Below are 72,089 nucleotides of genomic sequence, written 5' to 3' on the forward strand. Positions count from 1 at the left end.
CTCTCTCCCTTTCCCTTCCTCTCTAAAATCAATAAAAATATATTTCAAACCAAACCAAAAGACAGGACCCAGAGGTGATAATGCTGAAATTTCCTTCTAGCCTTTTTTCCTGCACATTAACTGTGAACCTCTCTACCTCCCACCCCAAATCTCTATTTATCAAATACTTTTTTTCAGGTGGTTTCTTCTTTTTTTTAAGACATCTTTTTAAGAGTAGTTTTAGGTTTACAGCAAATGTAAGGGGAAGGTACGGTTGATGGTATCTTCTTTATCCCCCAGGGGAATAATGTAGAAGAACGAATTGTTCATAAGTAGGTCAACTTTATTGTTTAAAGTATTGCATTTCCGGGGAGAACCAAGATGGCGGCATAGGTTAACGCCGGAGTTTGCTGCTTTGAACAACTACTTCAAAAGTGAAACTAAAACACGGAACGGACATCACCCAGAACCACAGGAACGCTGGCTGAGTGGAAGTCCTACAACTAGGAGGAAAGAGAAACGCACACGGACACTCAGAGGAGGCGCAGTGCTGAAGTCAAATTCTGAGGTGCGGAGTGCCTGGAGCGGGCTGGCGGCGGAGGGCGCGGTTGTTGTTTTCAATCGGGAGGGAGTCGCAGACTCTGAGCACCAGATCCGGGCGAGTCTTTAGGGACCCAGACTCAAACGGGAGAAGTGGGACTGTCTGGCTTCGGTCAGAGCGAGTACAGCTTTCTCTCCGAGCTTTGCAGCGGGTGCTGGGACTCAGAGAGGCAGAGCCCCTGGGGACAGGACTGAGAGCCGCCATAACTGCTCTCTCTGGCCCACCCTGTTGATCCTGTGCGACCCGCCCCGCCCAAGCCCTGCACAGAGGCATTTGCCGGATAGCCTCAGGCAAAGGCTAGATTAGCACCTCCCTAGAGGACAGAAGTTCTCTCACTGCTGACACAGCTGATTCTCATAGCCACTTGGCCTGGAGGTCAAACCCTCCCTGGAATTAGCTACAACAATCAAGATTTAACTATAAGACTTCGAACAAAGACCACTAGGGGGTACACCAAGGAAGCATAACAAAATGCGGAGACAAAGAAACAGGACAAAATTGTCAATGGAAGATATAGAGTTCAGAACCACACTTTTAAGGTCTCTCAAGAACTGTTTAGAAGCTGTCGATAAACTTAATGAGATCTACACGAAAACTAATAAGACCCTCGATCTTATATTGGGGAACCAACGAGAAATTAAGCATACACGGACTGAAATAACGAATATTATACAGACGCCCGACAGCAGACCAGAGGAGCGCAAGAATCAAGTCAATGATTTGAAATGCGAGGAAGCAAAAAACATCCAACCGGAAAAGCAAAATGAAAAAAGAATCCAAAAATGCGAGGATAGTGTAAGGAGCCTCTGGGACAGCTTCAAGCGTACCAACATCAGAATTATAGGGGTGCCAGAAGATGAGAGAGACCAAGATATTGAAAACCTATTTGAAGAAATAATGACAGAAAACTTCCCCCACCTGGTGAAAGAAATGGACTTACAGGTCCAAGAAGCGCGGAGAACCCCAAACAAAAGGAATCCAAAGAGGACCACACCAAGACACATCATAATTAAAATGCCAAGAGCAAAAGATAAAGAGAGAATCTTAAAAACAGCAAGAGAAAGAAACTCAGTTACCTACAAGGGAATACCCATACGACTGTCAGCTGATTTCTCAACAGAAACTTTGCAGGCCAGAAGGGAGTGGCAAGAAATATTCAAAGTGATGAATACCAAGAACCTACAACCAAGATTACTTTATCCAGCAAAGCTATCATTCAGAATTGAAGGTCAGATAAAGAGCTTCACAGATAAGGAAAAGCTAAAGGAGTTCATCACTACCAAACCAGGATTATATGAAATGCTGAAAGGTATCCTTTAAGAAGAGGAAGAGGAAGAAAAAGGTAAAGACACACATTATGAACAACAAATATGCATCTATCAACAAGTGAATCTAAGAATCAAGTGAATTAATAATCTGATGAACAGAATGAACTGTTGATTATAATAGAATCAGGGACATAGAAAGGGAATGGACTGACTATTCTTGGGGGGGAAAGGGGTGTGGGAGATGTGGGAAGAGACTGGACAAAAATCGTGCACCTATGGATGAGGACAGTGGGTGGGGAGTGAGGGCGGAGGGTGGGGCGGGAACTGGGAGGAGGGGAGATATGGGGGGGGAAAAAAAAAGAGGAACAAATGTAATAATCTGAACAATAAAGATTTAATTAAAAAAAAAATAAAGTATTACATTTCCCCCCATTGACCTCCTCCACCCTGCACCCACCCCTCCCCAGGCCTTCATCGCACTGTTGTCTGTGTCCATGGGTTATGCATATATGCATACAAGTTCTTTGGTTAATCTCTTTCGGGGGTCAGATTTAGATGGACCTAAACACCAGAGTGAGGATTCTTTTTTAAAATTCTATTTTTATTGATTTCAGAGAGGAAGGGAGAAGGAGAGAGATAGAAACATGAATGATGGGAGAGAATCATTGATTGGCTGCCTCCTCCACACCCCACACTGGGGACCGAGCCTGCAACCTGGGCATGTGCCTTGACTGGGAACTGAACCGTGACCTTCTGCTTCATAGGCTGATGCTCAACCACTGAGCTATGCTGTCTGGGTCAGAGTGAGGATTCTGAGGCAGGTAATGGGGAACTATTGAGGGTTTGAACAGAGGAGTGGTCCACGTGTGATAAATAACAGGTGTCCATGCTGGGCAGGTAGCTGGCAAGGGAGAAGTTGGGGAAATTACCTGAGCTGTACCAGAACCAACGTCCAAGAGACCGGAAGAAGAGTGTGACAACTCCAGGATTAGAATTTATTCTGTTCAAAGGGGAACTTTTGGACAGAAGCTGAGTCTTGGGCAGCAGCAAGACAGTGAATCCCTGAACAAAACGTGGAGGAGGCTTGATATACTGGTATACAGCCTCCAGGAACACGGGCGGCTTGCAGCCATGTGGTACGTGCTTGTTAAGAACTATATGCCCCAAGTGGTAAACAATGTAATGGGCCTACTTCTCTGCAAGAACATTCCTTTCAGGTGATATGGACCCACCCCTCCCAGGTGAACTGGTGGACACTGAGAGCAGCCTGCTTCTTTAAAAAAAAAAAAAAAATTTATTGATTTCAGAAAGGAAGGGATAGGGATAGTAAGATAGAAACATTAATGATGAGAGAGAATCATTTATCGGCTGCCTCCTGATTGCACCCTACTGGGGTTTGAGCCTGTAACCTGGGCATGTGCCCTTGACTGGAATCAAACCTGGGAACCTTCAGTCCACAGGCTGACGCTCTACCCACTGAGCAAAACCATCTAGGGCAGGGGTGGGCAAACTTTTTGACTTGAGGGCCACAATGGGTTCTTAAACTGGACCGGAGGGCCGGAACAAAAGCATGGATGGAGTGTTTGTGTGAACTAATATAAATTCAAAGTAAACGTCATTACATAAAAGGGTACGGTCTTTTTTTTTTTTTTAGTTTTATTCATTTCAAACGGGCCGGATCCGGCCCGCGGGCCGTAGTTTGCCCACAGCTGATCTAGGGCAAGAAGCCTGCTTCTTAAGATGGTGTTGGTCCCGCCAAGCCCTAGAAACCATTTTGGCTAACAGGGATCTGAAATTCTGGGCAAAGGGAGTGGGATTCCTGGGCCAGGGATGTGCCGACTGAGGGAAGTGGAGCTTGAGTGGTTCGTGGGGGATGTGAATGCCGTCCGCAAACCCTTTAAGGGACCTCAGGCGAACAGAGGGCAGGTTGTGATGGGTAGGAGAGACAGGGGGACAGGATTGCAGCCCTCGGGAGGGGTGAGCCCCTTGTGAGGTGGAGTGGGCTGGTTGGACATGTGCTAGGTTTTGCTGACTCAGCTACTCTCCCTCCTTTGGGCAGAACCCCTGATATTTCTGTGGGCACCTCTCTCCCAGCCCTGACCTTCTGGGGTTGCTGACCCCACCCTCTGCTTTCAGGTGTGGGTGGCCAGAACTCTGAGGTCTGGCCCAGGAAAGCCTTCTCCCACTCAGGAACATGGCTCCCTCAGGGACTTCTGCTGGGGCCATTGGTTTGGGAACACCCTCCCAGGATGTTAGAGCTGCCAGGGGGTGACGTGGTGCTGCCGAGAACCCAGATGGCATTGCTCCAGCACCTGTGTCCACGTGCCAGGCACCATGCTGCTGTGGAGCACCTGAGGGTCGGTGGGTAGTCACAATCCAGTGTGGCCCGTGCCAGGAGAGAGGGAGGCCCAGGGGCCAGACTGGAGGTGGGGGCCAGGGTAGCCTTCCTGTAGGAAGGAATTGAGCTTCCAAGTGTGGCCCAGGGGGGAGATCTGGAGGGAAGAGTGTTCCCATCCACAGGCGCAGAGGCAGGCCTGCCGGCAGCGTTCTGCGAGACTGGAGAGGCGGAAGCCAGGACACTGGAGCTCTCCTCACTCCCTGTGTAGCCAAAGAAAGGCACACGCCCTCGCTGGGCCTCAGCTTACTCTCGTTTGTCTGGGCCTCACACCTGGACAGAATCACCGGAAGGTGCTAAAAACGCACCTTTTGGGGCTCCCTTCCTGATTGTCTCGAGTGGGATATGTGATGTGTGTGGCCCAGAAATGTACATGTTTGCCCAGCACGTCAGGGGCCTCTGATGAGAGCCTTGTACCCACACCTTGAGAAGCTCTCCCCGAGAATGCCAGCAGGCGTCTGGACCAGGAGACCCACCAGGTACCTGCTGAAGCAGGAGTTACCCCAGGACCTCCCAGCCTGGCACTGGTCAGATTGAGGGTGCTGCCTTTGGGCCACACCTTTGCCAAACACAAGGTGCTGAGCCCCTGGCGTTGCTCACCATCCTGGTGGCTTGACTCCGAGTACCCCAGGGTCCGTGAGAGAGGCCTCTCCAAGGCCCTGGAAGAGGGGGTTCCCTGGAACCGGTTCTAGGCCATGCTCCCTCTTTGGCCTCCGCCACCTGGCCTTGTGCTACTCCTCACCTTTGTCAATATTTATTTCTCGCCTGGCCTCAGTCTGGTATTTGCTTGAAAAAGCAGGAACAGACGTGGCAGCCTTGCCTCCTTGTTTTGCACTCTGCTTCCTGGCATTTCTGCGCAGGCTGCCTTGTTTTCTGCAAGCGGGCTCACCCTATAGCCCTGCCTCTGCCCGGCTCCAGCACAGAGCCCAAGGCCTGAGAGCTTTCTCGTGTCACTCATTTTTTTTTATTTTAAATATATTTCTTTATTGATTTCAGAGGGGAAGGGAGAAGGAGAGAGAGATGGAAACATCAATGATGATAGAGAACCATTGATCAGCTGCCTCCTGCACGCCCCCTACTGGGGATCGAGCTCGAAACCCAGGCATGTGCCCTTGGCCGGAATCAAACCCAGAACCCTTCAGTTCGCAGGCTGATGCTCTATCCACTGAGCCAAGTTGGCTAGGGCTCTCGTGTCACTCTTGACTCCACCTTGAACCTGTCCTCTGGCTCCGCACACAGCTTATCTGGCCTCCAGGCCTAGAATTGAGGTCCTGAGCTAGAATCAGAACATTCTAAGTGTTCCAAAGATACTCCTGGCTACTCAGCAGCTCTGGCTCCTCATCCAATTTTGAATAAGCCACCAAGAGGTTGTGGTGAAAGGTCATGTTGTTTGAAACAGATGTGCACATCATTTTCATCCTTTTTTAAAAAAATTATTTTACTTTTTCTATCACCATTTATCCCTTCTATGGCCTCTGACTATCATTCTTTATGAAGTCAGACCCTGGTGTTGGCTGATGCAACAGAATGGGCCTGGGAGACCCGACTGAGGCAGGGAGCTATTAATACTGTTGGTAAATGTGATCAGCCTCAGACAGGTCACTGGACATTTTTTCTGCCAAATCTATTCAGATGGGACCTTGTAATTTTTGCCTCTTTCGAACCTCAGCAGCATGTTTCAGAGAGAGAGAATGCCTCGGCCCTGACCTCCCCATTCCCACATTTCAAAGTATTTTGAGATCAGTTGTCTGAGTTTTAAGCATTCCTCAGGTCAGTGCAAGTGTGGTGAGTGTTCCTGTTCTAATAAAGACACTGCTAACAAAGTTGGGCGTTTGCTGCTGTTTCTTTTCTTTTCTTTAAAAAAAATGTTTTATTGATTTTTTACAGAGAGGAAGGGAGAGGGATAGAGAGTTAGAAACATCAATGAGAGAGAAACATCATCAATTAGCTGCCTCCTGCATATTCCCTGCCGGGGATGTGTCCGCAACCAAGGTACATGCCCTTGACCGGAATCGAACCCGGGACCCCTCAGTCCGCAGGCCAACGCTCTATCCACTGAGCCAAACCGGTTAGGGCTGCTGCTGTTTCTTTGGCTTTTTATTCTGAACTACAGTTAGAAAAGTAGTGGCAAAAAGAATTAGTAAGCGTAGTAGGAAAGTTGGAAGAATAGTACAGAGTTTCCCTATATCCCTCCCCTACCTCCCCAACCTCACAAAACCATAGCACCATGATGAAAGCCAGGGCATTAGCCTCAATACAACACCCATAATCCAACTAAAGACCCTGTGAGAACCTCAGTGCTTTCCCAGGAATGTCCTTCTCCTGCTCCAGGAAGGCATTCAGGATCCCCCATTCGCATTCACTTGTTTTTCTCTCTCTGGTGTCCAGCTGTCTGCAATAGTTCCTGGGTCATTCCTAGCCTTTCAGGACCTGGATACACACAAAGAGTGTTGATCAGTGACTTTGCTGAACATTCCCCAGTTCAGGCCTGTCTGGGTCTCCTCATGACCGGGTGGAGGTTGTGCATCCAGGCAAGGACATCACAGATGTGGATATCTACCCTCCACGCTAACATCTTCAGAGGATAACTTAAGGGTAAGCCACTCCCTTTTCTCCTCAAACCTTCCATAGATTCTAGCATCTGTCAGCAGATCTTGTCTGCAACAGTCACCTCTGTGCTGTTTGCCTAGGGCTGGTTTTTCCCTTCCCTCCTTCCTTCCATATTTATTGACTGGATTCCCATTGCAAGAAAGAGCTGTCACTTCTGCTCCAATAATTTATTTAATCAAGTAGTTATATCAATATGGACTCATGTATATTTTATTATATAGGTTATAATCTAATACTATTATTAATTTATTTTACTGTTCAAATTATTTTAACCCTGGTCATTAGGAGGTTTTGTGTTCGTTGTTTCTTTTTTGTTTGTTTGTTAATCCTCACCTGAGGATATTTTTTCCATTAATTTTTTTTTTTTTTTTTTAGATAAAGTGGGAAGGGGAGAGAAACATCGTTGTGAGAGAGACACATCTATTGGTTGCCTCCTGCATGCACCCCAACTGGGACGCGGGATTGAACCTACAACTCAGGTATGTGCCCCTGACCAGGAATAGAACTGGTGACCCTTCAGTGCATGGGCCAATGTTCTAACCGCTGAGCCACACCAGTGGGCTCCTCTGTTCTTTCAATAAGCCCCCATCTTTTTCTGCTTTCACACAAGTTCCAGAATTTGCCGCTGGCCTCACTCAGCTAATTGTTAGATATCCTTTTTGAGTTCTGCATAGATTATGAGTTCCTGAGGCCACAGACCACCTCTTCAGTATGCCAGATTATGCCCCAAACATATTCCTTAGTTGATTGGTGTGCTGGCAGAGCTGGTTCTTTGGGAGAAATACCCACTATTTGAGGTTAGAAATTGTGATTGTTGTGCTGGGAGCTGGTAAAACCAGGTAGAACCCACGTAGGCACCAACGCTACTGTCTTTTACAGTTTATGTTCCTTCTACTTGAAAGTCTCCACAGTGAACACCTGGAGTTCAAAAGCTCCAGAATACCCAACTCCTATTGACCTGTAGCTCCCTTTGCCTGGCACACAGAAGGGTGCCAAGATTTCATGATGATAACCTTGACCTTTGACCAAGCTTTACCTGATTTTACCAACAACTGAGAAAGTTGGGACATTTCTTAGTTTGGGTTCCCCCAGAAACTGACCTTATTAGAGGTCAGTGATGGCAAACCTTTTGAGCTCAGCGTGTCAGCATTTTGAAAAACCCTAACTTAACTCTGGTGCTGTGTCACATATAGAAATTTTTTGATATTTGCAACTATAGTAAAACAAAGATTTATATTTTTGATATTTATTTTATATATTTAAATGCCATTTAACAAAGAAAAATCAACCAAAAAAATAAGTTCGCGTGTCACCTCTGACATGCGTGTCATAGGTTCGCCATGACTGGTATAGGTCTACTAGAGGCCCGATGCACGAAGGTTCGTGCAAGAATGGGCCTTCCTTCCCCTGGCTGCTGGCACTGCCTTCACTCCGGCCCAGAGCTGCCTTTCTGCCTTCGTTCTGGCCCGGAGTTGCCTTTCCACCTTCCCATGCTGCCCAGAGGCCTGGAACGGCTGAGGTGGTGTGGAACCATGGTGACGACACAAGTGTCTTGCCCTGCCCTGGCCACTGGGCGCCTGCACATGCAAATTAACCCACCATCTTTGTTGGGTTAATTTGCATACACACTCCTGATTGGCTGGTGGGCGTAGCCAAGGTATGGTCAATTTGCATCTTTCTCTTTTATTAGTGTAGACTAGAGGCCCGGTGCACAAGAATTTGTGCACTCGGGGGAAGGGGGGTCCCTCAGCCCGGCCTGTGCCCTCTCGCAGTCTGGGACCCCTCAGGGGATGACCACTCCCCAGGGGATTGGGCCTAAGATGGCAATCAGACATCCCTCTGGCAGTCTGGCAGCCCTCGGGGGATGTCCACTTGCCAGCAGGGAGCAGGTCTAAACTGCAGTCGGACATCCTTAGCGCTGCTGTGGAGGCAGGAGAGGCTCCACCACCACCGCTGTACTGGCAGCCATCAGCCTGGTTGTGGCTGAGCAGAGCTCCTCCCATGTGAGAGTGCTCTGACCACCAGAGAGCAGCTCCTGCATTGAGCATCTGTCCCCTGGTGGTCAGTGTGTGTCAGAGTGACCAGTCATTCCCAGTCCTTCTGCTGTTAGGGTCAGTTTGCATATTACCCTTTTACTATATAGGATAGAGGCCTGGTGCACGGGTGGGGGCCGGCTGGTTTGCCCTGAATGGTGTCCCGGATCAGGGTGGGGGTCCCGCTTGGGTGCCTGGCCAGCCTGGGTGAGGGGATGATGGCTGTTTGCAGCTGGTCACACCCCCTTCAGGGTGGGGGGTCCCCACTGGGGTGCCTGGCCAGTCCGGGTGAGGGGCTGAGGGCCGTTTTCATGCTGGTGGGTGACTGAAGCTCCCAACCTCTCCTTTTTTTCTGTTTTTTTATTTTTATTTTTTTTATTCTGGGATTTATTTACCTTCTATAGCTGTCACTGGAGCTGAGAGCCAGCTCCAGCTCTGAGGCTGTGGCTGGCTGAAAGCAGGTATCTGGGTTTGTTTAGTTTCTATAATTGAAACTCTGTTGCCATCACTGGCACTCTAAGCTCTGAGCCCGCTGGTGGCTGAAAGCAGGTTTCTGGGTTTGTTTAGCTTCTATAATTGCAACATTATTGCATCTGGAGCTCAGAGCTGGACTGTGGCAGGCTGGGAACCCTGGCTTCCTCCGTCACTGAAGCAAGCAAGCCTCATGTTCGCTTCAGCTGCATGGCTGCCGGCCGCCATCTTGGTTGGCAGTTAATTTGCATATTGCCGTGATTAGCCAATGGGAAGGGTAGCGAAGTTACGGTTAATTACCATGTTTGTCTATTATTAGATAGGATAGGAAATATATAATGTTTTGTGGATTTTTTTTCCACCTTTAACTCACGAGAAAACTGTATCCTTTAGCAGCTTGTATGTTTTTGTTTTTTTCTCCCATTCAGTGTCTCTCAGCCACCCTTCTAGGTCAAGATTTACAAACCTCCCATTTGATTCTTCACTAGTACATGGATTTTATAGTATGGACATGATATGTTTATGTGCACATTCTCCAATTGGTAAATATTTAGGTTCTTCCCAGTGTTTTGTTTTGTTTTGCAAGCAACACAACACAGTAGTGGTTGCACGCCTAGTGTGGCCCGTGAGCTGTCAGCGGCCCATGATGAGAGGAGAACAGACACGGGGGTGAGCACTGAGGACCCTTTACAGCAACTGGCCAGAGGAATGTTTTGTCAGATTTCACAATAAAAATCAGGGGCTTGTGTTTTGAAAGTCTTCGGTTTTAAAATTTTCATTTCTCTAGCAATAAATTTTAGTAAGAATGTCCAGGTTTGCAACAGATTGGAAATCAAGACTGAGCCTGCCGTGGTGTGGAAAAGCACTGCTCTGGTGAACAGCCTCACGCAGACCTGCGTGCTTGTGCATCTGTGCCAGGCACTCTCTGCTGCAGATTTAAAGCAGTCATTCTCACCCATCCGATTCCTGGTCAGGGCTCAATACCCAGGAGGGGGTGTGCAGGAGGCAGCCTCTCTCATCACTGATGTTTCTATCTCTTTCCTTCTCCCTTCCTCTCTGAAATCAATGAAAATATATATTAAAAAAAGAAGAAAAAGAAGTGAGTCTCTGGGGTACAGGACATGGGCTTTTTTGTTGTGACAGATAGTGTCAATTTGCCCCCACGGGGGCTAGATACTCCCCCATCCCCACCCCCACTAGTATCTTGTTTGAATTCACATGTTCCTGAACATCAGTGAGGTGGAAATTATTTTTTACATGCTTACAAACTGTTTTAATGTTTCTTGGAGCCCAGGAAGTCGGTCAGGCCCTGGGATGTGACAATCCTTTGGTAATTTCATCTGCTTTGGCATTCCAGGCTGTCTGGGGAGATGACCAGGCAAAAGGAATTTCCTCTTTACATATTCCATTCCTTCTGTGAGAAACTGAGGCTGGGCAAGTACATCTGTCCCACACACCCATTTACTTGTTGGCAGAGCCCAGGTCTCCTGGCACAAGATTCCCTCTCCAGACTCCTAAGGATAGCCCTGGTCCAAAGGCTAACCAGGGGAGCAGGCTGGGAATGTGTGAGAGGCTGTGGGGAGGGCATAGTCAGAAAAAGAACCAACAACTAGGTCTGGAAGTTCAGGAGAGGACAGAGCTTAGTGAGATACTGGGATACACCACGTGCAGCCCAGAGGAACCTGGTGTTGGAGATAAACAAATTTTCTGTCAGCCCAACAGTGTAAGCAAACAAGAGCCAGGAGTTTCTTCCACCTATTTGCCTAATCTTTCAACACTGCTTATTGGTGGGGTTGACATAACTCAAGCCTCCTGAAATAATACAGGGGCTTGGACCCATCCAACTCAAACAATGAACTTGCAACTACAAGACATTAGGCCAAACCATCACTCATTTTGCTGGGGTGTGCCTTGTGCAAATACACTCCCTGCCAAGCCTGGAGGTCATTTTCAGGCCAGCGAGCAGACAACGGAGGAAGAACCTGCCATAAGATGCAGAGGCAAAGGGAGAAGATTTCAGAGGACCATCTAATACAGTCCTTCCTCAAATTCATCGCCTCAAGTACCAGCTCTCAGTACCATTTCTAGACCTCAGGAGAGTCACTTAGCTTCTCTGTACCTCAGTTTCTTGATCTGTAAAATGCGGATATGCCTTTCCCTATATCCTGTAGACCCTTCCTATTTCTGAGCCTCTTGCTCTAGTGCAGCCGTGGGCAGACTACGGCCCATGGGCCGGATCCGGCCCATTTGAAATGAATAAAACTAAACAAACAAAAAAAAAGACCGTACCCTTTTATGTAGTGATGTTTACTTTGAATTTATATTAGTTCACACAAACACTCCATCCATGCTTTTGTTCCGGCCCTCTGGTCCAGTTTAAGAACCCATTGTGGCCCTCGAGTCAAAAGTTTGCCCACCCCTGCTCTAGTGGCAAGAGCCCACCCTGCCTATGTGCTTAGAAGAGCTAGAGAATTAACATGCCCAGGAGCAGCCCTCAACCACAAACTAATGGGAGTTGGTACATAAACACCCCAGCTCCTGAGGGGCAGAACTCTTAGGCACATGTTCCACACTCTCGCCCAGGGTTCTCCAGAAGGACCAGGCTCCAACTGTACATAGGTATGATGTGCTTGATAGTATAATAACACAATCATGGCTGCCCTCCATCCTCTGTCTCACTTCTCCACTCCCCACTGAGATCACTTCCCATAGAAAGTACTTGCACTTGTCCTATCTAATAATAGACAAACATGGTAATTAAGTGTAACTTTGCTACCCTTCCCATTGGATAATCAGGGTGATATGCAAATTAACTGCCAACCAAGATGGTGGCTGGCAACCAGGCAGCTGAAGCGAACAGGAGGCTTGCTTGCTTCAGTGACGGAGGAAGCCAGGGTTCCCAGCCTGCCACAGTCCAGCTCTGAGCTCCAGATGCAACAATGTTGCAATTATAGAAGCTAAACAAATCCAGAAACCTGCTTTCAGCCACCAGCGGGCTCAGAGCTTAGAGTGCCAGTGATGGCAACAGAGTTTCAATTATAGAAACTAAACAAACCCAGATACCTTCTTTCAGCCAGCCACAGCCTCCAGTGACAGCTCTCAGCTCCAGTGACAGCTATAGAAGGTAAATAAATCCCAGAATAAAAAAAATAAAAATAAAAATAAAAAACAGAAAAAAAGGAGAGGTTGGGAGCTTCAGTCACCCACCAGCATGAAAACGGCCCTCAGCCCCTCACCCAGACTGGCCAGGCACCCCAGTGGGGACCCCCCCCCTCGAAGGGGGTGTGACCAGCTGCAAACAGCCATCATCCCCTCACCCAGGCTGGTCAGGCACCCAAGCGGGACCCCCGCCCTGATCCGGGACACCATTCAGGGCAAACCAGCCGGCTCCCACCCGTGCACCAGGCCTCTATCCTATATAGTAAAAGGGTAATATGCAAACTGACCCTAACAGCAGAAGGACTGGGAATGACTGGTCACTCTGACACACACTGACCACCAGGGGACAGATGCTCAATGCAGGAGCTGCCCTCTGGTGGTCAGGGCGCTCTCACATGGGAGGAGCTCTGCTCAGCCACAACCAGGCTGATGGCTGCCAGCACAGCGGTGGTGGTGGGAGCCTCTCCTGCCTCCTCAGCAGCGCTAAGGATGTCCGACTGCAGTTTAGGCCTGCTCCCCGCTGGCAAGTGGACATCCCCCGAGGGCTTCCAGGCTGCCAGAGGGATGTCTGATTGCCATCTTTGGCCCAATCTCCTGGGGAGCAGGCCTAAGCCAGCAAATGGTCACCCCCGGGGGGTCACAGACTGTGAAAGGGCACAGGTCGGGCTGAGGGACCCCCTACCCCCGAGTGCACAAATTTTTGTGCACAGGGCCTCTAGTCTATATATAAAAGCCTAAGCGACCAAACAACTGAACGACCAGAATGACTGGAACGACTGGTCAACCAGTCACTATGATGTGCACTGACCACCAGGGGGCAGATGCTCAATGCAGGAGCTGCCCCCTGGTGGTCAGTGTGCTCCCACAGCGGAAGTGCTGCTCAGTTGACTGACCCATCCTGGTGGCCCACCAGCCAGCGGTAGCCACTCACTCCATCGGTAGTCCTGCAGGTCCAATCTCTGGAGAATGGGCCAGGCACTGATGGACCAGCACCGCGGGCTTGATCTGACAGCGCCCCCAGCCTCCTGGAAAATCGGCCTCGGGCACCGCAGCTGCTTCCCCTCCCTAGACACTCTGCAAGGAAGAAAGGATATAAAAGTGGCCTCCAGGTGGCTCCCGACAACTGGCGCGAATGTCAGCTGGACGGATCTGGATCCCGAGCCAGCAAGGGCATTGCACAGCTCACAGGGAGGGCTGATCACATTCTGGCCCCCCCCACCCTCAGGACCCCACCCATGCACGAATTCATGCACAGGGCCTCTAGTCTGTGTATAAATATGTATAAACATATATAGAAAAGATACTGGAAATGCTATTGAGAATGGCAATAGTTTCATTTTTTATGGAAAGATGGCATTCAAATAATACTTGTATAATAAAAAAAAACCCCACACTAACATCTAAGCAAGGTTGATCTAAGGCAGGTAAAGCCTCTCCCTAGTTCTCAGGTTTCATTGGAAACCAAATTTTTGCTGCCTCCCAACCAAGGGACACACCACACACTGCCACGTAGGTGAAATATTAGACGAACAATCCGTATCAAGGACAAACTCACGGGAAAAAGAAGACACCCTGGCCCCAATTGCTGCCTGAGAGGCTGAGAGGGGGCCTGGCTGGTTGGTTGATAGCATATGAGCCCCCCATGAGGTGGCCAGAGGCAGAATAATGAATTTGGATTTTAGATTCAACTGCAGAGTAAAATTCTAGGACCTGAGTTCTGAGGTGAAGGTAGATTGAACACAGGTATTTAGTCTTGGCTCCTTCCTGAATCCTGGCTCAAGTGACGGTCAAGGGAGACAGAACCCTACAAAGATGAAGAGAACGAGGCTGGAAGACAGGTGAAGGAATGTTAACGAACTTAGCAGAAGAAACACTGGCATCCTCAGTGGGTAGTGAGAAGGGGAAGCTGCAGGACTTTCACGACAGAGCCCCCAAAGCCCTTTTGTTCTCTCCTCTCTGGGTTCTTTGACTCTATAGTTCTGACATTCATGCTGATTTACCTTGATATGAATCTTGTAATATGGAAAGTTACTTCCTTTGATTCTGTTAGGTTTATTGTATAGTTTCCTTGATCTTTTCCTCTGTTCTTTTTCTGGAACTCTTTCTAGCTGGATGTCAGACCACCTGAATTCATACTGTATTTTTCTTCCCTAGTTTCCATGTTATCATTTTTTGTTGCTGGTCTACTTTTGAACAATGTCATTGTCTTTATCTTCTGAATGCTCCTATTGGATTTTTAAAAATTAAACTTTTAATTTTGTAGATGCACATATAAGAAACAATACAGAGAGATCCTATTTACCCTTTACCCTCCTCCTCCTAGTTGTAACATCTTGCAAAGCTATAGGACAATATTATAGTCAGGATATTGACATGGATGCAGTTAAGATACAGACACTTTGGTCGCCACAGGGATCTTTCACGGTGTCCTATCACAGCCACATTTGCTTGCCTCCTGAGAGGTTCCCTCTCACTTATTTCTATAACTTTGTCATTTCAACAATGGACTCAGAAATGGAATCACACAGTATGTGATTAGCTTTTTTTTACTCAGCATAATTCTTTGAGATTCATACAGGGTTTTTTTTGTTTTGTTTTTTAAAATATATTTTATTGATTTTTTACAGAGAGGAAGGGAGAGGGATAGAGAGTTAGAAACATCGATGAGAGAGAAACATCGATCAGCTGTCTCCTGCACATTCCCCACTGGGGATGTGCCCACAACCAAGGTACATGCCCTTGACTGGAATCGAACCCGGGACCCTTCAGCCCGCAGGCCAATGCTCTAAACACTGAGCCAAACTGGTCAGGGCTATTTTTTTGTGTCCAATTGTAACTATTGATTTTTAATTTTGGTGTCCACTGTTCATTACTAATTATAGAAATACAATGGATTTTTATATGTTTAACTGGTATCCTGAGACCTTGTTGAACTCACTTATTCGTTCTTGGATTTTTCAGATCCCTTGGGATTTCCTACATAGACAATTATGTCATCTGCAAATAGCAACAGTTGAATTTCTTCCTTTCTAGTCATACGCTTTTATTCCTTTCCTTTTTGATTGTTTGTTTTTGCCTTAATGCAGTGGTTAGAACTTATTGAATTAAGAGCCATGAGAGCCTTGACTTGTCTTTTTCCTGATTGTGTTATTGTTGTAATTAGCTAGTTATTAATAATAGAAAAGGAGCAAAGAAAAGGCCGGACATTATAAACATGGCCATTTGAGCAGCTTCACCAGGAAGCTACAACTTTACATTCCCAGGCAAACCACCGGCTCAACAAAGGGGAGATGGACACATGTGCAGTGAATTTGGGGTAAAGTAAAAAAGGTGCCTGTCGCCTGAAATAAAGATAATTGGCTAAAGAAGGCAGAACCATTGCAAACTCACAAAAATTTACAAATACATAATCCCCTAGAGTCTAGGGGCCCAGACAAAGGAGTTTGCTCTTGGTGCTTTTGGCTCTCTGTTCCTCTGGTTTTGTTTCTGCTTTCTTATATTTGCCTGTGTTCCCTCCATAGCTATGTGTTTGTAGAAGCTGCATGGCTCATGGCCATGTGGACCCCATACGCAATGGACTGATGGCCTACAGCTTGGAACACAAACTAAGCTAGCCTGATGCTGGACTGAAGGGTGCAAATGTGGAGCAGAAACTCTGGGAAATGGCTTTAATCCTAGCTCGGCTGAAAGCAATGGGCCTTTTCCTGGCAGAATGTAGAAAAATGGGACCTTGGAAACTAAGGGATTTGATTTCACAGAAATAAAGCTCTCTACAATATTTCATCCTCCCGTGCAGATCTAAAAAATGTCTTTTCTTGTGACATCGCAAAAATCCCCATTCCACTAACAAAGTTGGGGACACTAAGAACTCTCCATCGATAACAATTTTATGGGGAAAACATTCAGTGTTTGCCATTAAGTTTAACATAACTGATAGATTTTGTGGTAGATACAACTTATCTAATTAAGTAAGTTTTCCTCTATTATTTTTCTGAGAGTTTATTTTTAAAATCATGAATGGATATTGAATTTTGTCAAATGCTTTTTCTGCCTTGATTGATATGATCATGTGATTTTCTTTTAAATAGTGTTACTAATGATAGATTTTTAAAAACTACCGAATTAGCTGTGCATTAACATATTTTTATTTAAATAAACCCTATTTGGTCATTGCTGATATTTTGATAAGTGTTGCATCTGAATATTAAATATATTTTTATTGATTTTAGAGAGGAAGGGAGAGGGATAGAGAGATAGAAACATCAATGATGAGAGAGAATCATTGGTTGGCTGCCTCCTGCATGCCCCCTACTGGGGATCAAGCCCACAACCCACGCATGTGCCCTTGGCCGGAATCAAACCTGGGACCCTTCAGTCTGCAGGCCGATGCTCTATCCACTGAGCCAAACCGGCTAGGGCTTGGTCTATAGTCTTTTGTTTTGTTTATTATTTTCATTCAATTCAATAAATATGTTAAAATTCCCTTGGGACTTTCTCTTTGATTAGTGGATTATTTGGAAGTGTATTATTTATTTCCAAGTATTTGGAGATTTTCCTGTTATTTTTCTGTTCTTGATTTCCATTTTCATTTCATTGTAGTAAGAGAACACACTTGGTGATTTTAATTCCTTTAATTTGTTTGGTTTGTTTGATGGCTCAGTATATGGTCTATCTTAGCATATATTCTGTTTCCACTTGAAAAGAATGTGTATTCTGCTATTGGCAAGTAGAATGTTTTATACATGTCAATTAGATTCTGTTGTTTGATGGTGGTGTTGAGTTATTTTATATCCTTGTGATTTTCTGTTTAGTTGTTTTTTCAACTGTTTTGAGAAGGATGTTGAATGTGCCAACTCTAATTGTTGATTTATCCTTTAAGTTCTGTCAGTTTTACTTTATATTATTTTTTAGCTCTGCTGTTCGGTGCATGCACATTTAAGATTGCTGGCGAATTGACTCTTTTATCATTATATAATGTCCTTTTCTGTCTTTGGTAATATTCTTCGCCCTGGAATCTACTTTATCTAATATTAATATAGCCACTCCTGCTTTACTTTGATTGGGGTATGCATGATATATCTGTTTCCACTCTTTTACAATCTGCCTATATCATAGTTGAAGTGAGTTTCTTGTATACAGCATATAGTAGGGTCATATTTCTTAATTCACTCTACCAATCTCTGTTTTTTAAGTTGGTATATTTAGACCATTTACATTTAATATTATTATTGATTTATTTATAGTATTTTTGAGTGTATCTCTTTGAATAGATTGTTTTGGTAGTTGCCTATCCTTCCTTAGGAACTTTCATTAAAGGAACATTTGTTTCTTCATGCTAGAAACACAATGACAACAGCAATAATTATGGTTTCCTTTCTACCTTCTGCCATGTGCCTGGCTCTCTATAATTGATCTCCAAGCATTATTGTTTCAATTTTTTGATGCGAAAATTAAGGAAACTCAGAGTACTAGAGTGATTTGTTCAGGGCTACACAGTAAGAATCTATTTGCCACCAGGCTCCAAGTTGTTCTAACACAGTTAAAAGCATCTGTAGCCTGTGGGATTGTTTTGAGATAGCCTTTTTAGTTAATACGTAGGCTATTCTCCATTTATAATGAAGGCTCTTGTCTACCTTGGGGGAGATGTACTCTTCCTTCTCTCACTTTTCTTTTTCTCAGTTATGTTTCTGGAGACTGCCTGCATCATGGGTTCTGGAAAATAAGGAAGTTTTCAGCAGCAAAGAATCTGCAGCTATTAAGTGGCAGTATAGCATCCAATGACTCTAAAAACACCATGAGATGATCTGTCCTAACTTTGGACACATCATTGCTCTCACGGGAAGGTTAGTGCTGCTATTTTCTCCCTACCAATTAAAACAGACTCATTCCTGATGGGTGAATCTTGTGGTCAATCATTTATTTCAATTTAAACTCCACCCTAAAGAGATAAATCTTTTCAACCCTGTCAGAATTTCCTTTGTCTATCTCAGCTGCCCATATTATAATCACACCCTGGACTTTGTCATCACTAGAAATCACATCAGAGCTGAAATCTTGTTTTCAAACATTTTACCTCTCTGACAACTATTTATCCTCCTGGCTCACTTGTTGGAAATTTTCCCATTTCCAGAAACCTATTACTTCATCAAGACTTCTAATAGCTTTTCACTATCATTACTTTTCTTCCTTCCCTCAGTAGGTTTATCATTATAATCCCTGTATTAGTTAGTCTTTGCTGCAGTAATAAATCTCAGTGGCTTACACAACAAAGCTTACTTCTTACCAATAGTTTTCCTGGCTTAAAAAAAAAAAAAGCAACACATGGACTTTAATATTACAGAATTTGGCCTTTATTAACTTGCTTACACATAAACAAAGCTACTCTTTGCTCATCTGTCCTAACCTATGAAGTATGGCACCAACAGACCCCCTTCCATAGCTTTTTACTATGTAATCAGATGACTCCTCCCCTCAAAACATGGTGAAAAAAAAGTTTTCACCCGGAGGAATGCTAACCAGAAATATTAAATTCTAAAGTTTCAGCAGATGCACCACCAGAAATAGGTTATGGACAGCTCTTACTTAAGTCTTTTACCTAAATAGTATAATAGAAAGTTACAGTGTTGGCCAAAAGAACACACAGGTTTCCCACTGAACTTTGTTCTAATAGGTTTCAATGTTCTGTGACAGCTTTTGGCCAAGTTGTTTTTATTAAAAAGTACTGATTTTATGCCCGGCTGGTGTGGCTCAGTGGTTGAGCATCAACCTATGAACCAGGAGGTCACAGGTTCGATTCCTGGTTAGGGCACATGCCCGGGTTGCGGCCTCAATCCCCAGTAAGGGGGCGTGCAGGAGGCAACCGATCCATGGTTCTCTCTTATCATGGATGTTTCTATCTCTCCCTCTCCCTTCCTTTCTAAAATTAATAAAAAAAAATATTTTAAAAAAGTACTGATTTTAAAAACTGGCACACAAAAACTTGCAGATGGTCCACCAAACATTCTCCTTTCGTTCTGAAGGTTTTACAGTGCATTGTAATCATTAACCAGTCTTTATACTATTAAACTTCAATGGCCACTTGAGACAGTTTTGAGATCATTCTTCCACCAAAAACTAAGATGAGTGGCAGGTATTGGGGCTAATATCCATTTGGCCTTCTGACCTTTCTGGGCAGACTGGTGACTGCCAGCCCCAGCTGCCTCCTTGTCCACTGTTTTGATGGCACCTGTGTGTCTGTCTCATGTCACGAACAGCAAAACGGCCAAGAGGAGGACAGTCAGAGAAACTCCCAACACACACGGGCTTGCCAGGAACCGTATCAATGATGGCAGCAAATTTGCAGGCAATGTGAGCTGTGTGACAGTTCAGCACAGGTGCATGTCTGGCACTGATCTGGCCTGGATGGTTCAGGGTAATCACCTGAGCAGTGAAGCCGACTGCCTCCATTTCTGGATCATTTTGCTGTCACCAGCCACATTGCCATGACAAACATCTTTGACAGACACATGCTTGACACTGAAGCCCACAGTGTCCCCAGGAAGAGCCTCACTCAAAGCTTCATGGTGCATTTTAACAGACTTCACTTCAGTTATAACACTGACTGGAGCCAAGGTGACCACCATGCAGGGTCTGAGAACACTAGTCTCCACCCGGCCCACACGGACAGTACCGATGCCTCCAATTTTGTAGACATCCTGGAGGGGCAGATGCAGGGGCTTGTCATTTGGACGAGTTGGTGGCAGGATGCAATCCAGAGCTCCAAGCAGCCTGGTCCATTGGCATTGCCATCTTTATGGGGGACTTTCCACCCCTGGAACCAAAGGATGTTAGCAGTTGGCTCCAGCCTGTTGTCGCCATTCCAACCTGGAACTGGCACAAATGCTGCTATATTAGAGTTGTAGCTAATTTTCTTAATGTAGGTGCTGACTTCTTTAACAATCTCCTTGTATCTCTTCTGCCTTGTAGGGTGGCTCAGTGGAATCCATTGTGTTAACACCAACAATCAGTTGTTTCATACCCAGTGTGTAAGCCAGAAGGGCATGCTCACAGGTCTGCCCATTCTTGGAGATGCCTGCTTCAGGTTCACCAGCATCAGCAGCAACAATCAGGATAGCAGTCAGCCTGAGATGTGCCTGTAACCATGTTTTTGATGAAGTCTCTGTGTCCTGGTGCATCAGTGATCATCACATAATACTTGCTGGTCTTGAATTTCCACAGGGAGATATCAATGGAGCTACTACCCTCATGTTCAACTCTTTTTTTTTTTTTTTAAATATATTTTATTGATTTTTTACAGAGAGGAAGGGAGAGAGATAGAGAGTCAGAAACATCGACGAGAGAGAAACATCGATCAGCTGCCTCCTGCACATCTCCCACCGGGGATATGCCCGCAACCCAGGCACATGCCCTTGACCGGAATCGAACCCGGGACCCCTCAGTCCGCAGGCCGACGCTCTATCCACTGAGCCAAACCGGTTTCGGCAATGTTCAACTCTTGATTTATCCAAGATGCAGGCATACTTGAAAAAGCCCTTCCCATCTCTGCAGCCTCCTTGTCAAAAATTTCAATGGTTCTTTTGTCGATCTCATCACATTTGTAGATCAGATGGCCAGTAATGGTAGACTTGCTGGAATCTACATGTCCAGCTATGATGATGTTGATATGAGTCTTTTTCTTTCCTACTTTGGCTTAGATTTAGGGGTAGTTTTCATGACACCAGTGTTCTGGTGGCAAACCTGTTGTGAAAAAGCCGATTTGTTTTGTCACACCTGGGCTTTAGGCTCCAGGGTCTCTTGTTCTAAGGCTAGGTGAAGGAGCAATGGCTGTACAGAAGTGTTCTTTCCATGGCGCATAGTGGGAGCATCAGAAGGGAGTGAAAAGATGCAATCTTTTAAGGCCTCAGCTTGGAACTGGCACATTGTCACTTCTGCATGCCTATTGGTCAGAGCAAGTCACATGGTCAAGCCCAATGAGTCAGGGAACTGTTTTCCATTCCCTGGGATGTAAATATTTGCTTGACAATAATAAATCGACCACACCTCTTTGATCAATTCCCTAGCCCCTCTCTCTTTGTAGAATCAATCCTGGATGAACACAAGTATTTGTCTTCTTTCTGTATATACCTGAGCAGCAGAACATTGGTTGGAGGAAAACTGTGCAACTGAGCTGACTGATTTCTCACAAATGAATTATCTCAAGCCTCACCGGACACTAACCATGCCATGTCTAAATTTTTCCCTATTTATTTATGTAATACCTTATTGTGGTGAATATGCATAATGTAAAATTTAACATCTTAACCATTTCTAAGTGTACAGTTCAGTAGTGTTAAGTGTATTTCCATTGTTGTGCAACCAATCTCCAGAACTTGTTCATCTTGCAAAATTGAAACTCTGTGCCCATTAAACAATAACTCCCCATTCCCCACTTCCCCCAGCCCCTGGAAACTACCATTCTACCTTCTGTTTCTATGAATCCAATTACTCATATGAATGAGATGATATTGTATTTGTCTTTTTGTGATTGGCTTATTTCACTTAGCAGAATGTCCTCAAGATTCATCCATGGTGGAACATGTGTCAGAATTTCCTTCCTTTTTAAGACTGAATAATATTCTATTGTATGTATAGACCACATTCTGTTTATCCATTCATCCATTAATGGACACCTGGCTGTGTTGCTTATACCTTTTGGCTATTGTGAATAATATTGTTATAAATATGGATGTATAAATAACTTTGAGATCATGCTTTCATTTCTGTTTGATATATACCCAGAAGTGGAATTTCTATATCATATGGTAATTCTCAGTTTAATTATTTGAGCAAACTTTATGCTGTTTCCATAGTATTTTAAGTATTTCCCACAATTTTACACCGACCAACAGGGCAGCCAAACTTTTTATATTTCTCTGGAAAGCCTACTTTGGCCCTTCCACCAATGACCATGTCATACTGTATCTTTCTTCCTCAAAACTTCCTCTTCTCCTCCCCCATTTTTGACTTTTAGGTTCAGCTGCTGACTTTGCCTCATTTCACTGAGAAAGTAGAAGCTATCAGATCTAAACATACTTATCCTCCTCGTATCAGACAACATTCCTTGATTTTCACCATCTTCCCATTCTGCTTCCTGTTTGTTACAACCAAAGAGACATACCCGCTGCTAACCCCTTCATCTAATCCCACCCTCACCCTCATTTCAGGGATTCATCACCTCATTCATTTTCCCAGTTCCTTTCCCATCACCCTTACTGGACTGAGTATTTTCTATCTTTAAAAAAACTCTCCCCTACTCTTACCATTTGCAACGTCATGGATGGAACTGGAGAGCATTATGCTAAGTGAAATAAGCCAGTCAATAAAGGAAAAATACCACATGATCTCACTCATTCATGGACAATAGAGACCATTATAAACTTTTGAACAATAATAGATACAGAGGCAAAGCTGCCTCAAACAGATTGTCAAACTGCAGCGGGAAGGCCGGAGAGGGTTGGGGGGCAGGAGGTAGGGGGGTAAGAGATCAACTAAAGGACTTGTATGCATGCATATAAGCATAACCAATGGACATAAGACACTGGGTGATAGGGGAGGCTAGGGGACTGTCTAGGGCGGGGGGATAAAATGGACACATATGTAATACCCTTTGTAATACTTTAAGCAAAAAAAAAATGTATAATTAAAAAAAAGACATAATTGTTGAATGAATAAATACATAAGTAAAATGTTTGAATAAAACAAAACAAAACAAAAAAAACAACTCTCCCTTGAGCCCTGGCCAGATAGCTCAGTTGGTTACAGCATCGCCAATCAGGGCACATACAAGAATCAACCAGTGAACGTATAAATAACTGGAACAACTAGTCTCTGTCTCTCTCTCTCTTTCTCTCTCTCTCTCTCTCTCTCCCTCTCCCTCTCCCTCTCTCATCAATTATATATGTAAAAAACCAACCAACCAAGCAAACAAACAAAAACCACTCTTCCTTAAGAAGTTCACATCATCTATGTGGTATTCTTGCCAAAAATGTTTAACCTGAATCCAATCATGAGGAAACAATCAGACCTATCCAGGATGTGGGACATGCTACGTGACAACTGGCCCGAACTCTTCTAGCTGTCAGTGCCATGAAAGACAAAAATAAATAAAAATAAAAATGCAGAGGCTGTTTTAGATTAAGGAGAGTACAGAGACGTGACAACCAAATGGAATGTATGAATCTCAATTGGATCCAGCGCCAGGAAAAAAGAAAGCAGCTAGAGGGGATGTTTCTGGACTGTTGGGGAAATGTGAATATGGTCTGTTCTTAGGAAAAGCATGATGAGTATTTAGGAATATCTACAACTTATTTTTCAATGATTCACCCCAAATGAATATATATTATATATTATATATATAAAATAAAAGACAAAAAGGGTAATTGACTGTACCTTCGCTATGCTTCCCATGGGCTAGTCAGGGGAATATGCAAATTAACAGCCAACAAAGATGGCAGTTAATTTGCATACGTAAGCTCCCAGTGGTGGAGCGAAGCCAAACAGCCCCGAAGCCGGCCGAGCAGTGAGGCCTCCCGGCCCCGGGATCAGCGGAGCCACGAGGCCTTCTGGTCCCAGTGCCAAGCGGAGCTGAGAGGCCTCACGGACCCGGCGCCAAGCGGAGCCACGAAGCCTGATGGCTGGGGAGGGGGGGCTCTGGCCGGAGCCCAGCCAGAGCGAAGGCCTGGGTCCCGGGTGCCAGAGGAAAACTGGTGCCAGCAGCCAAGGGAAGGGAAGGCCTATTGCACGAATCTCTTCATGCAATAGGCCTCTAGTATATATATATATGAATGGGGGAAGTAAATGTGGCAGTGTTAACAAATGATGACTAAAGAAAGGTAAAGGGTGAAGAGGAGTGCATTGTATTCCTCTTTCAACTTTCTGCAGGTTTGAAACTTTTCAAAAGAAAAAGTTGATCAGAAAAGAAAAAGAATCTTCCCTTGATCCATATTTGCCTGTAGCTATACCCAGTTTATGGGCCATTCTCAGCTCAATGATTGAGCCATTCACACACAGTGCTTCCGCCCTCACTTCCCTTCATCACTGGTCCATTCCTGCAGGCGCCTGCCCCTGAAACTGCTCTTGTCGAGGTCCTGATGGCCTCCATGCCGGCAACTCCCAGACCAGCATTCCACACAGCTGGTCACTCCCTGTTCTCCAGGTACTCCTGTCTCTCAGCCTCAGAGACACCTTCTGGTTGCCCTTACCTCAGTGGCCTCTTCTTTTTTATCTTCCTTGCTTGCTCCTTTGCTCTCTCCAACCTCTAAATTTTGGGCTCCTCAGGTCCCAGCCTTTCTTCTTTTAAGCTCTCCTCAGGTGAGTTTATCTGTTCCTATGGAGTTAAAAGCTGAATTTGTTCTAATGATGTCCAAGTGTACACCTCCAGCCTGGATGTTTTCCACATTTGATGGCTTCACATCTGCCCTTAGATATTTCACATACATCTCAAGCTTAACTTTCAATTATTTGTTCATTAATTGAGCAAATATTGAGTGTCCTCTATGTACTAGGCAACTGTCCTAAACACTGGGGTCGTGGAGAACAAGCCCATTATGGCTGTGCCATTCCTTGTGAAAGACAGCAAATATGAAAGAATTTGATGATCATACGGGCTATAAAGAGAATACATTTTTTAAAAAGGGGATATATTAGAGACTGCTCGGGTGGATCTATACCTCTTCTTTGGGTGCCCAGAGAAGGCCTCTTTGAGGAGGGTACAGTGAAATGGAGCTCAGGATGAGAAGTGGGGGCCAACAAGAGAAGATCTAGAGATGGGGAGTTGAATTAGAGGGGGCGGCTAGTTTAGCTGCCCTCAGGTGGGAATGTGCTTGGCATGTTCCAGACCTGAGGTGTATCCCCAGAACTCAGAACCTTTATCCCCTCTCTCTCTGGTTCATATTTTTGAATTCCAGGGCGTTTAAGACATGCTGATGAACTCTATCTGAAAAACCTTCACTTGACCTTGAATTCCTATTTTAGAATCTTCTTCAGACTAGGAACTGCTCTCTGTCTGGGATGGAAAGCACTTTGATTCTTGTATTGGCAAGGGTCAGCATGTTAGGTCAGAGCTTCACCAATCCTTTCACCCTCTACCATGTGCAAAGCCCAAACAGTAACCTGAAATCTTCTTGAAGGGGGAAGGTTTCCATCTTCCACGGCTCCCTCCCAGCCCACCCTTACCCTCTGTAGCTGCCACTGTATTCCTGGAGACTGGAGGGGAGCCATGAGAGAGGGTCCTGGTACTAACAGTTGTCACGTTGCTATAAGTGTCTCTCCCAGCAAAGTGGAAAAGGTGACTTGACTCTGTTTTATAATCTTTCCTGGGTAGGATTGGTAGCCAATGATAATAAAAGCCCGCCTCCCTCAGGGCTAGATCCCATTAGGCCTTTGCTAATGAGGCAAAAATCCATCTTTTCCTAAATGAGGCGTGTGTGTGTGTGTGTGTGTGTGTGTGTGTGTGTGTGTGTGTGAAACCACTCCTTAAATAAATTTGAAACATACTTAGAACTTAATTTTTTTTGCCTTTATATCTTTTTATTTTTATTTTTTATTATTATTAGTTAAGGTATTACAAATGTGTCCTCATCCCCCCCATTAACCCCCAACCTTCCCCGCCCCCCCCCGCACACTCATGCTCCCATTGAACTTAATTTTTTTTGAGTGAGCAATGCATTCATATCTTTCTAAAATTTAAAAACATTAAAAAAGTGTAGCAAAAAAATGTTTCCCCACCCCCCTGTCCCTAACCTCCCATTTCCTGTCCTCCTCCATCCCCTGCCCTGCAAATGAATTACCACTATTATCAGTTTCTTGTGTATCTTGTGTGAGGACCCACTTGGAACCCCAGAATTGGAACAAAGATTATTTTAAGCTAAAGATGTTTGAGATTCAACAGATACAGAAAGAAGCCTTCTTGGAGTTTCCCTTATCCAACTCAAAGCAGAAACCTCGGAGAAATGAGGACTGCTATGAATTCCCTCTTCAAGGCAGCTTCTGCTACCAGGAGAGAGAGAGAGAGAGAGAGAGAGAGAGAGAGAGAGAGACACCAAGAGTAAATATACCATAAATCTCATGAAGAAGATGAAAGAGTATCACACCTGCACGAACAAACATTACCACAAACTTTCTTATCTCTGGTTTATTCTCCTAAAAACCCACTTTTTCCTAAAGAAACCTTTTTTTTCTTCCTGGAGAAGCCCTTTTCCCTCCCTTTCCCTTTCCCCTACTAAGTATATAAATATAAAAGGCCCAAATTCCAAAGACCGCTTTAATTTAGTCATCACTGAGCACTCCCTCATGTATGCATAAATAGGTTCTGACTTCCCTCTTGCTGATCTGTCTTTTGTTTAGTCTACAAGCCTCCACCTTCAGAACCTAAGAGGATAGAGGAAAGTTTTTCCTCCCTGACACTTGCAAAGACATTTTTTGGTATATATACATATACTAGTATAACTATGTAAGCAAATATATTCTTCTCACCCTCCTCATACATATAGCATTTATTTATTTATTTAAACAGATATGATTTCACTCTATAAAACTGTTATACATCTTGCTTTTTTTTCACTTGAAAATATATCTTGGAAACCTTCCAATATCTGTACATAGAGAGCATTATTATTATTATTATTATTTTAAAATATGTTTTTATTGATTTCAGAGAGAGGAAGGGAGAGAGAGAGAGGGAGAGATAGAAACATCAATGATGAGAGAGAATCATTGATCAGCTGCCTTCTGCATGCCTACAGGGGATCGAGCCCAAATCCCAGGCATGTGCCCTGACCGGGAATCGAACTGTTCCTTCTGGTTCATGGGTTGATATTCAACCACTGAGCAACACTGGCTGGACTTCTTTGTATTTTAAAAAATTCTTATTCTTTTTTGTTGTTATTATTTTTGTTTTTTAAAAATACTTAGAGATTTTCTTTTGCTATTTTAAAAATTAACTTTATCAAGGTATAATTTATATACAATAAACTTCATTTATACATTTTAAGCATCAGTTTGATGACTTTTGACCAATGTATACACCTAAACAAGATCTAGCACCCATCCATTATCAGAGGAAGTTCCTTAGTCCTTCTTTGCTGTCCCCTCAATTCCAGGCAACCACTGTACTGCTTTCTGTTACTGTAAATTTGCTTCTCTTGTTTAACAATGTTATATAAATGGAATCATGTTTTAGACACTCTTTTGTATCTAGCTTGTTTTACTCCCTACAGTGATTTTAAAAAAAATTGATTTTAGACAGAGAGGAAGGGAGAGAGAGAGACAGAGAGAGAAATGTTGATTTGTTGTTCTACCTATTTATGCATTCATTGGTTGATTCTTGTATGTACCCTGACTGGGGATCAAATCCCAAATCCTTAGGGTATCAGGATGATGCTCTAATCTTTTTTGTTTTTGGATACATGCATATATTTAATAATGAAGCAATTCACCACCAACAACAAAAAATTAGAAAAATGCATGAGACCTCAGTGCTGTGGAATAGCATGGGACATCAAGGCAAAAAGACGCAACAACTGACCCAGAAAGCTGAATGAAGAGAGAAGCAAAGGCAAATTTGGCTAGGATGGTATTATATGCTCTTGAAAAGGAGAATGGCTGCAGAAACACCCATTTATTTGACTGCTTAGAAGCAGGCAGCCTTACTGTACGCTGCATGGAAGGGAAGCAAAGAGCTAAGAAGGGAAAGAGAGGAGAGGGAGAAGAGCAGTATGGAATCCAGGGTAAGCAGATGGAAGAGATTGAGATAGAGTTACAAAGAGAAGACTCCACGGCCTTTTGTTTCCTCTGAACTCTAAAATAGACCTGTGCCGAGTCTTCAAGTATGTCAGTTAAATTCAACGATCACAGAAATAGCACCAGGCACTGCGAAGGAACGGTGGAGGGAGTGCTTCACAAAGTACAGGGGTGGCGTGGTCCCTGCTCTCAGGGAGCTCACATCCTATGTGGGGAGACAGATTCCACGCACAAAACAACTATAAAACACATTTACAAAGCAACATAAATACAAATAAGTATACATAGGAATAAACAACATATGAAAGCTAAGGGGTACCATGTCAATAATTGCTTAGAAGTCCCTAGGTCAGTCAAAGAAGACTTTCTGAAGGAAAAAGTTTTGGACTTTGAGTATGATGTTAGCAGAGAGCAGGGCATGTGCCACGGCATAGAAATGGAAGTAAATATGTCATGTTCAGTAAATAAGCAGAATAGCTTGATGAGTAAAAAGTCTCAATGGGTCTCGTTAAGAAGAAAGATGAAATAGTAGGGGTCTATCTGGTGAGGGATACTACAATATTGGGTCTAGTCCCTAAAACAAGCAAACAGGGGAAGATGTTTTCTTTAGGTAATAAGTGACCACAGGTCCAGGAGCAATTCCACGGCTCTCAAAAGTTTTGTAGTTACTCTAAGACTAGTAATAAGATGGTAGAGAAGTATTCAGCATTGTTCAGCAGTTCAAGAACTCTTGCAGCCTGCTGCAAGAACTCTTATGAAGTGACAGGTGGAAAAACGCAATGAAATTCAAAGATTGAGGATCTATCACCCAAAGGCTAGCCAGATCCCAGGAATCTCAAGTGCTCAAGCAGAATGTCCCAGACCCTTGTTACTGATTCCTGGTGAGGAGCAGATTATGTATACTTCTAAAATAATTTATTTTTTTTAATTGCCATGACAATCAACTTTGATACTAACATTTTAGAAATTAAAATAGGAGTATAAGAAGAGCCCTAATCTACTAGTATAAGGAATGCTCACGTCCCTGAAGAAGGGACAGGTCAGTAAGGGCCCCAATTTTCCCCGGTCTTTAAGTGGAAAGGCAAAACATCACACCTTGAAAAGAGGCTTTTCTCAGCCAAAGTTGCTAAGACCTCTGTAAGCCTATTGACCTGAAGCTGTTCCAGGAAGGAAAGAAGAGTCCAGGTCAGACATTCAGCAGCAGCCAGAGTTGGACTCCATGTCACCAGAGTTCCGCTGGGAGGCGATGGGTGCCACTGATGTTGAAATACACCGTTGAGGACGGATCCTGATGCCATTTGCCTCATTGTGGACATGAAATAAACCCTGCTGGATCTCCCTATATATTTCTTTGGTTGTGTTAATGAAGGCCTCTTCAACATGGCAGGCTGTTTGGGCTGAAGTTTCCATGAATATAAGTCCACGCTCCCGAGCAAAAGCCTCTCCTTCTTTCTTCACACCCCTGTGGGACTTGAAGTCACTCTTATTCCCAATCAGCATGGTAACCATGTTGGGACTGGATTGCTGCCGGGCATCCTGTAACCATGAGGTCAGGCGGTTGAACGTTTCACGCCTTGTAATGTCTTACACCAGCAGTGCTCCGGCTGTTCCCCTGTGGTAGGAACGGGTGCTGGAACGGAAGGATTCTTGCCCAGCTGTATCCCAGATTTGCAGTTCGATTTGTTTCCCATCAGTGTTGACCATACGGGCCCCAAACTCCACACCTATGTTGAGGTCGTGGACAGGCTGGAACCGCTTGTCTATAAACTGCAGGAGGAGACATGACTTCCCCACACCTAAAAGAGGAGGACGTACATTCTAGCCTTCACGTGGCCGGGGAGCAGTCCTGAATCACTCTAATTTAAAAAAAAATTGTTTTTAAAATTGATTTCAGAGAGGAAGGGAGAGGGAGAGAGAGATGGAAATATCAATAATGGGAATCATTGATCAGCTGCCTCCTCCAAGCCCCACACTGGGAGTAGAGCCTTGACCAGGAATCGAACCATGATCTTCTGGTTCATAGGTCAACACTCAACCTTTGAGTCATACCAGCTGGGCAATGCTCTAACCTTTGAGAGTCATCCATGCAGTCATCTTTCAGTAATTTCATCATTTTTATTATAATCCCTTTCTATGGCTATACCAAATTTTGTTTATCCATACCCTAGTTGATGGGTATTTGAATTGTTTTCAGTTTTGAAAAATTGTGAATAAAGGTGCTATGCACATTTGTGTACAAATCTTTTTTTCTTAAGCATTTGCATTTTTGAATTTTTGATAGCTTATGCATCTTAATGTAGACATTCACAAACATTTGAGCAACCAGATTACATACAGTTGACATATCCAAAATGGTGGTCATTAGCTACCTTTACCTGTGGCTATTGATATTTGTGTACAAGTCCTTTGGTGGGCATTTGAAAAAATTGCTTTTTGATGAACACCTAAGAGTAGAATTAGTGGGTCATATGGTAGGTATATTCTTTGGGTCCTCAAGTGGTTGTACTATTTTCAGTTCCTGCCAGCAAGATATAAGAATTCCAGTTTCTCTCCATCCTAGCCGACACTTGGTATTGGAAATCTTCTTAATTTTAGCCATTCCAGCAGGTATCTTGCTGTGGTTTTATTTTGCAGTTCTTCTGATGACGAATAATGTAGACCATCTTTTCATGTGCTTGTCGGCCATTTCTACAGTGTTGTGAAGCGTTTATTCATGTCTTTTGCCCATTTTTTTTCTCCCATTGAGTTGTTTGCCTTTCTATTAATGAGTTATCCAAGCTCTTTATATATTTGGAATGCAAGTCCTCTTTCAGATACATGTGTTGTCAATAGTTTCTCTCAGGCTTCGGTTTGACTTTTCAGAGCAGGAAGTTTTAATCCTGACGAGGTCTGACTTTTTCCCATGGTGTGCTGACCTCCCAGGCCCCACACTCCTCTGAGGTCCCCCTTGACTCATTTCAATCTCTTTCTTTCCTGCTTTGCAGTTCAGCTTGTCCAGCTCCTCTCTGCAATCGTTTACAAAACCCTTCTCAGTGCTCAATTGAAAGAGAGAGAGAGAGAGAGAGAGAGAGAGAGAGAGAGAGGCAACCATCCTTAGAAAAAATATCTACCCTTCTCTCTCATAGCTCTCTCTCTTCCTCTTCCATTCCCTGCACATAATTTCTTCCTTTTTCATCCCCGTACTCCTCCTTAATTTGCTCTGTTTCTCATTTATCTTGGACCAACGAGAATAAAATCAGACCTTTTCCCAAACTGAGGCTTTTATGTAGTGTACTACCAGAAACTTCTCCAGGTCCAATAGTGCCAGAAAAAACCCTCAGGGATGGGCATCCAGGAAGTAAATCCTGTGACACCAGGAACCTTAATTTGCAGCTTTATTGGATGAAAAGAGGTTTATACAGGTTATGCAGTGGTTCTCAACCTTGGCTGCACATTAGAATCACCTGGGAATCTTTTTAAAATCCTGATTTCTGGGCCTCATCCTCCGGAAATTCTGTTTCTTTGTTACTAATGTTGTGGCCCCATCCCATAACAAAGAAACAGAATTTCTGGAGGATGAGGCCCAGAAATCAGGATTTTAAAAAGATTCCCAGGTGATTCTAATGTGCAGCCAAGGTTGAGAACCACTGAGGTTATGTGAGGAACAAATTGTATTTCTTCTCCTGGAACATTCTGACCTGTGTGCACCTCCTGCCAATTAGATCATGAAAGTCTATGGAAGCCTTATTAACCCTCCTCATCTGCATCAGAGTCACTCACCTGGGTAGCTTTTTTTTTTTTTTTTAATTTAATTACTCTAAGTTTCACCACTGTTTTTATTTTATTTATTTTTATTGAGTTTATTTCAGCCAGGAAGGGAAAGGGAGAGAGAGATAGAAACATCAATGAGAGAGAGAATCATTGATTGCTGCCTCCTGCACGCCCCACACTGGGGATTGAGCCTGCAACCTGGGCATATGCCCTGACCGGGAATCGAACCCATGACCTCCAGGTTCACAGGTGGATGCTCAACCACTTAGCCACGCCGGCCGGGCTTGGGTAGCTTTTATTATCGCCTCTTTCCCTCCTGCATCGGAGTTTGGCTTTATCCATTAGATAGACAGTAGTGGTTCTCAAATTGTGGACTGCATCACCTGGGCAGCTGTTAGAAATGCAAATTTCTAACTACAGCAGTGGGTCTCACACTTGAGTGTGCATCCAAATCACTGGGAGGGTTTGTGAGAACAATTGGAGCAGAGATTGCTGGAGCAGCTCCAATGGGCCTGAGAATTTGCATTTCTAGTTCCTACTCTAGGAACACACTTTGAGAACCACTGTACGAGCAGTTCTGATTCTGTTGGTCTGGGGTCAGGGAGGCCTGGACAGCCTATGTTTCAGAAACTCCCCATGGTTCTGATGTGCAGCCAGAGCTGAGAGCTCCTGGTGCATGGGCTGGGGTACAACACGCCTGGAGCTACACAATTCCAGTGGAGTAACCGGCGTTTTAAATACAGAGCCTTCCTAAAGGGCTGTTTCCCTTGTATAGCTTTCCTTACACGTCAACCCTGCACATCCAGTGTGCTCGGGGCCCCACAGGTTTCCACTAAAGACCTGCAAAGCCTTGAACGTGCCTCTAAGCAGGGCTGTGCTGGCTGGCTCTTGGCACTTGGCCCCAGGTGCTGTTGGAGGTGTATGAGGGCCACTCAGGGGAGCTAGTCCTTTGAGAGCTCTGGGCAGGGCCACAGCTCACTTGGCTGGAAAGGGCCATGTCCTTTTTGATACTTACTGCTGGTGGGTAGTAAGTATCAAAACTATTGCCAAGGGCCCCAGGACTGGGACTGTATTTGAAGCTGTTCTGTGATGACTGTGTTCATTGTATTACCTGCAAGCCTTTGATATTCAGCCATGCTTCTATGAAGTGTGGTCACCCAGACTTTTTTACGCTTTTACTGAGGCATAATCTACATGTAAAATGCACACATCCTAAGTAGACAGTTCAGTGAATTTTTACCTATGTATGCACCATGTCACCACCACCCAGATCAGCACAGAGGACATTTCCATGATCCAGTAAGTTCCTTGGAGCCCTATTTTAGTCAATTCTCACCTCCCACTGGTGATCTGTATTGACACAGATGAGTTTTGCCTCTTGAACTTCATATGAATATTATCACATAGGATGCGTTTTTGTGTGTGTGTGGTTGGTTTATTTTTCTTAACATTGTTTTTGAGATTTATCCATATTATTGTGTATAAGAGCAATTCATTCATTTTCCTTCTGTGCTGTACACAATATACTTACCCATTCTTCTATTGATGGACATTTGAGTTGTATTTAGATTTTGGCTATTATCAATTCAGCTGCAGTGTACATTTTTGTATATGCCCTTTGCTGTGTAAAAATTCTTTTCTTTTTTTAAATGTTTTTATTTTTATTTATTTATTTATTTTTTTAAAATATATTTTATTGATTTTTTACAGAGAGGAAGGGAGAGGAATAGAGAGTTAGAAACATCGATGGGGGAGAAACATCGATCAGCTGCCTCTTGCACACCTCCCACTGGGGATGTGCCCGCAACCAAGGTACATGCCCTTGGCTGGAATCAAACCCGGGACCCTTCAGTCCGCAGGCTGACGCTCTATCCACTGAGCCAAACCGGTTAGGGCAATTTATTTTTTTTAAGAGAGAGAATAAGGGAGAAGGAGAAAGAGAGAGAAACATCTGTGAGAGAGAAGCATCAATTGGCTGCCTCCTGCAGGCCCTCTCCTGAGGATCAAGCCTGAAACCTGGGCATGTGCCTTCACCAGGAACTGAACTGGTGACCTCTTGGTTCATGGGACAGTGCTCAATGAACTGTGCCACACCGCCAGGGCAATACTCACTTCTTTTGAGCATATACTGGGAGTGGAAATGCTCAGTCATATGTTTATGTTTAACTTTAGAAGAAATTGCCAAACAGTTCTCTGAAGTGCTTGTACAAGTGTACACACCCATTATTAGTATATGAGGGTTCTGGTTGCTCCACAGCCTCACTCAACCTTGCTATTTTCAGAAGTTTGATTTTAGCTATGCTAGAGAGTATGTAGCCACAGTCGATTGTAGTTTTAATTTTAATTTTTCTGTAACCATTGATACTCAGCATCTTCTCATGATTCCTGGCCATTTGGACATTCCTTTATGTGAAGTGTCTGTCCAAGTTATTTGTCCATATTTTCTATTGGGTATCTGAAACCTTTTAAATAAAAGTGTTATGAAATAGTGGCTTACTTATTGAGAGGGATTGAGAGGGTCTCAAGAGGGTTTGCGAAAAGGAGAATGAACGAGATAAGGGCCTTTCTTACTGAGTCTGCGCCCCTGAAACTTACTGATCTCTGTCGCCCCAGCACCTAGAAGAGGGCCAGGCACAAGACTGGGACCCAGTAAAAGTTCATCAGCTATGGGGACCATCCTTCGTTTTTTTGTGGGAGGGGGGTGGGCTGTGGTGGACCTTGCAATCAATGCCATCTGTCACTCTCTACTCTTCCATCCCTCTGAAGCTACGCCAGACCTGGGTCCCTCCCAGTGCTGGACATGGGCTCATAAGCAGCCTTAGACTACCAGGCAGCTAATACAGCCCTGATCCAGACTTGTTGATTAGCCTGATTGGGTCCCATGAATACCCTCCCCAGAAACTGGGGTCCTCCACAATCCCCTGGGATTGCATCACTATTTATGCTTCAATTAAAAAAATTTTTAAAAATCCTCACTTGAGGATATTTTTCCCATTGATCTTTTTCTCCTCAAGTCAACAAAAGAGAAACTTTATTGAGGCCCCAGCGTCACAGGGTTCAGGGAGAAGGCTGCCCTGTGGACCCAAGGAGTTGGTGGAGGGGTCTTATTTAACCTTCTTCTTGGGGCACAGGTTGTTGGTGTGGCCACACTTCTTGCGGCAGTTGACAGCACGGGGGTGCAGGCGGGCATAACACTTGTGGCGGATCATCTTGTCGCAGTTGTACTTTTGCGCGAGCTGGCAGAGGGAGGGTTTGATGATGCCACCCCTGAGACGCAGCACCAAGTGCAGGGTGGACTCTTTCTGAATATTGTAGTCTGAGAGAGTGCAACAATCCTCTAGCTGTTTGCCCGCAAAAATCAGACGCTGCTGGTCAGGCGGGATGCCCTCCTTGTCTTGGATTTTAGCTTTGACATTCTCAATGGCGTCACTGGGCTCAACCTCAAGGGTGATGGTCTTGCAGTCAAGGTCTTCACAAAGATCTGCATCTCTGCGTCTGCTGCTCCACCGCCTCATTGACGAGAAAGAGGCCCCCATTGATTTTTAGAGAGAGTGGAAAAGAGAGGGAAAGACAGTGAAATATCGATGTGAGAGAAAAACATGGATTGGTTGCCTCCTGGGGCTGCGGAGGAACCTGCAACCGAGGTACGTATCCTTGACTGGAATCGACCCTGGGACCCTTTGGTCCGCAGGCCGATGCTCTCTCTATCCACTGAACCAAACCGGCCAGGGCTATGCTTCAATTTCTTTAAAGTCAAGATGCATCAGCGGCACAGGTTTTCTAGCATCTAGATCCCAGACTCCCAGAAGAGCTCCTCTGACCACAGCCAGGTCTTTGCTGACTATTTGCTCTGCGGACGATGATTTCCAGATTGTGGGACGCATTGTGCTCTTTTGTATGCAGGACTCTGATAAGCACCCTCCTTTGCCCCCTGGCTCCCTAGCAGAGCAATCAGTGTCTGTGAACTGAATGGAGAAATGAATGATTTAGGGTCTGACTCAGCTCCCAATCAGACAAGCCATCTTTCATTCCTGCTACCTTGGGCCAAAGGAAAAAACAAACTGTCTTTTCCTGTTTTCGCAGAGTCTCAAAAATGTAGATGTCTTTCTCTTCTTGATGACTTCGTCAAGTCCTAACATTCCTTGATTAGTGAACATTGTTGTTTGTGGCCGCTAAATTGTTTGAAACAGTAAATCCCATTTCTGCATTGACATCATAATAAAAGATGTGTTCAATTAGTAAAAACATGTTAAGAGAACAAAACGCTCAGTTATGCAGTTCTGGAACCCCAGAATCAATCAATCATTTAAGTAACTAACATTATGTATCTCTTTGGTGCCAGGCATTGGGTGAGGTGTATGATACCGGAGATTTCAGTCTCGGGGTGAAAGACTTTTCTGACTCAGTTTCTCCTCCTGACACTTCATCCCTGATCCTCTCCTGGTGTGTGATTTCTCCTGCGCTGTGGATCCTCCGACATCCCACTGACGGCTGTTGGATCCCAGTCTCTGGCCGGTTTCCCAGTGTCTGATTGTGCTAGGTTGTAATCCCATATGCTGCCAGTAGGTGTCTCCCTTTTAACACCTGATACTCCCGTGGCTGAAAATTTTGTTTTACATGCGACAAATAACAGTGTAAAAGTAAATTTTGTGGACTTGACGTTTTATTTATTTATTTATTTATTTATTTATTTATTTATTTATTTATTTATTTATTTAAAAATCTTTACTGTTGAAAGTATTACATAGGACCTCCTTTTTCCATTGATTTTTTTAAGGGAGAGTGGAAGAGAGAGGGAAAAACAGAGGGAAACATTGATGTGAGATAAACACGTCGATTTGTTGCCTCCTGCATGAGCCCTGACTAGGCCCCGGACTGGGGAGGAGCCCACAACCAAGGTAAGTGCCCTTGACTGGACTCAAACCCGGGACCCTTTGGTCCGCAGGCCGATGCTCTATCCACTGAGCCAAACCAGCTAGGGCATTATTATTTTTTTTTTTAAGTTAAGTTTGAATGAAGAGTGACCTTGGGTAGTCAGGATATGTAAATTTTTTGGAATAGTACCGTCTAATAGAACTTCTGACAATCCGAGTTGTCCAATGCCAGACCCCAAGAACCACGTTTCACCAATGAGCACTTGACATGTGGTTAGTGCAGATGAGAAACTAAATTTTAAATTTTATTTAAGTTTAATTAACTTAAATTTAAATAGCCATATGTGCCCAGTGGTCATTGTATCAGGTAGCGCAGCTTTAGAATCATTTTGTTTCTATTATTTCAGCAAAAGAACAACAAGAAAAGCAATGTAAGGACACAGCAGCAGCCAGGAAGTCCCTCCTCACCAATGTCCGGTTGATGGTTCCACTTCAGGCTGGCTTATGGAAGACTGTGGAGCCAGAAGGTTTGGGAGTCAATTCTGGCCTTGCCACTTAATAGCCGCTGTGGTCTTGGGCACATGAGTTCATTTCTCTAAGCCTCTTTTATTTTCATTTGTAAATTGGGGACCATAACATCACTCTGAAGACTGTGGTGAGGGGTGAGTGAGATGCAGCCCTCAGGGCAGCGCCAGCACACCGTCAGTGCTCAGCGAACAGCTGCCCCTGCTGGTGATGACATCGCAGGGTCAGACCCCCCCAGAGCCGAGCTGGTCTCCTGCTCAGTGTCTCTACTGGGGCTACAACAGGGTGAGGACACAGTCCAAGGTCAAGAACGTCAAGCCAATGGATTAGCCAGGAGTCACCTGGGAGTCAGGCTACTGTTTCAACTTCATTCACCCAGAGGTCAAACCAAAAGGGCTTACCAGGGACTGGACTGTGCCCCAGGAAGGTGGGTCTTCACCCCCATCTCCCCTGGTGTTCTTTGGATGGTTTACCCCTGCATGGCTTCTGCCTCCCTCTCCAGGTCCTGACCATGATGGGTGCTGGTAAAAGCGGACCCGCTGGAACTCCCATTCTGGGTCCAGCAGACTGGCTGCCTCCACCTGTCTGGGTAATGTTAACCATCTTTTATTAGAGCAGTGGTTCTCAGCCTTGGCTGCACATTAGAATCACCTGGGAATCTTTTTAAAATCCTGATTTCTGGGCCTCATCCTCCGGAAATTCTGTTTCTTTGTTACGAATGTTGTGGCCTCACCCCATAAAAAGAAACAGAATTTCCGGAGGATGAGGCCTAGAAATCAGGATTTTAAAAAGATCCCCAGGTGATTCTAATGTGCAGGCAAGGTTGAGAATCACTGTATTAGAGGGTTTTTTTCTGTTATCCTAATGCGGGTTCTCCTCACCTGCACCCATCCCACCATCCACAGTCCTAACCACTTGAGGCCATAGCACGTGAATGTGTGTGGGATGGTTCGGATTTCCCTTGAAGCAGTGTTTTCCCAACACTCCTGTGGGCACAGGCCACCTGGAAATCTTGTTATCTGCAGATTCTGACTCAGGAGGCCTGGAGGTGTGGGGCTGAGAGTCTGCATTGTCTCATGTGACGCTGGTGTTGCTGTCCCAGCACCACATTACGTAGCAAGACTGTCTCAATCAGCGGTTCTCAAAGTATGGTCCCGAGACCAGCAGCACCAGCATCCCCTAACTGCAACTTGTTCGAAGTGCACACACTCGGGCCCCATCCCGGACCTCCTGAGTCAGAGACTCGGTGGGACCCAGCAGCCTGTGTGTTTTCAACCTCACCCATCACCTGGATGCCAGCTAATGCTTGAGAATTGTTCTAAGTTCCTGGTTCTCAACCTTGGGCTGGTCCTTGGAATCACCTGTTTCCAGTTGATCATTTTTCTTTATTTTTAAAATATGTTTTTGATTGTTCCTTTTATTTTTATATTTAAAAATCAGTATCATGGAGGTGTAATTTCCTGGGGAGTTAAAAAATTCAGTTGCTTGGATCCTAACCCAAGCTTCAGGTTTGACGGGGTGGTGGGAGGCTATATAATTATATATATATATATAATTGATTTCAGAGAAGAAAGGAGAGGAAGGAAGAGAGAGACAGAGATAGAAACATCAATAATGAGAGTGAATCGTTGATCAGCTGCTTCCTGCACGCCCCACACTGGGGTTCAAGCCCACAACCCAGGCATGTGTGCTGATTGGGAATTAAACTGTGACCTCCTGGTTCATAGGTTGACGCTCAGTCCCTGAGCCACACATCAACTTTTTAAAGTCAGGGCAACTGAGTAGAATTATCTGGAAAGCTTTAAAAAGCCCTGGCGCCTGGGTCCCACCCCCAGGGATTCTGGTCTAGGGAGTTTTCCAAGTTTTGGAGCTTTCAAGATCCCCTGAGGTTGAGAACCACTGCCTAAATGATGGGGATGGGGGGTGGGGTGGATAAGGGGGAATTCCTGCTTCAGAGCTGGCTTTGGGAGGTGTTTTTGTCTTTATTAGAGAAAGGGGTTCTTAGGTCACCCCGAATGGGCATTGGAAGGGGCAGCAGGAATTGGAGTTGAGGGAGGGAGATGTCTTGTCACAGAGTGAAACGTGCCTGTGAGGAAAGGGCCCCCCTGAGGGCTGAGATGCCTGTGGAGCCTGAGGTTTATGGAATATTTTTTCCTTTTAACTTTTTATTTTAACATAATTTCAGGGTTATGTTTATAAGAATAGAACATGGATTTTTTTTTTTAACTCTTCACCAGATTCCTCTGTGTGTGTGTGTGTGTGTGTATTTTTTTCCTGAATAAAGTGAGAATAAGATGCAGATATGATGCCCTTTACCCCCCAAAGATTCAGGCGTACAATTCCTAAAAATATAAAGGACATGCTCTTATAGCACCACAGTGCGATTACACAACTCCAGAAACTTGTATCAGTTCAATGCGATTACCTAATCCAAAACCTTATTCAGATTCATTTTCACCAACGGTCCCCATCCTGTTCTTTATAGCAAAACAGCATCTCAGATCACATGTTACATTTAGTGATCCTGTCTCTGCTCTCCTCCAGGCTGACACCGGCCTGCGGGCTTTCTTTGTCTTTCAGGACTGGCATTTTTGAAGAGCACGGGCCGTGGAATTTTGTAGAATGTCTCAGATCAGGCCTATCTGATGTTTCTTCATGATTAGACTCAGGTTGTGCATTTTTGGCAAGAAGACTATGAAAGGCGTGTTGTGTTCATCTCAGGGCCTCACATCATGAGATCATGAGGTCAATTTCTTGGCTTGGGAGACCTTAAAATAAATTTGCATGATCAATATTTCCAGTGTGAAGGATCAAGAAGCCTTCGGGCGACTGGCGAGGCCTGCACCAACCCCGGCAATTAGCTCAGAGCCCTGAAGGACAGCAGCAAAGGGTCGAAGGCAGAGGAGAGAACAGAGGAGAATAGCTGAGAACTGACGCTCAGGGTGAGCTGAGGCTGTGAAAAATGCTGAAGGCAACCACACGTGCTTTTAAATTGCTTACTTAAAAAACACTAATTTGTTATTCTGTCAATTAAAAATAGAATGTGCCTATGGTAGACAATACAAAAAGGATAAAGGAGAAAATAGCTACGCCCTAAGTCCCACAGCCAGCAACCACAGCTAATATTCTGGCACAATCCCTCCCAGCTTCCAGAAAGGGTGTTGAAAGCGGTGCTGGAGCATGAAACATACTAAGGAAGGACTACGTCTTCTCTGCTGGGGAAGGTGATGTCACGCCGGTGGAGGCGGGAGAGAGAGGGTGGCCTGTGTGCCCACCCACTCAGTGAGGATGGCATCTGTAACCCGGGAAGGGGACCGCTGAGCTCAGAGGAGGCAGAGGGTATATTCCAGAGCCCAAAGCGCTGCCCTGGTCTTCCAACACTCAGGCTGGTTCCAAAAGACTGGAGCTGGGCAAATATTTCACTGATTTGTAAGAATAAAAGGGGGGTGGGGTGGGAGGGGGATTGTGTGGTGACGGGGGACTCCTAACCTGAGACTAGGCTGCGTGCACTCCTGATTCAGACTGAGGAGGCCCCCAGGGCAGAGGCAGGCAGGGGGCAGATGGTACCCCAAAATAGCCTTCACAACGGTCTGCCCAGGTGGGTGTTTCTCATTCCTGTTTTACAGACAAGAAAACCGAGACTCGAAGGGAAATGATGCGGCAGATGCCATCGTTTCCTCCCCCAGGGCCCTCAGTCGCCCCAGAGAGTCCCAGTATGTGCCCATGGCTTCCTGCTTCTCCCCGCAGGGTGGCCTCTGGCTTTGGGATGCGGGGAGTTAACACCCCAAGAGAGTCACTTTCAACCAGGGAACTGACGGTGAATACCCTCCGTTTGCTCTTTAATGAGACAAATTGTTTTAAAAATATGTTTTTATTGATTTTGAGAGCGATACGAAGGGAGAGAGATAGAAACATCCATGAGAGAAAAATATCGATTGGCTGCCTCCTACACAGCCCTCATGGGAGAGCAAGCCCGCAACCCAGCATGTGCCCTGACTGGGAATCCAACGGAAGACCTCTTGGTGCATGGGTTGATGCTCAACCACTGAGCCACACCGGCCGGGCAAATATTTTTATTGTGTTAAAAAGCACATTACATATGATTTTACCATCTTAATCATTTTTTAATTTGTCGGTTAACTATGTGCACTGTGTTGTACAACAGATATCTAGAACCTTTTCATCTTACAAAACTGAACTCCTATACCCACTGAACAACTCCCCCCGGCCCCCCCCGCCCCCCCCCCCCCATAACCACCGTCCTGCTTTCTGTTTCTATGAATCTGACAGCTTTAAGTGGAATCATGCGGTATTTGTCCTCTTATGCCAGGCTTATTTCACTTAACATAATGTCCTCAAGGTGCATCTATGTTGCAGCATATGACAAAATTTCCTTATTTCTTAGTCTGAAAAATATTTTCCACCGTACATATATACTACATCTTTGTCCAGCAAAGGTTGCCTCCACCTTTTGGCTATTGTGAAAAATGCTATGAACATGGCTGTGCAGATGCCTCTTTGAGATCTCATTTTTAATTATTTTGGATCTATACCTAGAAACGGGATTGCTGGATCATATGGTAATTCTATTTTAACATTTTTGAGGAACATTCATACTGTTTTCTACAGTGGCCGCCTCACCATTTTATTGACCAGACCATTTTGAATTTTACTCATTCTTTCAAAGGGTCCCCATAGGGACTGGTCATCATGGTGACACAGTCACAAATGCCTTCTTTCTATTGGCTACCTTCTCTTCCCTTTCTCACCTCCCCGCTCTTCTACCTGTGTTTCCTGGAATAACCCCCCAAATAACCGACATGTACTATGTCGTTGTCACAGGGCCTGCTTCTGGCCAGAACCTCAGCTAAGGCCTGTCACGTGCTTCAGGTTACACAGCTAATAAGTGGTTTGTCTGAATATTTATTGCTGTACTAGAGGCCTGATGCATGAAATTTGTGCAAGAGTAGGCCTTCCTTCCCCCGGCTGCCGGCACTGGCTTCCCACTGGCACCCGGGACCCAGGCTTCCCTCACAGCCCCGGCTTCGTCTCGAAGGTCGTCTGGAAGGATGTCCAGAAGGACGACCGGTCTAATTAGCATATTACATTTTTATTACTATAGATAATAAACCACCTGAAACTTGATGGTTTAAGACAACAAATCACTCATGGTTCTGTGTTGTGACTGAGCTCGACTGAGTGCTTTTCACGTGGGGTATAACCTGGCTGCAGTCAGATGTGGGTGGGGCTGGAGGCACTCGCAGGCTCAACTGTGCCGGCAGTTGGTGGCTGGCAGCCTAGCTGGGGCTGGCAGCCCAGGTGGCCTCTCCATGTGCCTGGGCTTCCTCACAGCATGTGGCTGGCTCCAGAGAGGAGCATCGCAAGAACAAACATTCCCACAGGCAGGAATAGGGAGCTGCTAGCCCAGGTAAAGGCGCGGCCTGCAAGTGGCACAGGGACACTTCCACCATATGCTATGAGAGAAAGCACTTACAGGCTCACCCAGGTTCAAGGGCTCCTGCCCTTGATAGGGGTGGGGTCAGGTCCACATTATAGAAGAGCCTATGGGATGGGAGATATTTTTGTATATTTGGAAAACACAGTTGGTCACAGTGAAGGGCTGAAGATTCAAACCCCGGCAGTCTGAGCTCAGAAACCATGGTCTCAACTGCTGAGCTGCCTCCACCTAAGAGATATATTTTAGGGATTCCCAGCATTTCTAGGGAGGGGGCTGGAGAACCGGCAATAATAGCAAATGAGAAATGCTGTTTTTGTTTATTATGACCCAATTTTTATGTCTAGACTGATGTGGCCTGGGGAAGTATAGGTCTCAAGTGAATTCCAAAAAGTAGAAAGAGTAACTTTGATGTTGCCTTTTGGAAAATGATAGAGCCTGGCAAGGCTTGTTTGTAACCGTTAGTAGAGAATGCAATGGCCTTGAAGCAGAAAAGCTTTGGGGTGCGTGTGTGAGCTGTGCCAAGCCGTGGTGGGCTGAATAATGGCCCCCAGAGAGATCAGGTCCTAATCCCTGTCAGCTGTAAATGTTACAAGGAAAAAGGTGATTAAGGATTTTGAGACAGAGCACCCTGAATTATCTGGGTGGATCCTAAGCACTATCACAAGTGTCCTTATGAGAGAGGCAGAGGAGGCCTGACACCCATGCCTCCCTCTGTGAAGTGATGAGAAAGTGATGTGAAGACAGAGCAGGGAAAGATTTAAAGATGCTGGACTTCCCCAGCCGGTGTGGCTCAGTGGTTGAGCACCAACCTAGGAACCAAGAGTCACGGGTTCAATTCCTTTTAGGGCAGTGATGGCGAACCTTTTGAGCTTAGTGTGTTAGCATTTTGAAAAACCCTAACTTAACTCTGGTGCTGTGTCACATATAGAAATTTTTTGATATTTGCAACCATAGTAAAACAAAGACTTATATTTTTGATATTTCTTTTATATATTTAAATGCCATTTAACAAAGAAAAATCAACCAAAAAAATGAGTTCGCGTGTCACCTCTGACATGCGTGTCATAGGTTCGCCATCACTGCTTTAGGGCATATGCCTGGGTTGTGGGCTCGATCCCCAGTAGGGGGCGTGCAAGAGGCAGCTGATCAATGATGTTTTTTTTCTCATTAATATGTCTATCTCTCTATCCCTCTCCCTTCCTCTCTCTCTAAGAAAATAAAATAAAAAATACATACATTAAAAAAAATAAAGATGCTGGACTTGAGGCCTGAAAATTGGCAAGATGGGGCCGTAGACCTAGGAATGCCAGCAGCCCCAGAAGATGAAGAGGCAGGAGCGGATTCTGCCCTGGAGCTTCCAGAGGGAGCACGGTGCTGCAGGCGCTTTGATTATGGTCCGGCGATACTGACTTCAGACTTCTGACCTCCAGAACAGTGAGAGAATAACCTTTTATTGTTTTAAACCACTAAGTGTCTGGTAATTTGTTATAGCACCTGCAGGAAACTAATACTCAAGCTAACTTTCTCCGTAGACAGTGCTGGTGAATGGATTGAATAAACTTGTGTCAAGCTAGCATGTTAATAAAGGCTTGGCAAACTCATTGATAATGAGAATGCTCCAGGGTGTTTATGGCAGGTTGTCCACCTCTCTGCAGAGTGTTTGTGGTTACGGGGATTCCATTACCCAGGTGGTGGTGAAGTCCCTAGAGGAGTGCCGAAGGTTCTAAGGTCAGCTTTGCCCAGGTCATGATTTCAATCAACTTTCTGGATGCAGATGGCAAGAACCTACAGCATCAGATGCTCAGGTGACACCGTGTTGGAGGGAGGAAGGAAAAAGCCAAATTGAGATGAGAGTTATTTTGATAGAGAGTTTTAGTAGTCAATAGTGTGGTGTAGTTTTATAGAAGAAACATAATTTGGGGCACTTTGTGGGAGGGTAGTACCAGCTTATGGAGGGGGGTAGTCCTAGGTTCTACTGGTTGGAGTGCATTGGATAACTTTGTTACTTATTTATTTTCATTTTTATTGATTGATTTAATTTATTTGATTTTTGAGAGAGAGAGAGAGAGATTTGCTGTTCCACTTATTGATTGGTTCTTGTATATGCTCTGACTGGGAATTGAACCCAAAACCTTGGTCTATTGGGATGATGCTCTAACAAAAACTGAGCTACCCAGCCAGGACTTTATTTTTAATACCTTTCTTTCTTTCTTTCTTTCTTTCTTTCTTTCTTTCTTTCTTTCTTTCTTTCTTTCTTTCTTTCTTTCTTTCTTTCTATGAGAATCAGGATGGTAAAGAACGAGGAATACAAGTGTGCTGAATAAATAACCGTTTGCCCGTCCATGTCCATTTTCTGCCTTTTTTCCTTCTGCTCTGATCCCCTGGAGGCTAACCTTTTTGGACTTGAGTGCCCATAATGTGGAACTAATGCTATGAAACAAATCACCTTGTGTAACAAAACATAGTGGTCTACATTATAAACTGATGAACAAAAGTAGGTACAGAGGCAGAGCAGCATCGAACAGACTGTCAAACTGCAGCGGGAAGGCCGGGGAGGATTGGGGTGGGGGGTGGGGGAGGGTAAGAGATCAACTGAAGGACTTGTATGCATGCATATAAGCATAACCAATGGACACAAGACACTGGGGGGAGGGGAGGCCGGGGGAATGTCAAGGGGGGGTGGGTGGAGGAGACATATGTAATACTCTTTGTAATACTTTAAGCAATAAAACAAAATTTTTAAAAAATAAATAAAATGTTGATAAAAAACAAAACAAAAAAACATAGTGGTCTAAAGCCACAATAACCATGTAACATCTCAAAATTTCTGTGGGTCCAGAATCCAGGAGCAGCTGAGGCCAGTGGCCCTGGCTCAGGGTCTCTCGTGAGGCTGCCATCAAGGTGTAGCTGGGCATCAAGGTGCAGCATCCGAAGGCTGAACTGGGGCTGGAGGACCGATTTCCAAGAGGGCTCACTCCCATGGCTGATCAGTTCATGCTGGCCATTGGCAGGAGGCCTCCATTCTTCGTCCTGTGGATTTCTCCATAGGGCTGCTTGAGTGTCCTCACAACATGGCAGCAGGCTCTCCCCAGGAGGGATCCCAGAGAGAGGAAGGTGGAAGCCACAATGTCTGCTCTGACCTAGTTACATGGTGCCATTTCCAGCACCCATTACACAGTGAGCTCTGTGTATTATGGGAGGGGACTGCACCAGCGCTGGAGTGCCAGGAGGTGGGGTCCATCTTGAAGCCTGGCTACCACAGGAACAGAGGGTGGGCAAGTGATGTGGCTAAAAGAGACTGGAGCTGTCGGGTGCGATGAAATCTGCTCCAACTCAGGTTGGCCCAGTTCCGACCCTGGTTTGGGGTGGAGATCTCCACTCCTCGGTCCTGTCAGTGGGACTTTGCACGTGTGGGGAGGGGGTGAAGGCCTCCTTTGAGCCCTGCCAGGATCACATTACTGAATCCACAGGGCAGGGCTTGGTCGGGAGGGCGCTACATTGTGAAGACAAGAGCTGTGGAGCTGCTGGCAGGAGACAATGGCCTCCATTGAGGAAATATGACATAACAAACCAGCCAGTCCACGGCCACCATGGCAGGAAACAATAGGCGTTTCAAGAGGGCACAGGAGGTGTTGCTGAGCGGGCCAGCACCGCGGCACCATGCCCTTCACACCCTCCCCACTCTGCGGTCTCAGAGGCGGTGCCAAGGGAGAAATTTTGCTGGGATTTGTCTGAAAAGGTCAGTTGTTCGAAACAGCTTTTTAAATACAGTGTCTTCTAACCTTGGTGCAGTTTGTCCTCGCTTTGTTCGAAGTGGCGCTTTCCTGATCCATTTTCCAAGTTTATAAAGTCATCATTACCCAGTAGCATAAGGTGAGAAGAGGTTAGTTAGGAACTAGAAGGAAAGGGTTTGAGCATGACTTGCTTAAAGCAGTCCTGCAGGGAGAGTCTGTTTCCATGGCGTCTGTCTTTGAGATCACGTGTCCAGGAGGGCGCTGGCTGACATGTCCCAGGAGCTGGGCCTGTCGACGAAGCCACATGTCTGCTGGCAGGGGGTCTGTGGGCAGCTTGGAGTTGAGCAGAGCCCCCAGTTAGGTGCAGGGTCTGTCCTTATTGGTGTCACGTTAATTATCAGTGAAGCACAACTTTGCAATGGTGTCTCCACCTGAGACACTGAGAGCACAGAAAAGTTCCCTTATGAGGACTTTCCTTGGGAAATGCTTGCCGGCTGCCAGGTCACCCAAGGCAGGGGGCCCCGTGGTAGACCTCCGTATTCCTGATGGGAGCACCAAGAGAGAACACCTTTGGCAAAGACCTTGCTGATCAGGTGCTTAAAGATCATAGCTTAATGTATAAGGCTGCCTGGAATATTTTCCAGAGCTGCTGGGGAGAACAGGCTGGTATTTCGATTGGGGTTTAGCCACTTACCAACGGGGTGACCTTTTGCAAGTTAATTTGTGCCTTCGTGGAATGAATGGCTGACATGCCGTGGCCTTCCAGCAGCTGCTTCCCCTTTCAGCAGCCCTCTAATTTCCTTCTGGGGAACTGTCTGCCTTCCCCCTCTTTGGATATAATCAAGGTGGTCCCTGGAGGGGACGTTTGCAGGAAATGTGCTCAACTCGAAGCCAACCCAAGTTTGCTCCATACCTGTATTGACCTGAATGTCTGGGGTCCGGAATAGCTCTGAGTAAGCTGAATTTTTCCATAAATAAAACCACATTTTAATTACAGGGGTAAGTTTGATACTTACAGGTAACTAGTTGAAAATGTTTGTAAAACCAAAAGATCATTTGTGCAAATAAGTAAGTCAGTTTTGCAATAATTACTACCTAGTTTCTGTTCACTAAATCCATAATTTCGAATTGGGTTGTGTATTTTCAGAGCATTGGTGAAAGTATACCTTTTGCTCCTCCTTCCTGCTCCACCCGAAGCCCTCCCTGGTCCCTGCTTCCTCTGGCCTGTGTCTTGGGATGTTGGAACCTTAAGCCTGCTTCAGTGGGCAGCCATGACATCAAGTTTTCCAGTTGGGGCTGTTAGATGAGATGGTAGTTGGAAGGCAGAAGGGAAGTGAGGCCTGGGTATTTGTCCCATAGCTCCTTCCTTTCTGGATCCCCACGCGTTGGATGTATCTATTCTCCTAAAGGCCCCAGCTCTTGTCCAGGGCCCTCTCTACGCTCTCATTCTCTCGGGGTTCTAGTAATTGCTCCTTCACCTTTGGGAATGGTCCCTTGATGTTTCTGGCCCAGGATTTTGCATCACCTTACACTGGTTTTCTAAAGTCTCCCTTCACCTTTGTAAATAGTCTTTTTTATTAAACTTACCTCAAATTGCCCAGTTGAGTGTGCCATTGTATCCCAGCTACTGTGCCTGACATGATATTCACAATTTTATTCTGTACAATATTTTTAAAAGCTCTGTAGTGTCCTCTTCTTCTTTTGAAGGCCTCTGGAGAGATGTGATGTGTATGTTCAACCAAATCACTATTGTTTGAACTTAAAAAGCAGTAAGGCCTTTGGAGAAAGAGAACAGCTGCTCTGTGCTTCTCTTCAGCATAAGAGTGAACTGTTTTTTAAAAGTCACAGCTGCTGGGGAACATGGACCAAACAGAAGATGGTTTCATCCCCAAGGGGGTACCTCCAGAAAGCTGAGAGCAAATCAAAGCAGGACTGGAGAGAGAGGGTGCTGTGTCTACCACCGCACTGATGTGGTGAGCCTCAGTGAGAGCCAGATCAAGGGCTGGGGGTGGAGGAAAGAAAGCAAGACAGAGTGTGTCCTGGGAGCTGGCTCTGCGGCAGGGGCATGTGTCCCAAGCACCAGTGGTAGTTTCTACGAAAACGTCCTAGGCTAAAGGACAAGTCAATGAAATAAAATATTGGTAGAACATCCAGTGGAAGGTTAGGTGACTGCTGAACGCGGTGCTGTCCATCTATGGCAGTGGTTCTCAACCTGTGGGGGGTCGAACGACCCTTTCACTGGGGTCGCCTAAGACCATTGGAAAACACATATATAATTACATATTGTTTTTGTGATTAATCACTATGCTTTAATTATGTTTAATTTGTAACAATGAAAATACATCCTGCATATCAGATATTTACATTACAATTCATAACAGTAGCAAAATTACAGTTATGGAGTAGCAACGAAAATAATTTTATGGTTGGGGGTCACCGCAACATGAGGAACTGTATTAAAGGGTCGCGGCATTAGGAAGGTTGAGAACCACTGCTCTATGGTGTAGGAGAATAGTCAGTGATGCAGGAGAGGTTCCTGGTGATAAGTGGGTAAAAGCAGGTTGCAGCCCAGAATAAAACTGTGAGCCTATTTCTGTGGAATAAATTCTATATTTATTCAGAGTATACAATGAGCTGGAGAAGAACCATTTTGGCTACATATGAGGTGTAGCAGAGAGAGGGGAAGAAGGAGAGAAACAGACATGAAGAGACAAAATAAATGAGAACCTGAGTCTAGTTCCTCTTTCTCATTAGGACTCAGTGTCCTTCCATAATTCCCCTTTCTTCTCCTGAGCTGGTCTTTTTTTTTTTTTTTTTTTAGGCTAGGCCCTGAGGAGCCATATCAGGATTTTTATTTTTTATTATTATTATTTTTTAATTAAATCTTTATTATTCAGATTATTACATTTGTTCCTCTTTCCCCCCCCCCCATATCTCCCCTCCTCCCAGTTCCCGCCCCACCCTCCGCCCTTACTCCCCACCCACTGTCCTCATCCATAGGTGCACGATTTTTGTCCAGTCTCTTCCCGAATCTCCCACACCCCTTCCCCCCCCAAGAATAGTCAGTCCATTCCCTTTCTATGTCCCTGATTCTATAATAATCACCAGTTCATTCTGTTCATCAGATTATTTATTCACTTGATTCTTAGATTCACTTGTTGATAGATGCATATTTGTTGTTCCTGAGCTGGTCTTAAGAGGGGTCTGGTATTTGCCACACTGGGGTCTGGTTAGCATTGCTATTATCATATCCATTTTCTAGATGTGTAAACGAAGGCTGAGAAAGGCCAAGCGACTTGAAGGTAAATGGTGGCATTGAGATTTGAACCTCGGTCATCTGAGTCCAATGCTGAAGAATTGCTGCTTTGTTGGACCTGGGTGCTGTCCAGATCTGTGGGTCAGGGCAACAGGAGCTAAGCAGCAACTCAGCAGGGGCTACTAAGGGCATTTTATTTTTTTTTTAAAAAAAATATTTTTATTGATTTTAGAGAGGAAGGGAGAGGAAGAGAGAGATAGAAACATCCATGATGAGAGGAATCATTGATCGGCTGCTTCCTGCATGCCCCACACTGAGGATTGAGCCTGAAACCAGGGCATGTGCCTTGATCGGGAATCAAACCATGACCTCCTGGTTCATAGGTCGATATTCAACCACTGAACCATGCCGGTTGGGCCTAAGGGCATTTTCTTAATGGTGGGCAGAGTGGAGGGAACCACAAGAGTTGTTGAGGCACTACAGGCAGCAGTGGGGAGGGGGCGGGAGAAAGTGTTTCCAGCCGCTGGTGAGAGGAGGGCCACATGACAGGAGGCCCTGCCCCCAACCACATTGAGGGGAGGACACCCTGCCCTCTCTCCCAGGCCCCCCTTCTCCTGCCAGTGCCTCCCGTTGGCTGACTCCAATGGAAGAGGAGGACTAGGGGCCCAGGCAACACAGTCCCTGCACTCAGCTCTTCAGGGTGCAGGCAGGACAGGAATGATCTGCGACGCCGAGTCCAGCTGAGCCCTGAAGCGCCTGGGCCTGGAGGACCACAGTGGGCCAAGTGTGGACAGCGGGGTTTTCTGGAAAAGCCACGAGAGTGGCCAGAGTGGGGGCTGACCCAAGGGAGGAATTCCTCCAGTTTTCCCCTAAAGAGTCATGCCCCACCTCAAGGCCCATTTCTCCTCCCTCCTCTTGCCCCCTTCTCCCACTGTAGGGTGCAGGGAGCACACAGGAAGTTTCTCCTGTCCCATATCCCCACAGGCTGATACATGACAGGCACGTGACAAATGCTTGCTGTGGATGTGAGGCAGGGGGTGAGCACCAGGGAGGGAGGAGGGAGAGGGAGACAGGAAGGGGAGGCCAGTGGTGTGTGGGTGGTTACCAGTGTGGGCACCTGGGACCCATTCGACGGGGATCATCTAAGGAACCAGGTAGGATGCGCCTCTGAATTGTGGCCTCGGGAAGGGGAGGCTGCAGCATTTATCCCCCAACTGACCCTCGTGGGTGGAGGGTGGCTCCTGGTGGCATTAAATCCCCACCACTTCCGGGCTGTTGTGAGCACAGGCTGAGCCGCTGAGAAAGCCTTCAATTCAGCTGGAGAAGCAAAGCCAGGTGGGTGCTTGAGGTGGGAGCTGTGTTTGTTCTCGAAAACTGTCCACCAAAGGAGCTCAGAGGAGGACCCATGAAGGAGAAGCAGTCTCTTCACATGTGGCCCAGAGCACCTGCTGTGTGCACCAAGGCCAACAGGACAAGGGGCATGGGTCCCACACACCAGTGATAGTCACTGAGCTAGTGAGGGCCCGGGGGTGCTGAAGTAGAGATGCACAGATCATGCCTGGCTCACAGTAAAGGCCTGTGGAGGGAATGTTCCTTGCAGTGAGGGGAATGGAGGAGACTGAAGGAGATGGGTTTTAATGGAGGAGAGGACCCAGGGAGGGTGCTTCTGGTTTAGCGGGAGGATATGCATCCAAGGGTGTAAAGGCAAAGGGACTGGTGCCCCAGGGGCAGATGATGAGGCAAGAAGAGCCTGGGCAGGAAAGTGGGCCTGGTGGACAGTGGTCCACCACAGGTCCTTGTGCCCATCATTGGTGTCTTTTTTTTTTTTAAAATAAATATACATTTTTATTGATTTCAGAGAGGAAGGAAGGAGAAAGAGATAGAAACATCAATGGTGAGAGAGAATCATTGATTGGCTGCTTCTTACATGTCTCACACTGGGGATCGAGCCTGAACCCCAGACATGTGCCCTGACTGGGAATCAAACCGTAACCTCCTGGTTCATAGGTCGATGCTCAACCACTGACCCACACCAGCTAGGTTCTGGTGTCTTTTTCAAGGTGAGTTGAGGGTGTGGGAGGGCCAAAAGCAGGGACCTGATTAGGGGAGAGCTGGATGGAGCCCTTCAGCTATCAGCCGGACCAACCCTCGAGGGGACAAGGGGCCTCAGAGAGACTGATGCTGCCCACATTGAGCCAGCGAGCTTGGAACCGGCCACTGCTTGCTGGACGTGCTGGAGTCATCTGAGGTGCTTCAGTGGAGGGTGCCCCTGCCGCCTGGGCTGCAGACTCCGAGTGGCAGCCTCAGGGGAGATTCCGATGACTAGGTTGTAGTGCCTGGCAGAGGAAGGGAGGTGGTGGCCCTCTGGCAGGGCAAACAGACCAGCCTTTGTGCTGAGGGGCACAGGGGCTGTGTGGGCTGTCTGCTTGCTCAGTGCTGGGCCCAACACAGGCTCTCTTTGTGGGGCCCAGGCCCTGGCTGGGGGCGGGATGGTGGCTGGAGGCAAGGGAACAGGTTTTCCATGGAGCAGCTCCACTGTGGTGTGTGGGGCGAAGGCCCCACAGAGACAGGGTGGGAAAATGGCAGGTTGGGTAAGGGCGGTCCCGGAGAAGGCTCCCATGGGCTAAAATTCATGCACCGGTGGGGTCCCTTGGCCAGGCCTGTGGGGATCGGGCCAAGACGGGCAGTCCGACATCCCCCAAGGGGTCCCGGAGTGTGACAGGGCACTCTGCAAAGTTGCTGTTGCTCCGCAGCTCCTGCGTTGAGTGTCTGCCCCCTGGTGGTCGGGTGTATCATAGGTACCGGCTGGTTGGCCGGTTGGCCGGTCAGCTGGTCACTTAGCCTATTATATATATATATTACTTTACATTAAGTTTTGGGCTGTTCAAAACCCAGGACATGTAGATTTACCTCAGTCGTTTTTAACAGCTGTACAGAATCTCATTGCATTTTTAAGCCATCATGAATGACCTAATCCGCATCCCCCTCAGCATACACGTCAGTTGTTGCTAAGTTTTTACTCTTAAAACAGCACTGTGATGAAAATCCCTAAAGATGCCCCAGAGTTGGGGGGGGGGTCTGTTGTATAGAGAGAGGAGCTAGAACATTATTTAAGACCAAGCGAGCAAGTTAGACGGGGGCATATTTGACCCACTGGGGTTTACCAGTTATTCCCACGCCTGGCTGTATGTAACTCTTCAGGAATGTGTTGACTATCACAATCCCAATCCTCGGGTCCTGACCTTCCCCATCAGCTTGAAACTTGTTTCTTTAAATCGGTTCCTGGCAGAGATCCAGGTGTGCTTTTCTTTTTCCGCTTGACCTCTGGCCCTGGGTGTCCCCCATGAGAAGGAACAGTGATGGTTCTCTGTGTAAGGGCCAGTCGGTTGGCCCTCTCTCAAGGTGCCTCATGTCACAGCATTAAGCGTCTCCATCAGCACCACTTTCTGTCTTGAAACAGCCGACATACAGCATCATATGTTTGACATATATTTTAGGATTGGAATGAAAGTATTCTCATCCTTTTTATTTCTCCTCAGCATTTATTATAAATAATTTCAAATATATAGAAAACTTGAATAAATTATAGAATGAACACCCATATACCCACTACATAGATGATAACATTTTGCTCTATTTGCTTCATCATATATCTATCCATCTCTCCATCTACCCATCAATCCATCTTATTTTTTATTTTTTTTAAATATATTTTTTAATTGATTTTTTTACAGAGAGAAAGGGAGAGAGATAGAGAGTTAGAAACATCGATGAGAGAGAAACATCGATCAGCTGCCTCCTGCACACTCCCCACTGGGGATGTGCCCGCAACCCAGGTACATGCCCCTGACCGGAATCGAACCTGGGACCTTTCAGTCCGCAGGCCGACGCTCTATCCACTGAGCCAAACCGGTCTCGGCTCATCTTATTTTTTACTAGAGGCCCAGTGCACAAATTTGTACATGGGGAGGGGGGGGGTCTCCCTTGGGGTGGCCTGTGGAGATCAGGCCCCAGCTTGCACCGCCAGCCTCACAGCCCCAGTTTATGCCCCCAGCCTCACAGCCCCGCAGCCCCTCCTGGCACCCTGCCTTGGCCTGGTGCCGCCCCTTCACCTGCTCCACCATCCCTCCTGCGGGATGATCAATCGGGGCCAGGGAGAGGGGCAGCGACCTTGCCCCCTGCCGCCACTGCTGGTTGCCATCTGAGGAGTGATCGGTGGGACGATCAGGCCCCCGCTTGCACCTGCCTTGGCCTGGCACCACCCTCTCACCTGCTCCACCATCCTGCCACAGTCCTGCTCTTGTTGGGGCCCATTGGGGCCGGCAGTGCCTCCACTGCCGCCCTCTGCCAGCACTGCGTCATTGATGCCTGCCATGTTCCATGCTGCCCCTGATGGCCAGCCCACATCATAGCGAGTGGTCGAACCCCTGGTCTCCAGGTCAAACTCCCCGTCGAATGACTGCCTGAGGGGATAATTTGCAAATTAGGCTCTTATTATATAGGATAACTTTCAAGGAGAGTTGCAAATTTCAGCATACTTCACCCCCTGAGTACTTCACCATGTATATCATTAAGTAGAGTTGAATAAGTATAATTCATTTTTAAGGTAAAATTTACATGCAATGAAATGTTCACATCTCAAGCGTACCATTTGCTGAGTTTTGACAAATGCATACACTTGTGTGAATTAAACCCGTCACCATCACCTCATGCCCCTGCTTAGTCAATCCACCACCACCCTGCCCCCTGAGACAGCCGCTGTTCTGGTTTTTCTTTCATCATTGGTTAGTTTTGCCTGTGCTAGAACTTCTTGCAACACCTGACATACAGCACATGCTTGACATATATTTTAGGATTGGATGAAAAAGATTCTCACATCCTTTTTATTTCTCCTCAACATTTATTATAAACAATTTCGAACATATAGAAAACTTGAATAAATGGACTCATACTGGAGGCGCTCTTTTGAGTCTGGCTTCTTTCACTCCCTGTAATGGTTTTGAAACCCATCCACATGTATCATCAGTTCCATTATGTGTGTACCACGGTGTGTTCACCCCTCACATTCTCCTATAGCTCTTAATGCACTTTGAAAGGCCGTTTACAATTTCTACTTGACTGGATTTCTCGAAGGCCCCACTGCCAGTTGGAGGAGGGTCAAGGTTTGTCTCCCGGCAGGGAAGTGCCCCAGATGTTACCACGGATTTCTGCCCTAATCCACCGCCCTTAAGCTGCCTCTGCTCCCCCTGCCCTTAGCCCCTCCCAAACTTCAGGATTTCTTGGTGGATGTGGTACTTTTGCTATCTCCTCTCCTCTCTAATTCTCCCTTCAGTCCACTGCAGGGTGGCTTTGGTTTCTTATGAGACCTCCTTGAAGCCTCCAACATGGTCAGCCCCCTGCCTTCTGCACATTCTCTCCTCTTGCCCACCCCTGTGAATTTTTTTTTTTCCCTTTTTTAAAATATACCTTTATTGATTTCATTTCAGAGAGGAAGGGAGAGAGAGAAACATCAATGATGAGAATCATTGATCGGCTGCCTCCTGCATGAGCCTGCAACCCGGACATGTGCCCTGATGGGGAACTGAACTGTGACCTCCTGGTTCATAGGTTGATGCTTAACCTCTGAGCCACCGGCGTGCCCAAGATCTTTCCATGCACTGGGACAATGCTGCAACCGAGCCACACCAGGCAGGGCATAAAGGTGGTTTTTGTTCCCCTCCTGGAGGGGTGCGTGTCCCGAGGTGGCTTTTTCACAAGCTACGGTAGGCGCCCACAGTGTTGTCAAAGAGTTTTGTGTTAGGGAAATAGCCAGCTTTGTCCAAGAGGAAGTAGAAGCGTCGGCCTTTGACCTTTAGAGGCACCACGGCAGGGACTTCACCCCGGTGGGCCATGCAGGATACTTGGTTCAAGGGAACAGTGAACTGCGCTCCCAAGCCAAAGCCACCCCTGTGAATTTTTCTGCTGCCTCCTCAGCTGCTCTGACTCAATTTCCTTGGCTGCCCTCCTCCTCTGAGTGACTTGCAAGTATTGATGGTTTTCAAGGCCTGGTTCTGGAGTGTTATCTCTGCTCTCTATGCTCTCACTCCCAGGTGACCATGCCCAGAACCCCAGTTTCACATTAGCAGAAAAAGAACCCATGATTCCCCTCTCTAATCTGATCCTGCTTCATCTCCCTTTCTAACCACACAGTTCCCCAAGCCTGGAGCCTGGGGCACACTTGATTTCTCCCACATCTTCATCTCCTACATCCAACTCATCACCAATCCCCATAGAGTCTATCTTCAAATCAAATCTTAAATCTGTCCCCTTCACCCTGGCCAGTGTGGCTCAGTTGGTTGAGCATCTTCCCATGCACCAAAAGGTCGCCAGTTCAATTCCTGGTCAGGGCACATGCCTGGGTTTTTAGACTCAATCCCCAGTAGGGGGCACGCAGGAGGCAGCCAATCAATGTCATGCTCTCACATCGATGTTTCTCTCTTCCTCTCCCTTCCTCTCTTTCTAAAAATCAATTTAAATATCTTAAAATGGGTGGGTTGGTGGAGAGGTGGAGGGAGTCAATGGGGAAAAAAAGAGAGACACCTGTAATACTTTCAACAATAAAGTAAAAAAAAAAATTCTTAAAATGTTATCCATGGCTCTGTGGAATATATACTAAATATTTTTTTTTCTGGGTTATCTAAAATCAAATGTAAATGGGCATCTTGTATTTTTATTTGGTAAGTCTGCCCCACTCAGTCTGACCTCACCCCTGCCAGGGAGGTGTCTGTCCTGGCTACCTGGCCCGTGTGGACTCAGAGTAAACCAGGAGGGCCCCAGCCTCCCCAGCTGCCCTCCAGCATTCCCTTCCTGCAGCATTGAGGGGCAGTTGAATCCTCCACAAGCTCCTGAGATGTGGGCACAGCTCAGCCACAACCGGGCTTCTGTCCTGCCCTCATTCCAGGCTGCTGAGACACAGATGTTTCCATTGCACGTGGTGCCAGTGAAGCTGCCTCGAGTTCTGACTTTAGGGCGGAGGGGACTGATATTTATGAGGGTCCCAGAGGAGGGCCTGGTTCACTCAGTGTCCCACAAACGGTAGTGCCCCCTCGGCCCTCCTCATGCCTGCACCCTGCGTGGACACAGCAGGGGGCCATAAAGGTGAGGAGATGATTCTCCAAAGGGGAACGCCCCCCTCCTTGAGAAGGCTTCTTGTGAAATCGTTGTGCTTAAACCATGCAGTGAGGAGTCCTGTTTAAGGGCAGTTCTGGGAATCGCAAGGACAAAGTCTGGCCTTGCAACTGGTGGAACAACATGGGGGTGTGGACACTCCTGTGTAGGCTCCGCGAGCCCACAAGGGACAAAGTCCAGGCCCCACACCAGGCCCGTGGCCAGCCAGCCCTGGCTTATCTTTCCAGCCTTGCTCCTCCCCCTCATCTTTTCTTCCTGGCAACTCCTGCCAAGCGTGGAAGCAGCAAGAACTGGCCATTTGGGATCCGGGAGGACATCCGTTTACTAAAAGTCTGCTCTGGAGGGAGATGCCACTCCCTCTCAGTGCCTCCACTTTATCATCAGCCAAATGGGGCTAAGCAATTCTGCCTGCTTCCTTTGCAGAGCAAATGGGACCTTCCTACACCAGTGGTTCTCAACCTCTGGCCCTTTAAATACAGTTCCTCATGTTGTGACCCAACCATAAAACTATTTTCGTTGCTACTTCATAACTGTAATGTTGCTGCTGTTATGAATCGTAATGTAAATATCTGATATGCAGGATGGTCTTAGGCGACCCCTGTGAAAGGGTCGTTCGACCGCCAAAGGGGTCGCGATCCACAGGTTGAGAACCGCTGCCCTACACAGTTAAGAGCTAGAAGGGTCAAGATCTGTCTCCACGCCTCCGGGCAGGGAAGCGCCTTCTGTCCATGTGTGTGGCCTCCCTTTGAGACCAGATCCCAGTCACCCAAGAAGGTTTCCGAACGGCCCTTATGGCCTTGAAGCTGGTGCCTCTCCTGTTTCTGCACCACTATTATTGCCTTCACCAATATGCGCTGGGTGACCATTTATTTTTATGTTTCTCTTTGCCACGGCATCTGAGGTCCTAGGTCTGCAGGAGGCTGTGGTTCCCTGCACAATGCCTGGCACACGGATGGTGCTTAGGAAGTGCTCAATGAACAAATATAGACGGTGACATTTGACTGCCTTTGAGGTCTCTAGAACACAGAGAGAGGCCCCTTTAGCTTCCTACTCCCCAGGGACTTGTCCAAAATAACAGGCCATTTCTGTCCCTGAAAACAGGACCCTCCTTTGGCCATTTGTAAGTCTTCTTGGGAAGATTAACGCTCTGAATTCTGATCAGCCCTTTTTTATGCCTATGGGAGACCTGCACTGATTTTAAGCCAGGTCTTTTATTTGTGTTATTTTCTTTAATTCTCACAGGAACCCTATCATCCCCACCTTACCATTGGAGAAACTAAGGCCCAAAGAGATTAAATAACTTGCGAAAGTCACATAGCTAGCAAGCAGTACGTAAGGAATTTGAACCCAAGCTGCTTTAATGCCCTTGAACCTTTGGATTACACTGTCTGAGGGTTATGAGGGCTCTAAAGAGATAAAGAAGAAAGTTTGGAGGGGCTGGGTGATGAGTGGAGTGAGAGGTGCATATGCACTGTATGTGTGTGTTTGTGTGTTTGTGCGTGTGTGTGTGTGTGTGTGTATGGTGTGGTGTGTGTGTGTGTGGTGTGGTGTGTGTGTGTGTGGTGTGTGTGTGTGGTGTGTGTGTGGTGTGTGTGTGTGTGGTGTGTGTGTGGTGTGTGTGTGTGTGTGGTGTGTGTGTGGTGTGTGTGTGGTGTGTGTGTGTGGTGTGTGTGTGTTTGTGTGTGTGCATGTGCGTGCGTGTGTGTGTGTGGTGTGTGTGTATGGTGTGGTGTGCGTGTGCGTGTGTGCGTGTGTGTGGTGTGTGTGTGTGTGTGGTGTGTGTGTGTGGTGTGCGTGTGTGTGTGGTGTGTGTGTGTGTGTGTGTGTGTGTGTGTGGTGTGTGTGTAAGTGCAGGGAAGAGGTTGCTGCACAGGAGAGCGAGGACCTGAGGAGGTGGGGAGAGGAGCTGACGGACAGGGCTGAGCCGACAGAACCCAGGCTAGGGAGGTGGGGCTTGGTGAACGTGTCCTGCCAAGCCCTCCCGCCCAGTCTGGCACTCGGCCAGGTTTCACTTGTGCTGCTAATGAGAAGCAGATTGAGGACTGGGACAGGCTGGAGACCGGCCGGAAGGCTGACTCTGCTACGTGGCGTTCTGCGTGCTGTCAACCCTCTGAGAGCGGGGCAGGGCTTCACAGCTGGACCGCAGTCTCCCTCTGGTTTTATGTCAGCTCGGACCGTATTTTATTAAAAGATGGATTTGAATGTTGCCAGCTTCAGGGAATAATGCAGAGGGTGCTGATGGAGACACTGGCCACCCACAGGAGACTGTTCCTTTCGTGATGTGTCTCCCTCTCCTTCCTGGACATGTGAACGGTCCAGCCCATAGGCCCGAATCCCCCAAGGCATCCCCCCAGGGAGCAAGGGCGCAGAGGGGGGCTGCGCTGAAGGGCCAGCTGGATTAGCCACCAGAGAGGGCCTACGGACAGGGGTGGCAGGCTCTATTAGCTTGGAGTCTGGGCGTGTCTTGGTGACAGCTGGATCCCCAGCACCCTGCCCTGTGTACCCAGTAGATGCATAACAAACATTTAACCTACCTAAGATAACATCTCTGCAAACAGCTTCTGAAATCAGCCATGGTTTGAACCTCAGCCCCATGACCACATACTAGTCCGGGAGAGTGCTTAACTTCTTCTCTAAGCATTAGTTTTTCTATCTCTGAACTGGAGATAATAAGATTATTTACCTTACGAAGGGTGTTTTGAAGATTAGATTTAGTATTTATTGAGCACTTTGTGTCAGGCATCATTTTAAGTGTTTGCCTGTTTTCACTTATTGAATCCCCACAGCAACCCGAGGCAGATAAGTTTATTGTTCCCATTTTATGAGTGAGGAAACTGCCACGCAGAGAGGTTAAGTAATTTTCTCAAGGTTGCACAGCTGATAAGAGTCAGAACCAGGCATTAAACTCAGGCAGTTGGCTCAGGGCCCAGCTCTGAACTAATCACCAATCTAAAAAAAAATGCAGAGCTTAGTACGGTGCCTGGCACATGGTAAGCATACATGGGAGGTAGCCATTGATGGTTAATTAGCAAACTATTGGGAGGTAAAGTGGAACGCCCTGGGTTTTCCTGAAAGAATTTAAATGATGGAATTTTGTACCATTCGTTGTTCATTCAGTCATTCAATCTTCAACAATTTTCCTGCAAACTTTTGTCCAAAATGGCAGGGAGAGTGGGTGTTAGGGAAGAAATGACTCTGGGTTTGTCATATTCCTTAAAGTCCATTTGGGAGCAAGGAACAGAGAGCCATTTAAGTGAACTCAAGGAAGGAGGGATTCCCTGTAGGAACCTGGTTTGTAGGAGGAGCCTCGAAGCTTCATGGATCAGTGGTTGCCAGGCAACCTGTAGCTGTGGTCACTTCTCTGCCAGCCTGATCCCCTCTCCCTGGAGACTGACTATGTCCCTGAGGCTTTGTGCTTCTCCTCCCCCAAACTCAGTGGGTGATAGACCCTGGGTTACCATGTAACAACCCCAATTTTATTCCAGGGTCAGCATCACCTGACTGTGGTTGGGTCTTTCTGAGTTCAAATTCTAACCCCCACCAGGATGGGGTAATCTATTTCAAACCTGATTGTCTGCTGCTTTACCCTGAGCAAGGAGGGGAGACACGTCCAGAAAATATAGAGTCAGTAGAAGGCACTCTTTCAGATGACTATTTCTACCCTATTTTTATTTTGTCATCTTACCTTTCTTTCCCCAAGACTGTTAATAAGCTCTGAGAGCCACAGTAATAAGCCACGAGGATGTCCTGATTTATATTTCCAACCATGTCACCTGCCAATTTCCTTCACAAGCCTGCTCTTCTAGGCAGACTGATCCACTCTGCCCATGGAACATGCCAGGCTCCTTACTGCCCCTTAACTCTGCTCACACTTTCTGCGTCATCCAGGACGCCTTTCTCTCCAACTCAGTCCTTAAAATCCAACTCAATTTCGCCTGGCTTTGTGGCTCGGTTGAGCATTGTCCTGTGCACCAAGAGGGTCATGATTCCATTCCTGGTCAAGGCACATGCCCGGGTTGTGGGCTCAGTCCCCTGTAAGGGGCATGCAGGACATAGCCAATCAGGTTCTCCTTTCCTCTCTCTGAAATCAATAAGATTTTTGTTTTTTAAAAAATCCAGCTCAATTTCTGTCTCCTCCATGAATCTTCTACACGATTCCAGCCTGCAGTGGTCAAGATCCTCTGAGTGTAGCCTTTATTGTTTCTTCCATCCATTTGGTCATCGCCTATATTATTGTCAGGGAAAAATTAGTGAAAGACCCACAAATGGACAAGAAAAATAAAAAGATCACTGAGTGTCCTGTTGAGGGTACCCTTCCCCATTACCTCTGCCTCTCATTGTCTTTGAGCTATTTCACCTCTCCGTAAGTCATAAAAAACTGATAATAATGCCAATGATTTATGTTTGTAGAAATACAAATTGATTGTGTCCGACTGAATTTAATTGATTATTGACCTTTGGATAGACTTCTTCCCACCCAGGTGTAAAGTCACTTCAGTATTCTGACCACCTATATGTATTTGGTTCTTAGAATTCTCTTTTGAACCACTTAGAATACCTCAACTGGTTCCCTCATTAATGAATGAGTTAAATAAAATCTGTATTTTTTTTTCTATTTTTATTTTTTTATTGCTTAAAGTATTACAAATGTCTCCTTTTTTTCCCCCCGCCCTGGACAATCCCCTGGCCTCCCCTACCCCCCAGTGTCTTATGTCCATTGGTTATGCTTATATGCATGCATACAAGTCCTTCGGTTGATCTCTTACCCCCCCACCCCCTGCCCCCCAACCCTCTCCGGCCCCCCCACTGCAGTTTGACAGTCTGTTCGAGGCAGCTCTGCCTCTATATCTATGTTTGTTCATAAGTTTATAATGGTCTTTATTATCCATAAATCTGTATATTTTGATGAGTCACAAATTTATTGTTTCCCCCCCCCCCCAAATGACATTATTTAAGTTTTGAATGAAAAAAAAAGAGAGAATGGTTTGGCACAGTGTTTTGGGGAGCAAGCAACAGAAATCAACTGTAGCTAATTTTAAGCAAAAAAAGGAAGATCATGGCTTGTAGAATTACAGAGAGCCCAAAGTTGGGGCCTCAGAAAATGGACTAGAGCTGTGGGTGGTCTGGTGGCAAGACTAGAGGCACAGACACTGGATGGACTGACTAGGAAACCACCTTGGAAACCACCTTGGACACTGCGATCGCTGGCCATCGCTGCTGGTGACCTCTAGCCACTGCCCCAGCCACTAACGGCTGACTGCTAACGGGTCCCTGAGTGTTTGCATCTCTCACTCAACATTTGAAGTCCTGGGCAGGGTGATCCAACTGTCTGGGCCAAGGCCGACGCCCTTTTCCTGGCCTTCTGGGAGCACGTTCCTCCCAGTAGGGAAAGAGCTGCCCCCAAGTGACAACTGTCTACTGGTCTTTTCTGAGACTCAATTTGTGCCTCTGTAAGTACTGTCACCACAAAGTACACATGTTCCTTGTTTAGACAGTGAGGGCCCGGTCCACAAGGCCTCGTGGAGACATTATGAGTTAAATATGTTAAATATGGAATTAGAGAATGTCTACGCTGGGCGGGTCCCAGAAGCCAGCTCGAGCAAGTCCTCTCATTTTCCTCTTGAGGTCACTGGGCTGCATGCTCTGTGGTTCTGTGTGGCCTGTAAGATGGGCCCAGTCTCACGGAATGCTTTGGGGATTGTCCGTCAGATGTTCATGACATGGGGCACGCCTGCTCATGCCCAAATCTGGTGATTGTCACCAGTGGGAGGGAACAGCCGCCAGCAGACTTAAAACAGCATTCTGAGTGGCGTTTGGCTCCTGGGCCGCTGCCCAGCTTCGTTGGCAACAGACCTCTCCTCGCGGTATGTTTTGCTGACGTGGCTGGAGGCACATTTTTCTGAGGATCCGCTTGCAAAATGAAACCCTGCTCTTGAAACCCTCTGCACATCGCAGCTGTGAAGAAAAGTGAGCTCAAGGCCAAGGGCAGCCTTCCAGCAAGGCCCCCAGGTCTCCCGACCCTGGGGACTCAGCAGCCATGGCTTACCGTGCCCCGCTCACGGGCCCTTTGGGGGAAAGCGGTCGTCTTTAGTGCCTTTCTTCTCTTTGCTGAGGCTCTCTCCTCCCTCTCCTGCTTCTCCTTCTTCTCTCCTCTCATTCACACCCCAATTTCCAGAAGGCAGGACACTCCACCTTGGACCCAGGGGTGCAAGTGTGACCACTGGGCTTGCTCGACAACCCAGCTTGGAAGACAAGGGTGTTCCCACATACGGCTGGGGGCATTAGGCCTGAACCGGGGAGTCCCCAGGAGGGTTAGGGGTTCTGGCAGACAGGCATGTCATCTGTCCTCCAGAGGGCGGCGCTTGGGGTTTAATGGAGGTGCCCTGCCCGGTGAGGGCTGGAAGCCATGTGCCCAGCTCTCTGTCTCTATGGGGTGGCTTTCTCTTCTCCACCCAGGCACCCTGCCCAGTTCCAAAGAGACCCAGTCTACTCATGTGGCCCCTTGGTAGCCCTTCTCCCCTCTGTTTCCAGTCTGATCTGGTTCAAATCACCCCACTGCCACTTACTGTGTGACCTCGGGCAGTTTCCTTTGCATCTCAGAGACTTGGTTTCCTTATATGTAAAACTAGAGGCCTGGTGCACGAATTCGTGCATAGGTGGGGTCCCTTGGGGTGGCCTGTGGAGATTGGGACCCAGCTTGCTTCCCCTAGCTCTCGCCCCCAGCTTTGCAGCCCTGCAGCCTGCAGCCCCGCCTGGCCTGGCGCCGCCCGCTCACCTGCTCCATCATCCTGCCATGATCCCACTCTCCTCAGCCCCTATGCTGGCCATGTTCTGTGCTGCCCCCTGGTGGTCAGCGCACATCATAACGAGCAGTAGAACTCCCTGTCAAATGACCCCCTCCCCCAGGGGACAATTTGCATATTAGGCTTTTATTATATAGGATGGTGATGACAATAAGACCTGTCCCACATATAAAGTGCACATAGACCTATTATTATTGTTGTTTTAGTCTTTCTTTCCAATTGGATTCCCGTGGTCTGCAAACCGTGGCTCGAGAGCCACATGTGGCTCTTTGGCCCCTTGAGTGTGGCTCTTCCACAAAATACCATGTGCGGGCGCGCACATACAGTGCAATTGAAACTTCGTGGCCCATGCGCAGAAGTTGGTATTTTGTGGAAGAGCTGGTATTTTGTGGAAGAGCCACACTCAAGGGGCCAAAGAGCCGCATGTGGCTCGTGAGCCACAGTTTGCCGAGCCGCAGTTTGCTGACCACTGGATTAGGCGATGAATAACTTTCTTTTTCTCTCATCTTTTAATTTCCTACTATGTATGGTACCCAATAGGTGTCCAAAGAGTTGTTGGTTGAGACACTCGGGGAAAGGGGTTAACACTGCAGCCTGGTATCTGTTGCTGTACCTTCTTAATGTTTATCTGGTTCTGAGAGGTAGGGAGCAGTACCCATCTTACAGATGGTGAAACTGAGGCTGAGAGGACAAGGAGGTGGTGAACTTGGTCTCGCTGGGCTCCAAAGCCCACAGTCTTCCTATGACACCAGGTTTAATTCCACCTCTTCCTACTGTCCTCTCCAGTTCTGCTGCTCTATCAGTCAGCAAACAGCCCGAGTGTGATTGACAAAGCAGCAGGAGAGAAGAGAACAGTGAACCAAGGTTTTCCTGTTTTGTCTTCTTTTTAAACCCCTTGTAGACACTTGCCTGCCCATCTGAAACAGTCTTGGGTCTCCTGTTTGGAAAGAGCCCCAGATCCTTGCATGCAAAAAACTCGTTCTTTGTATTTCCTCATAAAACTTTTCAGCTGAAAAGGTGGAGGCTGAGACTTGCTTCCCTCGCTCAGGAAAACCGGGGAGGAGAGGAGGACCTCACCATGCTTCTGGGTCACCTGGAGCTTTTCTGCCCCCAGAGTCTCCTAATTGGTGAGGGAGCTTACCAGCTAAGCCCACGTCACAGCCCTGGCCAGGCAGGGGTGGCAGTGTGGTGAGGGGGAGGGTGTGAACATCCGGGAGTCACATCCACCCCTGTCGCCCTATTGCTTCTTAAGCTGCTCAGAGTCTCAGTTCTCCATCTGTAAAATGAGAATTGTGGGCGAAAGGGGCCACATGCTGACCTGATAAGCTCAGGGAAGGCCTGCATGGCGGTCTTGCAAACTCAGAGACCTAAAGTCACCAGAAAGATGGTCTGAAATTAAACTTTAACTAAAAGCAGTTATGGTGGGTGGTTACATCCTAGGCCGGTATCTTCACTGACAAGGTCAACCTTTATCTTAACTGAGCCTATCTGTCTTTTTGCATCTATAATAACATACCCTTGAAATGTCTGGGTAATTTGTAAGTTCCCTTTTTCTGGACCCCTTTGGGGGCACAACCTAACATTCCTGAGTGCAAGGACAGATACCACAAATTTCTTCATTGTTATGTTAATTGTTCCTGCACCCACCTAAGTATGTGTCTATCATTTTACTTTTTATCCAATCCCAGGGGTTTCCCTGCTTTGCTTTCTCCCGCCTCTCTAGTCTATCACCAATGGGTTTCATATAACCCTCCTTCATCCCTTTCCTTTGATTGCAATGTATAAATACAGATGTAACCCGCCATTCTCTGGAGCATTATCTCAATTCGTTGAGGTTCTGCTTCCCGGCATATGTCGACAGTTTGGCTCAAATAAACTCACAAAAAATTCCTTACAGGTTTCAATGTTTTCTTACGTTAACAGAATGATAGGAGCACTCACTTCGTGGGGTGGTTGTGAGGACTAGATGAGATGCATGCAACCACCAAAACCACTACGCTTTAGTACATGATGATGTTTCCCACTCCCCAGGTGATGCCTGAGATAGAGGCTCCTTATTTTCAAGAAAGACCTCACACAGTCATTCATGTCCTGGGGTGCTCTCAGTGACTTTATCTTGAAGGACCAGGTGCTTGTGTGAATGAGATGTGCTACCTGAAACAACCTCCGCTGGTGGTCCTTTGGCCATTTACTAAGGTCAACTGCAGGAATTGCCAGAAGGAGGCTAGGAAGTGTAGCCCAGATTTAGTGCTGATTCCCGGAGGGTGTGATGTCATAACTTTGCAGAGTGAGTGTGAGCAAGTCTTTTAAGGACACTTAAGAAGGCCCTAGTCAGTGGTTACATTATGGATACCACGCTTCTTCACATCGACACCTCCGGGATGAATGAACAACCAGCTGCCCTAATGTTATGCAAATAGGTGCTCCAGGCTTGGGATAAAAATTCCATCGAAAGCATCCTCCAGATTCCAAAAGTGCTGCATCACTAAGAACCCAGATGGGGGGAGGGAAGAAGCTGAGCTCAGAAACCTCTGATGATTCAAAAGATGGCTTCGATGATGGCAAAGACCCCGAGTGCAAAGATGAGTTGGAAGCAGCTGCATGAAATTGAGCTCTGGAATGAGGGTGAAGAAAGCAACTTTTCTCCAATGATACATCAGTCCATGTAATATGTGATTGTAAGCATGCAGGGTAGGTAATAAATTAATCGTTAGAAATAGATGTTTAAATATTTCATCGACTTTAACAAAAATTGTATATTCAGTTAGGTCACACATCCTTGTATCTTTTGCATGGGGTAATGGAGACTCATACTTTTGCATCTTTTTATTTGGGTGTTGTTGGTGCCCCCCTTTCCCAAACGTCCCATTTCCAGAAGGCCCCACTCCTGACAGCTACCTCTTGTGACTCTGACCCAGGTCTTCCTCTGGCTGCCTGCATGAGGAGTGGCTGCAAATGCCAGGGCATCAATCGCTCAGCTACAACCCTCACCCAGTGACTGATGGGTTTGGAGTATAAATTCTCTGGCTCCCTCATCCCTCATCCCTTAAAGGAGATGATGCTGAAGTGTCTTTTGCACTGGATTCCACAGTTCCCAGGGGGTTAAGCTCCCGGTGCCCCAGGGGTAACCTGCTCAATAGCACACCCTTTATTGGCTGACTTCCGTTCTCTGTATCACTTTCCCACTGGACCTCGGTGCCTCGAGGGTCCCCCGCACATAAAGTAGATTGACTAGAATGTCTGTTTCAGGGTCTGCATTTTGGGAAACCCGACCTATATAGTAAGCACATCTGATAAAGGATAGCAGTTGTGATGATCACTCTTATTATTTTGATAAAGATCAGGAAAAGGCAGTTCCAGCGTTGTGCTCTCCTTCCCCAGGGCTTGTGGGAGCCCAGCCAGAGATCTTTTAGCTGCTCAGGAAGCGGGAGGTCTGACTATATATTTATCTCAAAGTGATTCATTCTCTCTCTCTCTCTCACTCAATTATATGCTTGAGCAGCTAAGCCAAAAATCGGTCCATCCAAAGCAATGAAAAGCTTCCTTTTCCAGGCCTTGGGGATTTCTCTCCGATCAATGAGAAAAACACCACAGCTGGAAAACAGCCGAAACCAAGAACAGGGCAATCATGTCTTAGCTGTTCAGATGAGCTAAAACACCATTCGGATGTGTTTTTAGAAGCTTCTTTCATTTTCCAATATGGAATTAGAGGGGGTTGTTATACACATGACCAGAAATTTCTCATTCATTTTCCAGCCCTTTTGTCCCCAAACTGGAATTAATTTGTGAAATTTGTTGTAGGTTATTTGCTGTCATATTTATGATTAGTAATAAAATAATGACAGCACAAATCATGTAACTTGTAGTTACCAGGTGCTAAGGACAGCGCATGCTTTATCTCAGCTGATCTAATGATACTATGAAGAGGCCACTGTTATTATCTCTAGTTTATAGGTGCAGTGATTCAGGCTCAGAGCGGTTAAATGACTTGTCTGAGATCATACAACCAGAAAGTAGCAGAATGGGGTTACAAACCCAGGGAATGTGGCTTCAAAGCATGGGGTTTTAACCATGGAAAGAGCAACCTGCTTTTCACATCAGCAGGAAAGAAGGGACAGACTCGCTTGGATGATTTTATTGCTTAAGGCCTGGCTCACCCTGACTTGCCTTCCGCAAGGAGCTGGAACAAGGTGGGTTTGATTCGCATGTTATTTCTCCTTGTTGCTTTCTTTTGTGGTGTCGTCAGAGTTTTGTAAACTGGGTTCTTGCAACTGCAGAAGGGGCCACAGCCACAGAGATTTGGCCGTTTTCTGGGTGTGCTGTGCCCAGCTGCTGGCGTGGCCCTCCAGCCCATGCCTGAGCCAGTTCTCGCCGGAGCGCACTGATGTGTTAGGGAACAGTGATTGCTTATCTAGAAAGACAGAGTGATGCAGAAAACATGTTTCTAGTCATGTGCCACCGTTGGTGATCCACTTTCGGGGGAAGGGCACTACTGGGAAGACCAGGGGACTCTGGGGTGCCCATGGAGCCAGGAGTGGATGGAGAACAAGGAAGATCTCCAAGGGACATCTAGGGATAATATAGGGAATACAGTCATCCCAGGTCTATGCAGCCATCATTCGCTGTGTAACTTTGGCCACATCACCCCTCTGCTCTATTTCCTCCTCTGTGAAATGGGTGGATGGTTCAGAGGAGCCCCGAGGTCTCTCTGTACACTCAGGGATCCATGAGCAACACTTCCCACAGGCGACTTAGACACCTCCACCCCTTGCTCCATGCGCTGTCTTCTCTTTCCATGTACTTGGGCTCATTTGCATGGTTACGCATCTAGTTGAGGATTCATCTGGACTATAAATATGAGAGGCAAGTGAATGAGAACTTCTTTGTGTTTGGATTTGCACAGAGTAGGTCTAGCACAGAGGTTCCCAACCAGGGTCGATCTTGTTTCCTTTGGACATTTGAAATATCTGGAATATTTTTGGTTGTTATGATTCAGGGAAGGGTGCTACTGGAATCAAGTGGATAGAAGCCAGGGATGCTGCTAAACATCTGCAATGGACAGGACAGCCCCAAAAGAAATGATCTGGTCCACAATGTTAGTGGTGCCACGGTTGAGAAACCCCGGCCTAAAGGATGCTAGATGGATTCACAGGCTGTACACACCAGGTACTGTGCAGTCCCTGATTTTCCCTCCTCTTCAAACTCCTTTCTCCCAACAATCAGGAGACCACCAAAAAATAATTGTGGCTAGCTCAGGACACAGTTATTTAAAAAAAAATATTCTCATTGATATTTAGAAAGATAGGAAGGGAGTGGAAGAGAGAGATAGAAACATCAATGAGAGAGAAACATCATCAATCAAGCTGTTGCCTCCTGCATGCCCCCTACTAGGGATCAAGCCCAAAACCCAGGCATTTGCCCTGACCGGGAATCGAACTGGTGACCTCCTGGTGCATGGGACTATGCTCGCTCAATCAACTGAGCAACACAGGCCAGGTGACACAATTATTCTTTTCTTTATTATTATTTTTTATTATTTTTATTGATTTCAGAGAAGAAGGGAGAGAGAGAAATAGAAACATCAATGGTGAGAGAGAATCATTGATTGGCTGCCTTCTGCATGCCCCCCACTGAGGATCAAGCCCACAACCCAGGCATGTGCCCTGACCAGGAATCAAACTGGAATCGAATTGTGTGACCTCCTGGTTCATAGGTTGATGTTCAACCACTGAGCCATGCCGGCTGGGCAACACAGTTATTCTTAAAAAAAAAAAAAATCCATGCATTCATTAAGAAGTTTAATACAAAATGGTTCCAAAGGGCACACAATGCATATTGATCATCTTGCACATATGTGTATTCTGGTCTTCCTCCCCCTTCCCTACAGGTAACCACCATTCATCTATTTCTTGTATATCCTTCTGGACCAGGATTTCTCAGTTTCAGCACTAATGACATTTTATTTTATTTATTTATTTATTTATTTTTAAAAAAGTACCTTTTTTAAAAAAATATATATATATTTTATTGATTTTTTTACAGAGAGGAAGGGAGAGAGACAGAGAGCTAGAAACATCGATGGGAGAGAAACATCGATCAGCCGCCTCCTGCACATCCCCCCCTGGGGATGTGCCCGCAACCCAGGTACATGCCCCTGACCGGAATCGAACCTGGGACCCCTCAGTCCGCAGGCCGACGCTCTATCCACTGAGCCAAACCGGTTCCGGCACTAATGACATTTTAGATCAAAAAATTCTAGTCATGGTGCTGTCCTGTGCATTTTAGGATTTAGCAGCATCCCTGGCCTCCACCCACTAGATTTCCAAAATATGTCCCGACATTGATAAATGTCCCTGGGGGCTCTGGTTGAGAACCACTGTTCTAGAGACATCCTTCGTATATTCTCACATATATGTATTTATGAAAATATGTCTTTTTCTTATGGTGCTTGGCACATGGTAGATGCTCAATGAACATATATGGAAAGAATGAATAACTGAGAATTAAGGAATTTAAACAATCAATACAATTTTATCTTAAAGACCCCAGGGGTACAAGTTACATCGATCTTAATGCAAATACAGGACATGAAACAGTTTTTTCCTAATTTTTACTTTATCAGTTTTGCTTTAAGGACTGCCATCTCTTTTTGCTTCCCCAGCTCTGTTCATCTCACTGCTAAAGACTGGGATGAGCAGACAGGTTCCAGATGTCTCGGGGTCCATCCTCAGAAGCAGCTGGGCTGCAATAAGGAGGATGACCGTCCTCCCTGCACAAGAGGGTCTCCTTCCCCCTCTTGATAGGCTGGGAGAGGCATCAGGGATGGGCCTCCTCTTCCCCCGGGGCCCCTCCCATACCAGCTGGCCTGCTCTGTCAACATCTGGCTTTCATGATAAGCTGTGGCCTTGATTCTGGAAAGATCACCCTTCCTAAGAAGGTGGGGGTATTAGTGCAGCTTGGGCAATCAACTCAAAGTCCATTTTGTGTAATTCTGGGCAGCCTGCCCAGTTTCTTCCTGGACTGCAGCTGGGCCTGGAATGGTCTGTGGATTTTCCATGTTTCCTGGAGTGGAGTGGGTGGGGATCTGGGAGCTGGGCAGGTGACCTGTGCCCACAGCCATCAGGACCTGCTCAGGATAGGCACTTCACCAGTGCCAGCTTGCTTATCACTTAATCTGGAGTCCCGGTGGGGTGTATATGGGAATGTATAGGAAATGCACAGTGAGGGTGACGGGGGAAGGGCCTCATGACACCTCTCAGGGAATAAGGCAGATTACAGTCACCGATCATGGCAAGCAGTGTGGCCGGATGTGTTGGCTAGGAGTCAGCTGAGGCTGGACTCCGGGTCTCTCTTTGTGGTGGCTTTAGGAAAACTTACTACACAGTGGCTCAGGGCTTCAAAGATACATGTCCCAAGGGAGAGGACCTGGAGAAGTTTCATAGTCCTGTCCAACCATGAGGTCCAACTATGAAGATGAGGTCACCCAAAATTGTTTATGCCACACTCTACTAGTTGAGGTAGTCACAAAGACCCAGTAGGTTCAAGGTGAAGGGACCTCTTGATGGGAGTGTCAAAGTCACATTGTAGAAGAGCACATGGGATAGGAGATACTGCTGTGGTCATTTTTGGAAAATGCCATCTGCCACAGGCTTTTAATGGAATCCAGTTCTGGAGAAAAAGGTGAGAATCAGGCTTCTCCATGTACAATCCAGGAACCTCAGAGCTCCACTAGCTCCCACTGACTATTCCCTGTTAAGCCAAGATCAGGGACAGATCCCAGGGACCCAAATGTGTTCTCTGCCCAAGTCTCTTCTTTCTTCAGGTCCTCTTGAGCCTGCATTATGTCTCCCTGATGGGAGGGTTGGGGCAAAGCAGGAAGGGACTATTCAGGTGAGTTTGCTAAGTCTGTGCTTTTAGGCCAGCAACCTTTGTCCATCCCCAAATCCCTTTCACCTATTCTTGGACTCATCCCTTTTCCCCTCCTCCCTTCATCACTATCAAATCTGTTCTCCACATTATCCCATGTTTCTTCTTTAAGGAGTGACTTTTAATTTTTCACTGACCTGGAAACCTCCACTCCTCTGAGATTGCTCTCACATGGTGACTAGGAACCCTTTATCACCAAACCCTCTCAGTTCTCATCTTGTTTGCTTGGCCTCTCTGTGGCCTTGATCATGATCTGCCTGCCTTCTGGAACTCTTTCCTTAGCACCTCACATCTTCTTCTACC

The 72,089-nt window shown here is 46.3% G+C and overlaps 3 pseudogenes; all 3 read right to left on the reverse strand.

Moving 5' to 3' along the window:
* Window positions 1-19,583: 19,583 nt before the first annotated feature.
* LOC132240152 (elongation factor 1-alpha 1-like) lies at window positions 19,584-24,655 on the reverse strand (annotated as a pseudogene).
* Window positions 24,656-29,302: 4,647 nt separating this feature from the next.
* On the reverse strand, window positions 29,303-30,098 carry LOC132240248 (ras-related protein Rab-2B-like; annotated as a pseudogene).
* A 4,970-nt stretch (window positions 30,099-35,068) lies between these two features.
* LOC132240249 (ubiquitin-like) lies at window positions 35,069-35,545 on the reverse strand (annotated as a pseudogene).
* Between the last annotated feature and the right edge of the window lie 36,544 nt (window positions 35,546-72,089).

The sequence above is a fragment of the Myotis daubentonii genome, chromosome 8, assembly GCF_963259705.1.
Source record: "Myotis daubentonii chromosome 8, mMyoDau2.1, whole genome shotgun sequence".
Lineage (NCBI taxonomy): Eukaryota > Metazoa > Chordata > Mammalia > Chiroptera > Vespertilionidae > Myotis > Myotis daubentonii.